The sequence below is a fragment of the Triplophysa dalaica genome, chromosome 7 (assembly GCF_015846415.1).
Source record: "Triplophysa dalaica isolate WHDGS20190420 chromosome 7, ASM1584641v1, whole genome shotgun sequence".
NCBI classification, from domain to species: Eukaryota; Metazoa; Chordata; class Actinopteri; order Cypriniformes; family Nemacheilidae; genus Triplophysa; species Triplophysa dalaica.
The window spans coordinates 21,526,054-21,578,869 of record NC_079548.1 but is presented as its reverse complement, the minus strand read 5'-3'; the positions used below and the strand labels follow the sequence as shown (position 1 = coordinate 21,578,869).

At 38.0% G+C, this 52,816-nt stretch overlaps 1 protein-coding gene across 1 annotated transcript; it reads right to left on the bottom strand.

Moving 5' to 3' along the window:
- Positions 1 to 584: 584 nt before the first annotated feature.
- Positions 585 to 46,150, bottom strand: baiap2l1b (BAR/IMD domain containing adaptor protein 2 like 1b). Its single transcript, XM_056753045.1, has 14 exons — positions 45,859 to 46,150; positions 43,079 to 43,154; positions 41,892 to 41,978; positions 24,011 to 24,072; positions 20,323 to 20,394; positions 17,370 to 17,504; positions 13,780 to 13,932; positions 13,511 to 13,666; positions 13,325 to 13,421; positions 11,180 to 11,390; positions 8,842 to 8,901; positions 7,157 to 7,325; positions 3,397 to 3,437; positions 585 to 1,855 (listed from the first exon to the last, which is right to left on the bottom strand). Exons 1-14 carry the CDS (start codon positions 45,907 to 45,909, stop codon positions 1,783 to 1,785), a joined length of 1,443 nt encoding a protein of 480 aa, XP_056609023.1. The 5' UTR covers positions 45,910 to 46,150; the 3' UTR covers positions 585 to 1,782.
- Positions 46,151 to 52,816: the final 6,666 nt, after the last annotated feature.

Genomic DNA, 52,816 nt, shown 5'->3' with positions numbered 1-52,816 from the left:
TTCCTTGTAATGTGTCATATTGTCTAATGTGTAAGCGAGTTGCAGTTTGATTGGGAAAGCTGAGCTTACTGTCTTTTCAAAGCATGTGTTCCTGTATACATCATTAAAAATGGCAGAAATGTCACCTCTGAAAACTTAAACAACAACACTTTGCATAAACATCCTTATTTTTAAAACTAGCTCTTTTCAAACTCAAAGCAATATAAATGTTTGTGTTCTGATGGTTACCTGGTATCTATTTAAGGGTCGGTATACTTCATTGGGAGCTGCGTTAAATAAACAATTAACCTGTAAAATTAAACATGCAAAATTCATTAAGAACAGGAATTGCACAAGCGAACGCCCACTTGAGACCGCAGCCTTTGTAACATTGTTTTCTTTAAATGTTAATCTTGATAATACAACCTAGTTTGTGCTTTATAATTTCAGCATAAGTACAGGGAAAAAACAACAATATTTAAAAATTGACCTTGAGGATAAATGCCTTGTAGACACAAGGTTTGATAAATACTTAACCACACAGTGATACTCGCAGGGATTATTCCATTACAACTTTTTATATCATTGATTCTAATCAAAACACATTTAGACATAAAATATTTTTTATTTCTATACAGCAGTGATGTAGTAGATTAGGTCAATATCAACAGGAAGGTGCGTTGCTACAATCAAAGCCAAATAACAGTTTCCCAGAAGCATTAAGAGAAATAAACCGCTGTCCATTAACCAACAATCAACTGAGTTTTGAGACAAACCTGATAAAAGCAGTTTTATTCTAAAAGAATTTGATCACTTGATAAAAGACAATTTCAGCTAAAAACTTGTATAAGTGAGGGCCAGCTGACCGAGTTAGCCTGCTAACTCTAGTAAACCGCATTACACGAAACATGGCTGGGCTTTTCCCAATCTTTTGATTATATCGCTTTAATTCACTTCTCAATACTTCAACATTCTCACGTATCCATCGGGTCAAGCCAAGCCCCAGTTCATGAAGAGTTTAAAGAGTCTGGATTAATATTCAGCATCCACCATAAGCATTATTTTCCATCAGAACTCATGTGGGGATTTCTGTTCACATCACTATCATCAGGAATTTTCTGTAGATTCCCATCTAGTCGTGTACATGTGGAGAACACAAAGCTTTTGACAATGATTAAAAAAATAAAAAAGGCTAGCTCACCCAAAACTGTCTTCGTCATTTATTCGTCCTCACATCGTTCCAAACCCTTTGATGGACCACCATACAGATTTTTCCCCACACGATGAAAGTGGATGGGGACTAGGAACATCTAAAGTCAACATTCACTTTCACTGTATGGGATAAAAACTGTCATGATTTTGGACATTTGATATTGGAACACATGAGTGAGTAAATGATGAGTTGTTTTTTGGATGAACTATCCCTTTAAGACCACATTCACTCTGCTTATATTTACACAATGATACCTCCAACAACTGGAAGTAAAACATCTGACTCTTGCGATCCTCACAATTGATTTCATCTCTATCTCTCTCTCTCTCTCTCTCTCTCCCTATGTACACGTTTTCTCTCACACACACACACACACACACACACACACATATAGAGAGAAAGGCCGAGCTCTAAAAGCAATAAACATAAATAAAGTGGTTCAACAGTATATGGTGCATGTGTGCATTATAAACACAGCATCCTCAGAGGAGACGTGGTCCAGTCCCAGCCCTGCAGAGATGCATGTATGAGGGGCGTCCAGTTGACTGTAATGTGCACTGTGAATGCATGAAGGCCGTCTGTGGAGATGATCAGATTTTGGGAGCTGATCTGTCATTGGTCACTGTGGGTCGGAGTTTCACTGTTGCAAATGGATTTCCTCCCCTAAAGACATAAAAAAGAAGTAAATCACACACCTCATCAAGTTGCATGATGTGCAGGTGAATGACAGGTTATCTGGTCCGTGTACTCTCAGGTCATTTCATTTTCGTATTAGGAAGGTAATTAAAAAAACCAAAAGGACCCCTGTTTATATTTTCTACTAATAATCCAAAACCAAGCGGTGAAAAAAGGCTTCTTCTGTCATTTACGATTGGTTTTTGTTTGGTGTGTGTGTTCTCAATCTAATAAATTACAAAAAAAATCTTACGTTTTATACACAGCGATAAAAAACAGACCAGTGTTGTCCTGTTTCCCTTTTCATTCAGTGATTTGGTCAATTGTACCCTGAGTTTGGGATAGTTTGTGTGAATGATTATTATCTTATGCTCTTTCACTGGGCTAGTTTTGTAGTTTTTAATCATGAATCATAAGAAATCGTATAAGTGGCCCAGTAAAATATGAATGCGTATGGCTCTTATCTTCAGTGTTAATTGCAACACTGAACTGTTATTTGATTAAAATGACCCTTATACATACTAGTCATCTCCATAGACTAGTCTATGAAGGAAACAGCTTTGTGGCTTAATGAACTGAAAGAACGACCAAACCAAATTACTACACTTCTTTTACCACTGATACATACCACATAACATTTTGTGTATGAACCTTATTGTTGCCTTGAGCCACGTTTTATGCTTTATATAATAGTATAAAACTTCCTTTATAATGTTTCCTTAAGTTATAACGGACTTGTTTTGGGAGAATGTCGCGTGCTACAGCCGAAAATGTGCAATGTATTCATTTAATGTAAATGTTAAAACCTTTAAATCATAGAGTCTCCCAATACTGCTCGCTTTTTCTATGTATCTTGCTCTGTTGAACGGGAAAAGTGGTTTTACGTAGGCCATAAAGGGTTAATGCTATGCATTTCCAGTCAAGGGGAAAGGATCTTTTGTTTTGCCCATAGACTGTATCATTTTTCCCACGCAGACTCCATGCAAGGCACCGCCCCCAGATACGACACACCGACCAAGTTGTGACATTTTTGTGGGCGTTCCCAGTTATGTTTTCATTCTCAATGGATTTTCTTTTCTGTAAATGACAGAAGAACCGCAAAATTGACTTATTTTTCCAGCGTTTGGTTCTGGATTATTAGTAGAGAATATAAACTAGAGTCCTTTTTGTTTTTTAAATTACTTTTCTATAAAGGAAATAAATGACCAGAAGATACATTGACCTTATGTGCCAATTTATTTTGTTCGAACAGTAATAGTGATGGTTGACTTGGCACAAGCACCACTTCTACATTAAAAAATGATATCATCTATTCTACAGTTTGCAAAGCATTGAGATTCTCTCTGATGTCTTTATTCTTCTTAAGATGTCCTGATGTAAAACTATCAAAATCAACAAAATCGTCTTCGTTTGACTGTCTGTCAAGAATCTGTCTCACTGTGCACTTCAGTTGATCAGATTTATGTTCTGGGGGTTCAGCAAACTTAGATTTTTGAACTCGCCGATTACAGCAAATGATTCACACTCACCCTAAAACAGGATGTTTTGGCAGCCCGTTTGACTGAGACACCTACAAGAAACAAAAAACAGAAATGTTACAAATCTACAGCGCAGACGGCAGTGCTGTTTTCACCAGACAGTCTGGAATCACAGAAAAACATTTAATACATCTTTCAACATGTAAGCGCATTACAGCAGCTGTTGAAGGTGGACTGTGGCTAACATGCATATGTCAAACAGGTCTGATGACAGTCAAGGTGAGGAATGTGGTCCTGCAGGAAATGCTTGTCAGTGTAAAGACATTGAACACTGATGCATGACAGCCCACATCATCTGATTTCTTCAGAAGGAAACAGGAAGCAGTTCATATGCTTATATGTAAAAGTTGTCTAAAAAGTTAAAACCAAAATGCTTTTTTTCAGGTTCAAGATAAAGATGTATAAACACATGCAAACACATAGCACATAACAGGTGGTTACAGCAAGCAAATGAACGCTTCTCAAAACGAGAGGTGTGTGTCCTTCGGATCCTTCGTGTCTTGAGTGATCAGATTAGACGTTTCTCCAGTACCCAGGGGCGTGTTTACCATTTTGGGGGCCCTATGCAAAGTCATAACCTGAGGCAAATGCATACTAACATTTAATCTTTTAATTTCTCAACAGTAATAATAAGTTTATGGAATTAATGAGACATATATAACCTTTATTTATTTTACTTTGAACCTAATCACAGGACAAAAAAATGTAAACAAAAAAAAAACATTTTTGTTTTGGAATAAAATATTTGATATTTGCGCTTTATCTGTGCCAGGGGTTGCACCACTAACCAGAAAAATCTGGGGCAAATTTTGATAGTTTAAAATGTAATATAATTTGAGATATGAATAATACTTTAACTTGATTTGGGTTCATGCTATTTAGTTTAATTTTATGGAAATTCATTTTGAGTTCAATAGCTTTAAATATTTAAGAGTTTCTAAGACATATTTATGTGTATCAAAGATATTTTCCTCGCTACGAAAACATAAGACAGATGCTGTGTGATCTTACTAACTAAAGGCTGACTTAAAACAATTTCATTAGTTCTATTAAAGTCGTTTCAAGCTAAACAAGTTATTGATGTGCTTCAGAAACAGTTAAATGTAAGCAGATTAACGTTCATTGCTAGATGGTATTTGAACTGATCCTACAAGCAACCTGTCTGTTTCCAGGGGAATCGAAGTTCGAGGCATTGAAAATTAGGTAACTGCTTGTTGCCACTAGGGGGCCCAAAGCCTGCAGGGCCCTATGCATTTGCGTGGTTTGCGAAGTGGTTAACACCGCTACTGCCGTACCCCCATATTTCACATTTACTGTGTTTGTTTTGGTACCAATTTCACAAAATAAAATCTGTGCTCTCTCTGATACAAACAGATCGAATCGTTCCATTTCAGCAGATGTTTATTTACCCGCCGTAGACATTTGGATTCCTTTTTTGAGCCTGAACAAAAACACAAAACAGGGCTATTTATATTAAATGATTTGAAATATAATAATATAATATATAGATCCTATATATTTCTGCATGGCAAAGAAATCAAGTATTTCTTTAGGTTGGAAGACTATAAAAGGAGGCTCCACCCTACACAAAACCAAAGTTTGTAGTTGGTCATGGTGTGAACTGAAGTTACGTAACTCAATATGAACAGTGACGACTGACTCTGTCCATCCACTAGAGCGCAGTAGTGTACTGTAACTCAATACAACTTTTCATTCATTTAGTGGTCAGCTGACACATGCACTGCTATTGTCTAGTGCACATTACTTTTCACCATGTCCATATAACCGTCTACTCAAAAAGAGCCACAGATAACTAAACAGTAACTTTGTCATGTAAAATATCAGTTGTTTTCTAAACTGGACTTAAGGTCTGTTCACACCAAGAATGTGGTAATGGTTCCTAATATAGTTATCATTCTTGCTTTTAGACTACACACTGCGATCCAAACTGACAGATGATAATCTTGAAAGAATGCAAATGCTCATCTGCTATCTGTCTTGCTTTCTCTTTCCTTCCTTTTGCTATCGTGCAAACAGAAAACCAGGCCGGGAGCATTTTTCACCCAAAGCTTTCAACGGCGGGCGCTCAAAATCCATCCACCCCCACCCCTTTCCTTCACCGTTCAGAGAAACGGTGAAGGCCAGGCAGGTTTTATGAAGAGCATCCACGTTTTCCCGGCTATCCAGGGCGGAGCTTTGCTGGAGTCATTGCATGGCACGGGTCCCTCGCTCGGCACGGCCATGAGGCCACTCTCTGTGGGGAGACAGGTGCCAAACAACAGGGTTTTACACCTAGAAATTTGGCTCGAGTGCCTCTGCTGTGTGCGAAATAAGAAGGGCAGGATATCACCAGGGAGGTAGAGTCGCCGGTGCACGGCAGCGTAAACAATGCTAGCTCTGTGCTAATGCTAGATACCCATTTGGTTCCTTCAAACAGATTATGTTAAAAGGAAGGCTGGGATCGAGGTCACGTAACCCATCAGACTAGCCCTTCCACAAACATTAGCATGGGCTCGATACAGCAGACGTGGACCGTGACGGCGGTACGTAGTTTTGGTGTTGCGTTGCCTGACGAGAGACTTTACAGAACGCTCTGCTCCGTGTTGAAAATGTCTGTAGCTGCAATAGAACGCGGGTCCTTCTGGGAATAAACAAAATCCCGTCATTTACATTCATTGATAGGATTTGGCTTGTGTTTTTGCATGCATGTAAATAAAGATGACGAGAGCACCAAGGCTGGGATGTTTTACAATGTACGGGATGTCACTAACACCATACCATCTATAATACATCCATCTATAATTCTGAATAGCTGTGAGACACGAGCCCACACTGATATTCAGCATTAAACTGCATAAAGATGCTTTTAAACCACAATTCTGTTAACACGTTTTTATTGTGCCTTGAATGCACTGATCAATAGGCTGACGTTATGAGAAATGTTAGCAGTATTGGAACTTATAAACTTATAAACAACTCTGATACTAAAGCTGTTAACGTTTGCCTCTTTATCACTATCCCTGTTTTGCAGGTTTCTTATAAACTTACATTTAGTCAAAAAACATCAAACTGACTTTTCCTGCACGGTTGTACCTGACAGCTCAACGTATAAATCATTACTTTAAGCTTGCCGTTGTGAAACAGGGTAGAACGCTTAAAAAAACAAACTTTAAATGTCCTTGCTCGACAACTGATTTGTGTTGGTTTCTAACAAAGAATTTACTACATGACCAACAATGACTAAGGGCCCTATTTTCATGATCTGTGCACATGGTCTTAAGCACAGGTTTATGTCCGAATACACTTTTGCTAGTTTAATGCCGTAAACCGGTCTGTGCGCCCGGGCGCATGGTTTGTCTGTTTGGATTTAGCATTGCTCCTTTAAAAGGCAATCCTCTTTAAAATGACCCTGATTCACTCACACACATGGACTGCAACTGCATACACGTCACTGTTCAGCTGACACACAGACACGCACGCACCTGTGCAAGGACCTCACATGAACTTATACAGGAGGATAAATTAAGCCAAATTGAAAACCAAACTAGTTAGTTTAATGCTAGTATTCATCTAAATTCTTGTTAATTTCATCATTTACTAATAAGTTTTTTTAATTTTAAAATGAGTTCATGCACTAATAGTTCATTTTAGTCCATAGGGCTGATGACATAACGTAATGATTAAATGAATGTTAGATCAAAACCCCATGAGTCAGGAGTGTTGAAGTGTGGTAGAAGGAGAGTTTTCTCACCGGTTTCTCATATGCCGTTGAGTATGTTTGGTTGAGACTCTTGGTGGAGTTTCTTCTGACGGGATAGTCGCTGTAGTCAGCTGGAGGCAGGTCCATCATGTCGTCTTCTGTATTCTGCTGCATGAGGTTCACCACACTCTTACTGCGTATGGGAGGATTGCTAGTGAAACTAAAAAACACAATCACACCCATATACATCAACTCCATCCATCAGCACAACAAACCTAGATTAGAAATATTGACTTTACGTATGGCACATTTTTCTTTTGTAACCTCAAAATGAAACCAGCAGCTTCACAGTAAAGAATATCAGCAGAGGCAGCAGAATTCAGGAATTAGTGAAATGATGCATGTTTGATAAAATAAAGGGTTTTATTGCAATTTTTCCACAAGATGTACGTTGGTGATGCTGTGAAAATCATAGTCTGTATGTATGTTATCGGACTGTTACATTCCTAATGCTATTAAGCAAGTATGTGTATCATATTTTTTGTAATTAATGATCAAAATGGACACATTTACATAGTGTTCATACTAAAATAATTGTGAGATTGTAATAGGAAATATGAGCTATAAGAATGTCTCATGGTTTTATGTTAGATTTTTCAAAGGACATAAAGCTCATGTGGGCATGTAGTATAACACTGGGTTCACACCAAACGCGAATTAAGAGATCTGCGTGAGTAAATTACATACAAAGTCAATATAAAGAGGCATTTAGCTTCTGCGAAGGTTGAAAATATTTTTCAGATCGTGTCACTCTCGCAAAAAAAAAACTTTTTCAAGGATTAATAAATAGCGTGGAACGCGATTGTTTGCGTTTGGATTGAACCTAGCATTACACTGGGTTTACGCCAAACGCGATAAAGAGTTTAGCGCAAGTAAATCAAACACAAAGTCAATGCAAAGATGCGTATAGACTCAAACTCGTGGCAGGCGGTGCGAACGTGCTGCAATTTCGTCTTCCGCGAAAGCTGGAAATATTTGTCAGATCGCGTCACTCTCGCAAAATGACAAACTTTTCTATGGAGTAATAAAGAGCGTGGAACGTTGTTCTCGTTCGGTCTGAACCCAGCATTACACTGGGGTTCAGACCAAATGCAAATTAAGAGTTTAGCGCGAATAAATTACATACAAAGTCAAGGCAGAGAGCCATATAGATGCAAACTCACTGAACCCAGCTTTAGGCATAATCACAAAAAGACAGTATGTACCTTATGCTATTTTCCTGTTAAAGCATTTGACTGATCCTCAAGCATACATTATTTGAAGCAGGTTATGCTTTGAATAACACGAGACTGTGCATGAAGAGTTCAGCATGTAGGATTTGTCTGGGTCACTTTAGGTAAGCTCAGCGTGCTAACAGTGAGTCAGCGCTCAGAGTCAATTTAAATAAATTACGTTTCTGTGCCAGACGCAGGTCTGCACTCTGAACTCAACTGTGACTATTAACATCACAACTCTAATCTTTTAATAATTTAATCAAACCAGCATTAATTCAACATCATCCAACGTCTGTTGATTTTGTACAGTGCAATAAATGCAGTTCCGGGAGGGGGATGCTTCGATAAGGGTTGTAACAGTGGTAAATTGAGCTTGTGTTTCTTTCAGAGGCGCGGCGATGGGTATCACAGCTCATCAGGGCAACAAAGAGCCGTGTTAGTGTGTGTGCGGTGTCTCATTACCTGTTATTTACCGCTGGCTCTGTGTATGCACGGCAGTAAGATGATGGAAACCAGCCCCGCCTGAGAAAACACAGACAGCACAAGGCAATTATAGGCACGAAGAGCTTTTATCAGGGCTAAAGCCTCGAAGAAACGTCTGCCCTGATGCTAACTCCACGTCTGCCGAGGCCTGTCTAAAACTGTGGGACAGCACTTTGTAGAGTCGGGTTGCAAACGGAGATCTGTTCCACCTGCCGTTTCCGTCACCTGTATGTGGAGCGGCGTGAGCTGACTGTTGTTGACATTATATCAGATCCACACAGGATGCTTTATCATTACAAAAAACACAATGCCAGTGTTTGTTTTGGTGTGGCATTTTCCTCAGGACAGTGGTGCCTTGGTGTGCCATTTTATTCTCCAGGGGAATGTGAATATTAATGCCATAAACAATTACTAACCAAGAGAAACATGAAAAGACAAAAAACATGTCAATTTGCGTTTCATTCAGAGCATCTGTAATGCAAAACTACAGTAGTGATCTAAGAGCACTCTTTATTTTGCCAGCCAATCTTTTTCTGTTAAAGAAACGACTCAAGTCTTTGTTCTTTGTTCAAGAACATGTTTAATAATAAGCGATCCAAAGAAATGTTAATATTTGACTATCTGTGCTTGGGTGTGCTTAAGTATTTACTTTACATAAACCGACGTAAATCGCCATTGAAGGAGTCTTGATAGTAGTGTGACAAGGATCTGTAAACATTGGAAAGTTTCACCTGTGATTTTCCATTCAGGAACATGACAGAATGCTTTAAAGGGATACTTCACCCAAAAATGAAAGTTCTTTCATCATTGACTCACCTTCGAGTTGTTCCAAATCTGTATAAATGTCTTTGGTTAGATGAACACAGAGAAAGATATTTGGAAGAATACTTATAACCAAACAGATTTTTCCACCCATTGACCCCCATTGTAGGACAATGGTAAGCAAAAGTGCCCCAGAACTGAAAGTCTTCAAAATATCTTCTTTTGTGTTCAACGGAACAAACTAAATTATGAAGTATTTCTTCCTACTATGGGAGTCAATGGGGGCGAGTTCTGTTTGGTTATACGCATTCTTCCAAATATCTTTCTCTGTGTTCATCAGAACAAAGACATTTATACACATTTAGAACAACTCGAAGGTGAGTAAATGATGACAAAATGATTTTTGGGTGAAGTATCTCTTTAATTCATCTTGCGATGTATTATTCATAATAACAGTCAATGAGTCTGAGATTTGCTTCAACTAGAAGCACTCAGTGTGTCTGAACAGATCGCTGTAATGCTCTGAAATACGTTGTGTAGCAAATAGCGCTCAAACATTATTTGGCAAATATCAATGGGTTGCTAGGTGACGGTCTGACTTCGTAAATCGTTCCCTACTGGATCTGAACACATCTGATGTTGTTTGTTAAGGCAGAAGACCACCAACATAACAACAGATAATAGAGATGTGAAACTGGAGATTAAACAGATAGTTAATCAAAAAAAAAATTAAAACCTAATCACACAAACCTATAACGTGGCTTTAGAAGGACATGTTGTAATTGTCTGAGTTGCATTTTGCTCACTTCTGGATCAGAACCGTGTTTGACTAAATAAAGTCAGTCACGCGGGTTTGAAATGGCAGATGTCTAGTCATTTTTAGTTGACCATAACTTTAATTCGTGCTTATTATCTGATGCACTTTGATGGATCCCATCAGCAGTCCGTTCCAACTAACTTTAAGCTCTCACTTTACTCTTGTGGCAAAGCGATGCGGACACAGAACGCGCTCTGTCTGCTTCTGCCATCTGCTCGGATTCGTTCTAATCAACATCATCCGTTTTTGGCAGGAACGCCGGCGTGTTCAGAGCATTTTCACCACCATAACTGTGTCAAAGGACAGCTTCTCCACCTGCTGAAAGTCCTCGAGCCCTTGGGGAGTTTGTGTTCTTTATCTGAGATAAGCTGTTGTCTTTAACCGGCCTTCATGTCGATTTGATAGACAACGCAATGATGCGAGAGATCTTAATCACAGCCGGGATAGAGAAACGACACCAACAGCTGTGTACACATGAGGACTCGCCAGCTTCTGTACAGCTGAACTGACAGACTGATGTTTTCATGTCGGCTAGCCAGACTATATCTGTGTGTGAAGGTTTTTCAATTTATTACACAGATCACACGTCCTTTCCAAGAATTCAAATTTCAATTGTATATCGTGTCAGCATTGTGTCGCTTAGGTGTTTGGAAAATTGGAGACACTTGTCTTTATGTATGAAACTGAATGAAATGCCATCAACGGTTCAGCTTCAATCATTCAAAGTGTTGCACTCACTGTTTGTTCTTTTGCAGTTCTCCGTACAGCCAGCCGTCTTTCTCTTCCGGGATCAGCAGTGTGATGATGTCACTCTCCTCGAAGCTCAGCAGTGTGTTGTTGTTTCCAGATTTGTGGGGGAATATGGTGCGCACTTTAGGTCTTTTGTCGATGTGATTGAGGCCAGTGGCCATCGACACAGACCTGGACAGTCCATTGTCTTCGTTGTATTCTAGAGAAGACAAGACGGACATTCATTCACTGATAAACATTCTTTGAACGCTATTATTGGAGCAATGAGCAGTCATGATGTCAATTTGTAGTCAAAGACTAACCCTATATATTAGGTGTACAAGGTTTATTAAGTAAGTTGTCCAATTCCTCAAGCACATAAACTTGCAACCTTGCTGTAGCTGTGATCCTCATTTCGTAACTTCCATTTTGATGAATTTTTTTGAAAACGTTCAAAGTTTAATTTGCCTACCTGCACTTCAAATAAATGCAAACCACTAAAAGGGCAGTTTATCCCTCAAATGAAAATAGATCCAAATATATTACCACCCTCATGTCATTTCAAACCTGTATGACTTTCTGTCTTCTGCAGAACACAAAATAAGATATTTTGAAGAATGTGGGTAACCAAACAACTGAAACATTTCTCGAAATATCTTCTTTTGTGTTTCCAGGAAGAAAGAGTCACATACAGGTTTACAACAACATTAGAGTAAATAAATGATAACATAATGTTTTTATTTTTCTGGGTGAACTATCACTTACAGTAGCATCAGATGAAAAGTTAGTAGTTTCAGATGTCAAGCAATTCATTACATTTGAATAAATGAAGAAAAGGAATTTTTGGGATAAGGTGCACCGAATTGAAACCAATGACTCGCTCCGCCACTCCCATCTCCCTTTTGAAGCACTACGGTGGCTCTCACACGTTTTCACTTCTTTGCAGAAGGAGATGACATATTTACGAATCACGCTCTGTAGCACAGTTTGTCCTTTTAGGGTTACTAACATGGCCAATTCCATTTAAGGGGACCCGCGGTGTATGTAGATAGAAATAGCATATTCTGGGGTAATAAAAACACAAAGGTAAGTTTATTATACTGTATATATTATATGATATTGCATTTCTGTCAATATATCCTCCAAACAAGTACACACTGGACTTTTAATGTTGACATTAAGTTGCACCAGATTTGTCTACACACACATTGATCCTTTTCACACTTCCGGGTTTTTGACTTCCGCATCGTTCGACGCAGGGTAAACTATGTTCCGGTTATAGCAGTATCCAAGTCTAAAAAGAGTGTCTGGACTAAATGCCTTTGTATAAATAATTTAAACGAGCTTAATACCTTATTACCACCTGTTTAATGTTAAGATCCTAATTTAAAACCACCCAGAGGGGGCTCTTGTACTGCTGTTTTTGTCTTAATTTAAGGTTTGTACTGTTTATGGGAAAGCAACCCTATGATATTCTCTGTCTAATTTTATTCTTTATGTCTGTCTGGTTTGGTCGTGCGTTATATCGATAAAAGAAACTAACGTTACAGTAAAGCAGCTTGATCTGCTGGAAAAACATCACCCAATCCTTCCCATCATCACACTTTCTGTTTCAGAAAAAAAAAACATTTTATATTTGATATTAAGAATGAACAAAGGATCAAATTTTAATTACAATAAAAAAGAAACCTTACCTTAGCAGTTTATGATATCTTAGTTAACAGTGTACCAGCATTTGAAAGTAATTTCTTACAATACAGTGACGCGATCACGTTTATAATAACACGCAAGCTATGTTGTATAAACTCAAAACACTTAAAAGAGATAAGAGATAAATGCACAGATATTAATTTTCATATTTAATATATATTAAAGTCCCAAAAAATGACAGTACAGATCAATTTAAGTAGCTTAAATGACAGAAGCGCATTCTATTACAATGGGGTTTAATCTGTAGGGTTAGCTTGCTTTGTTGACTTGGTTTCCGACTCTTGTAAAAAAAGGCCTAAAACACATTTGACGGGATGTGTTTTACGAGCATCTTTGTACCCAGGGTAATGAACCCATGACCCGTGTGCAATAAATGCAATGCTGAATTGAGTTGGTGGTACAGGTAGAACAAATATGTGTAATATGTCAAGTAATGTTATTCACCGGGCTCTCTCTGCTGTCTGGTGTCTTGATTGAACATGTTGGCCAGTGGACTCGTCTGAGGAGGCGCTGGAGGTGGGATCATTGCTTCGGAGTTGATCTGTACAGGTAGAAAAATCACAGATAAGAATGGACTACAACAGATGAGCACACTGAGGTCTGTGTGGTGTAAGAGGGTAGTGTCTTCACCCTGCTGTGACGCGAGGGAGCTGGAGACGCCTGAGGAGTGATGGACACTGGAGTTTGCAGACCTTCGATCACAGACATGATGCTCTCTGGAACATTAGAGGCATCAGTGCATTTGTCCTGCCAGCTGTTAATGTTCTCCGTGAGAATCTCTCGAGCCTGTGAGAAGACAAGAAAGCCACCCCATTTATAGAAAAACAAAACAAATCCAGCATACAATCCTTTTCACATTGTAAACGGAGAACTTGTGTTTTTGAAATAACATAATAAACCTTGTTGTGGAAACCTCCCATCTGATTCGAGAAGTTGCAGTGTTTGTCCACCAGGAAACAGAAGCGTCTCTTCTCCTCCAGCAGAGCCTCGCGAAAGCCATCAGCGATGAACTTCTGCATGTCCATCTGACGGTGAGTGAGAGTCTCTATACACTGCGAGAGAGAGAGAGAGAGAGAGAGAGAGAGAGAGAGGTCACAATGGTCTTATCAGCTGTTCGACAGATGAACATGTGATTGTGAAGAATGCTGACATCATCTTGCAGTAAAGATGTAAAGGCATTGTGAGGGAACAAAGTGACCAATGAAAGATAGTCCAGCTTAAATGTCACACATTGTGTTAAAGGGAGATGGGTTTCTATCAGTTAAGCGCCTGTTCGTCATGTACAATAGACATTGCTGATTTAAGATAACACTAGCAAATAATGTCAGTGATAAAACATTCACTGGAAGAGTCGGCTCGGATTAGTTTGACATCAAATAAAAGACTGCCCATTGAACTTCTTTATATGAAGGTTGAATTTGAATCTTTTAAGGCCACATTCACTTTCCCTGTATGGACAATGACCTGAGCGTTGCTAGCGCCATGCTCTAACCACTGAGCCACAGGTAGGCTAATCGTCTTTTCGTAGGTTCCACAGAAGGAAAACGTGGGTTTGGATTGTTATAAAAGATCTGTAAACGACGACAGATGAGGACGTTTTGGAATGATAATCCCCTGAAAAGGTTTGGAAAGTTCTGGCAGGTGCACATCATGCTAAACATGTGGTCATTGGAAGCTGTTTCATGAAGGTGTGTTCACACGACACGCCCACCCGGCAGCATAATGAAGGTGATGTAAGCGAGCCGGTTCCATCATGTCTATAGTCTTGACTGTGATCTCTCTGATCACTGTTTACCCTCTTCCTCCTCTCACTGGTTGTCATGAAAAAAGGAGATTTAGTGGTTCGGTGCTGTTCAGCGCAATGGCTTTCTGCGTCTCTATCTGTCTGTGTGTGTCTCTCTGATTTAACTCCTCCCACCCACAGACTGGTGAGACAAGTATGACTCAATCGACTTCAAGTTCCTACAAAACCTTTTGTTCATCATGTTTGGACAACTTGCGTGAAGCCTCTCCCAATAGTGTAAAGACGTTTTTCCAGTACATATGAATTACAGGCAAATGAGCGACATATTTCTCGTAGTCAAAATGAAACTATGCATATTTTAAATGTTTACATCGGTGAAGTCACTACAGTTCGATGGATACAGTACTATTTAATAGTCTTTTAATAGTTGTGACCTTCTCTAGTTTGTATTATGTGCACATTTTTGAAAAAGAAAATCTACTCATTTTAGGATACAAATAAAAAATGATCACCTGCCACTTTTTTCCTTCACACCTTTTCAATTGTTTTTCGGTATGTTGGATAGGCAATATTGTGGAAAGTCAAAGGGACAGTACACACCAAAACGTATTTACTCTTCTAAACACAAAGGAAAATATTTGGAAGAACCTAGCAGATCTTCTACCCCGTTTACTGTCCAAGTAGGGAAAATAAATACTATGAGGGACGATCTGCTAGGTTGGTGACATTTTTCCAAATATCTTCCTTTGTGTTTAACAGAACGAAGAAATGTATATAAAACCTCCCAGTCCTCGCTGACTTGAATCTACAAATTGAATTGCGCCCCGTTTCCCGTCTCCATCTGATCCTCTACATGGATTGTTCATTTAGAGGAAGGTCCAGCCTGTTATTCTGTTGTTTTTTAGGCACAGGTGCCGGCTATAAATGGCTTATGAAAACAAAGGCTGGTGGTGCAGGAAGGGCCGGGTGACGGCGGATCTTGGGGGCAGTCCCTCTACATCAGAAGTCAGGGAAAGACCTGAGGACTCCATTTAATCCACTTCCTCCATTGTTTGGCAACTCAGCGTGAAACACACGCTCATACTGAAATAAACTCCAACGTTGGTTACATGACCTTAATCCATTCTAATTACACAGACGTGTGCAGTGATTCAGAAACCTTCAATGTCTGATCTGTTTCAATGTATGCAGTGTCCATATCTGTGTGTTCTGTGTTGTAAGCTTGAGAGACGGACAGTGCGAGAGTGTTTCTCATGACGGACCCCTGCTAGTGCTGAAACCTGTTGCTATGGACACCTTCACTCTCCCCCGTGGAGAAAAGTAGAAGAAAAGAGGACGTGTCACGCATCAGGGGAGACGACACAAGAAACACATAATTCTCACCTAAATGGGAAAAACTCAGAAAGACAGAATCAGGCTACTGTCTATACACGCAGCTGCCTATGGAGACCACACCTTCATCATCATAACACCTCAACATATCGATTTCTGGGTTATGAGTCAAGAATACTGCCCAATAGTTTCTGAATTGCTATCTATTACGTACACTGCTTGTTTCTCTTTCCTGTGCCTTAGCCCTTCCTATGTTTTACCTTCACACAATTTTGCTTTGAAAGACGGTCAATCATATATAACATGATGTAAAATATCACAATAAGCCTGCCATTTTCTATGTTACAGTTTTTAGATGGCAAACACAAGGAAGGCTCTTGGAGAAGAAAGGGGTGAGATCAGGAAAAGTGCGAGAGCAGTTAAATGTCAAGGTGTCAATGGTTTGCTGTCTGGATGAAAGAAAAGAGCTATGTTTCTTATCGCAGACGACACTGTGGCTGACACATCCATCCATCAACGGCGAGTTAGAGAGAGAGCCTTCTTTCAAGAAAAGGTATTAGCCATTATCGTGGACACGTGCAGAGAAAAGAAATGAATCACTGCAGGTAAAGCATGTGGCATACTTCTTTTTTTACGTGTACAGCCGAATGCACAGCCTTGCAAAGTATACCGTATACACGTAAAAAGGGAACTATAGACGGTTTCATCGGGCAGGCAAGTGTCTGACCACCAGTTAACCTCTGGTTTGTGTTTGGCTAGTGTCTTATAATATAACCATTTATATTTAATTTAATTTATGTTACTATTGATTTATATGATTATTTTACTTAATAATAATGGATTTTGTTGGTCGCATTTAAAGAAACTATATAGTACAGTGACATCTAATGATTGAGCTTGGTATCGCACTCTAAATTAAAATATTGGAGAGACAAGTTTTGGCAAGTTAAAGTTCTTCTCGGTTTCTTTAGATTGTGATCAGAAATAATCTACAGGCACTCTATTGTTTGTGAATGTGTGCCGGAAGTTAAGTAAAAAAAGTACAGTTTATTTATGTTGTTAATATGAAACCATCTATACTTCATCCTTTACCCTGATGAACAGCGCATCATGTGACTCTTGATATTTAAGATGACTTGTTGCTTTCAGACTGTAAATGCAGATCAGATTTCATATGTCCTGAATTTTAGGACATCGTTCAGCAGGACGACACTGAACCGTATGGTGCACATAAAGGCGGTCATGGGTGTGTATGTTTTTGAGGTATGCCTGTGTGACTGTGATTGGTTTCGGCCTCATTTCCTGTTGGATGTGAAAAACAACATTCTACCTGATTTTATATTGAGAAATATTTTACTATTGGTGCAGGGTGCGGTCCTGTGTAATGAATTGTAAATGTAAAAACACGCATACCTCGTTCTCTTTGCTCTCGTACTTGGAGGCGTTCTTCCCTTGACTTTTCCTCCTGAGTTTCTTCAAGTCTGACTGTGACCTCTCCAGCGAGTCCTGCTTCATTCTGTGCTCCGTCTGGTATCTCTTGAACGTGGCCTGTGGACAGACACAACTAGATCAGCATCTCTCGTTGGACAAGGACGTGTCGACGCGAGTTTGATTTACTGTGCCGGTGCAGACGGGAAACGAGACAGTGTGACAGGAGTCTATCTGACATTCATTTTAGGGGTGTCCTCGACTAAGGATTTACATAGTCGAATCAGAGTTGTCACGTCTTGACTATATTCGACTGATAGTCAAATTGAACGTGTGCGTGCATCTGTGGACCACACCAGGTGGTTAACAAGGGTACGGCGCTAAGTGCAGTGCAACATTAATACACCAAAAAACAATCAAACATTTATTTACAGAAATTCTTTAGAACGGAATATACATTTATAATAAATACAAATAAAAACAAAATAAGCCAGATGATTCAAGTCACAATGTGCAAAATAAATGTGTTCAGGCAAATGTCTGAAATACGGAGGAACATATATTCAAAACAAAAGCCACAAATAGTAAAATTAATGGACATTTTCCATAAACATCACGTGACAATGCTGAGCCACTGGGTAGACCAGATCTCGCCTCAAAACTATTTCTAAAACTACTCTATAATAATTCAGTTTTTATTAAACGGGAATACAGCACGTTCATTACCAATGAACTAACAATAAAGTACTGTATTTACGCATGTAAAGGAGGACTGCTTTAGTCTTAATTCATATTCATATGCCCAGACATTCAGTAAGTGACAAATGTTTGGAAACGGTGTACACATTCATTTGTGGGTGCATGCGGAATATGCGCCGGGGGTTTCGGTACCCACCCCGAAAAATGTCCCATTTCTTTACATCATTTTTGGTAGCGCAGTGCGTGCCCGTCTGCTACTCCACTGCCCATATAACCAAATGGCATGATCCCCATTGCATGACACCCCTGTGAAGGTTTGACTGTGACATTGGTAGTCGAATCAGGCTCCTCCTTTCGAAGGATCGAATCTTGACTATTCGGGGTCACCCCTACTTCATTTATGATGAAAATGCATTGTCTGCATTTGCAACTAGTTTGCATACAAACAGCAACGCAGCGCGATTCAACTCTTTATAGGTGTGTTTTATGTTCTATCGCAAACTACACACAGCTTTATAACCAAGCAATAAGCAAACGTTCCCTGCAAGTTGGACTTATTTGAACAGAAGGTGTTCAATAAACTGTTTAAAATAAAAGTCATTCATTTGAGTTCTCCCAGACGAGCCTGTTTTTATCTTTTATTTTTATGTAATGTTGACTGATAAAACAGCTTGCTTGTAAACTAACCATAAAGCATTTCATAGTTAAGATAGGGAAATAAGTAAGCCTTTATATAAATAAGAAGCCTTGTAAAAAAGAGGAGAAAACACTCCTTGCTTCTTTTAATGTTGACGTGAAAGACTGTGTGTCCATGATATTTTGTCCCTCATAATCAATCAGACATTACAAAAACAAACAAAGGTTGTTGTCTTTAAAATAACATGCACTGATAAATCACCCCCAGTAAAATGCATTAGGAAAGCTATAAGGTTCAATGTCATATTGATTTCAAGCCAGATTTCAATTATAAAGTAGCTTCTCCACTAGGGATGTTAAAAAAATATATTAAAAAATCTCACTGTATGATATTACCTCCGTATAAAGTCCACGGTACAATATTTTTTGCAATATTTAAAGTGACAAATGATGACTTGGAAACGTTCCATAAGCATCCTCTTTTCTTTATCCTCTATTCACAACTGTTGCCTTGAGGTCTGATCTATAGTATGAGACGGGATATATGACCTAGAAATCCATTTTATAAAATAAAATAATTGCACCAGATGGATCTCGACAAAGTTTACATCTATTATTTTTTCTAACATTCTCTCTGTTCGGCCTGGACAGGGTTCTTCACTGCGACCATTTCAGTCGCATTTGCCATTGGAAATAAGTCTGTGCGACCCAGAAAAAATATTTGTGCGACTGACCCGATCTGAACTAATAACCAATTTAAATACAATCAAATTGAGAAACCATGACTTCCAAATGTGCCTCCATTTATATTACGTGACATTATGCACTAGTGCTCCCAAATAAATAAGTTACCATGCAGCCCTGCCGAAGACCTATCGTCTCATACAGTCATGTGACCATAATATGGCCGCCTCCAAAATACTAATGTCATGTTGCCAGCAGCCATATCACCCTGTATCCCAAGACTGGTTGCACACTGAAGCTAAGCAGGGCTGAGCCTGGTCAGTACCTGGATGGGAGACCTCCTGGGAAAGCAAGGTCGCTGCTGAAAGAGGTGTTAGTGAGGCCAGCAGGGGGTGCTCACCCTGTGGTCTGTGTGGGTGCTAATGCAACAGTACAGTGACGGGGACACTAAACTGTCAAAATGCGCCGTCCTTTGGATGAGACGTTAAACCAAGGTCCTGACTCTCTGTGGTCATTAAGAATCCTATGGCACTTCTCATAAAGAGCAGGTGTGTAACCCCGGTGTCCTGGCCAGATTCCCTCCAACGGCCCTTGTCAATCATGGCCTTCAAATATTCCCCACCCTCTGATTTGGCTCTATCTCTCCTCTCCACCTATAGCTGTTGTGTTGTGAGCGCACTGGCGCCGTTGTATTGTGGCTGCCGTCGCATCATCCAAGTGGATGCTGCACACAGGTGGTGTTTGAGGAGAGACCCCCCTCATATGATTGTAAAGCGCTTTGGGTGTACAGAAATACACATAAAAGTGCTAAATAAAATCCTCATTCATTCATTCTCAATAATATAGAGACAATTTTGATATTGCAATAACATAATATTGTTACATCCCTACTGTATTCTCCACCAGTGATGAAGCTCACCGTCATGTATTTCACATCCATGTCTGTTTTCTTCTCCAACTCCGCGATAACCTCCCGATGAAAGCGTTTAAACTGTACAGACAGAAAGAGATCAAATATGAAAACTGTAACTTGTCAACATACAGATAAATAATAGTTGAAGCTGTTGGCCCACATATGCATAACAACACACATATTGTTCATAAAGCAAGGCAGAAATAAATGAATGTCCTTGAATGAGTCAACAGGTTATTTACTGTTGTTGTGTAAGTTTAAGTGCTTATATCGAGGAGATGAGTCAAAGAGAAACACAGGGATACCCACACACGCTTACCCATCAACCAAATGAACGAGAGTGCCTACATCAAAACACAAGTGCCCCCACACAACCTTTCTGTCATTATGGGCCAGTAATCTGTTTTTAGAATGAGATCCCACACTAGCAGTGTTTGCCCACACGTCCTGACATCTTCATTAATGTGTTAATTCATTCAGAAACTCCTGATTTAATCCTAAAGAGAAAACTCACTTTGCTGGATGAATCTGCCGGAATGGAGATGATGGTTCAGATGCGATTTGCAGATATTACGGGTTCTTTGTTTAATAGCTGCATTGATCTTGTCCTTGCGAAGCCTCGGCTAAATGACTAAATATAAATGTAAATCTTCAAGAATATTTTATTGTAACATGGTACTGTGAAGATGGTACTCGAAAGCGTTTTAAGTGTTGTTTATCATACGGCTCGTAGAAATGCTTGATTCTGATTGGCCAGTCGCGACATTTGCAGGTTCATTATTCCCAGATAAAAACTTCTCAAAACGAATAACACACTGTAACCCGGATGCAGCAAAACATTTTGAGTGTTTTTTTGACAAAATAAATATAAATACGTCTTTATAACATATACAGTATATATTAGCTTTCCTGTAGCATAGTGGGTACAGAATGGCGTTAGCAACGCTAAGGTCATGAGTAGGATCCCAGCGATTTCACATACGTAGAAACAAATGTGTAGTAAAATTCAATGTAAGTCGCTTTGGATAAAAGCATCTACCAAATGCATAATACATGTAAATGTATGACATTATATTTACAAATGATTAAGCCAAATTGCCTGTTTATGACATTTGAACGACGTTTCTTACCTTAAAACCGAAAGTAAACGGCTTTTCGTCACAGAAGGTCTGCATTAAGTAAAAATTAGCTAATAAAATATTTCAAATTCACATGTCCACTTTTTTCTAATGTGCCAAGTAGTCGTGTAATAAGCTAGATAATGTATAAGCAGCCGAAATAAGTCCCTCCATTGTGATAATTTGGGATAATTTGTCAGTTGTTTAATTAAATATGATAAAACATATTGTACTCCATAATAGATTTTAGTAAGTGAACACATGTAATGGTGGTTTAAAGGGGTCATATGGCGGGAATACGTGTTTTTCTATGTCTTTGGTGTGTTATAAGTTGCCCATGGATGTATTAGTGTGGGAAAAAAAAGATGCATTCTATTTAGAAGCGAATGCTCACACAGAACTCCCTGAAATGCCTTGTGTAACCACACCCCCACAAATCTACATCAGTTGGTGGTATGATTTGACTTAGCCCACCCAAATCTATACGCCAGTGAGGCGGGCGTACTTGTAAATCTCATTGTATCGTCGCCGCCGCAGCCATGTCATGGAGACGCTGTGTGTTTCATTGCGAAAAGAAAACCTCTATGTTTGCTCTTCCAAAAGATGAGACAACTAAAAACGAATGGATACATTTTATTTACAACACTGTTCAAGAACAATACAATTCGAATATTCAAGTTTGTGCAGTGCATTTCACAGATGATTGCTTCATGAACCCGGGAGAGATCAAGGCCGGCTGTGCACGATGCTTTTGTTAAAAAGTGGGCCCATTCCAACCATTACAACTTCACAAGGACAGTCTGACGCTTCAGATTCACAGCCTCTAAGTATATTTTCATTGTAAAAGACTTTGTTACAGACTAACGGGACTAGAGTTGGTCATGTGTTTGTAGCGCATGTTGTTTCTTCGTGTGATCTGCAAATGCAGACACGCCCGCAATGTGAAAATAGACAACATAAGCCCTAATAATCAGTAATCATGTTCCAACTAGAGGCAACAAATGTTATGTTTATAATGGGGTTTATTGTCCTTGTTGAGTCGCAGCGAGAAATGATGTAACACTGCTCGATCACTAACGGCAAATCTTAATAACGTCGTATATAAAACAGTAAGATGTAGTTTTATAACATATATATTTTATTAAAACCTTACCAATCCTTTACATCCTGCTCAAGTCGCGCTGGTAAAGTTGATGTATCTGCTTGATCATCTTCATTTTCTGTATCAGATTCGGGCTTGAATTGATAAGTATAGTACCAATGACATTTTATCACCTGTCAGTACAATTGCTTTGGAACCTGGTGTTCCAAATATGCTAAGAGGCGTTACATTTCCGTCACACGCTTGAAGTATTCAACCAATCACTACACACTGGTTAACTGGCCGATCATAGCACACCTTGCTGTTCAGAGCCACGAACTTTGTTAAAAATCCACGAGTTTCAAAGTGTATAAATATTGCATTACATCTAAAACTATCGATAATATTCATTTTGGCTGTGTCATATGACTCCGTTAAGATAAAGATGCTCACTTTACTTGCTGTACAATAATGTATCTAACACACATACTCAAAATACATATGTAACATAATAGTCATGGCTAAATATTTATATGGTCACTGACATCTGTCTTATATAGCTTAATAGACATTTAAAAGTAGCATTCTTTGGCAAGATTGTGTTGCGTTTCATCTTCAACTTCAAATCAAAATGATTGTTCTGTCACATCTATTAACTAGAAACATTAACTACGACTAGCAAAAAAAATATATTTTATTAGTTAAATTACAGGATGCAAACTTTAGTGTAGCTAGTGGACCAAGCTACAATCCATGCAATTTTGGCGCTTTAGTTTGGCAATTTGTTTCTATGTGGTATTCAGAAACACGTAAATATGATAAGTGACGTGACAACTCAAACTTTAACCTTAGGTCGGCAGCGCTTCGCCTTCCCCCATTCATCTCCATGTGAGGGTTGTCCAGGCTGTTTACATCAAAGTGCAAGACCATGTGACTGAGTTTAATTGAATCTACTTTACAGTGATTTGACGTGTCCGCATCAACACTATATCAATACCGTATTACCAAAAACCAAACATGAGGGAAAAAAACAACACGATTGCTACTATTGTAAATGACAGCACTTTTCATTTTTGGGTGAACTATTTCTTGAAAGAGAGGGTTTTCTATCATGCAGTCTTTTTTGAATGTACAGGCCAGCAGTGTGCAGCTTTGGATGTGCATGCGAGTGTTGCATTAGCAGGAACGGCCGTGTCATCATTAGGCGCGGGGCTCAGGTGCAGGAGCGGGCATGTTCGAACCTGCACCCATCAAAAATACAGTCCAACACACAGTAGGTGTGTCCAGCTCATTTCTCTGTGTCCTCCAATAGAACTGCCAGGAATGAGATCTGCATCTGTCTAGTTTGCGGCAAATGAGATACATTTGATATAAGATTATGTGGATGGGGTTAACTTGTTTGGGTGTGTGCGAGTCTATGTATTTAGGCTGCCTGAGGGTATGTTTACAGAAAGGAAATACACACACAGTTCTTTCTTAACAGGGACAAACTCACATTTTCTTCCAGCTCCACATTGACTTTTCGGTGGACGTCTGAGATCTCAATCAAAACAACCCCTGAGGAGAGAGAGAAACACTTATCAACATCTCACACCAACACGAAGGGCATTAACACATGTGTTGTTTTTATTTTATTAGTGCGCAGAATTCCCCGGACTACCGAACCCCCACAGACTTGTTTTCCAAGAATGATCGTTCCTAAGAGCAGCTCCTGTAATTAAAACACGGTCTGTGATATTTCTCCCAGCATGCACCTATCCACCACAATCAAACAGGGATTACACAGCAGGGCCTTTTATAAAGAATCTGCCCATAGTCGATATTGTGATTTTCTGAGAACTGATTCTCAGACATGCTTTAATTAATTAATATGTAATGCATCGTTTTAGCAGAGCAAAGGTGTGGATTCCATTCCCCAAGAATCACTCAAGTCATTAAATGTACAGTATACCTTGAATAAACCTTTGGATAAAATATGTTTGTCAATTGCATGAATGTAAACTTAGACAGATAAAGAAACAGACAACGAGTTCCTGTTCAAGAGACCAATTACTCTGACATCTGCGGAAAGATCTTAGCTCTGCCCTGGGGAAAAACTGCGTGTGGATAGGGAAGAAAATAACAAAATTTTCCATAAAAACAATGGTACAGTCTCTCCCTGTCTGTCCTTTGTCTCTATAATCGGTCCAGACATTACCGCTCCCTTGCATTTTTTTTTTATGTTTTTGAAAGTTTTGGTTATATTTCTGTAACTTAAATAAATAGGTTAAAATGTAATGCATCCCTTATAAATAAATATTAGTGGTGGGCATAGATTATTTTTTTTAATCTAGATTAATCTAGATTAATTCCAAGATTAATCTAGATTAATTCCAAGATTAATCTAGATTAATCTAGATTAAAATGGCTCATTTGAATTCTGCCAAGGCATTCAGAATATGTGTGCTACCCAAATAATGACTAAAAGTAAGTCTTTGAGAACAGGTTTCTCAAGCCAGGTGGCGCATTAGACCAGGGGCTCATCTCCTGTTTCCAAAATGCATCTCAAACTGCTTGAGAAAGCTGTTCTACTATGATAATTGGTGATGAAAATTAAATTATGTTCAATAAAATGAACTTGTGTTTACTTCCGCATTAGCTAAGGGATGATTTGCGTTTAGGTGGTACTTGAGACTGGAAGAGCTCCTACAGTACATTTACATTTAGTCATTTAGCAGACGCTTTTATCCAAAGCGACTTACAAAGAGTGAGGGAGCAACAAGCGACCTGTCATACAGGAGCCATAATACATTAGATCTCAATACAAAGTTACTGGTTTCAACTAAAGCTAGACCACTACCTGTTGAGAAAGTATTTTTTAAACCAATTCCGCATTGCACAAGGTGCAAACAACCTTAGTCTTGTCGATGTTTCTATTGGGAAGTTTCTTAAAAATTAATATTCCCTGAAGCAAACCCGGCGGCTTCATAGCTGCATCCATGTTAGGAGGTCACGTTTGATGCGGTAATTTCACAGTAACGTTATGTTGTGTTCAGACCAAACGCGAATGGCGTGTCAAGCGCGAGTGATTTATATGTTAATGCAAAGAGCCAATAGACCTACTTGCTGCGCGAATCGCGCGAATGAAGCCCTGGTTATGAGATGATGAGGCGGCTTCTGCTTCCGCGAATGACGCGAATCACACGAGTTGAAAAATCTCGTTCTCGCACCGTACAGTGCAGTTAAGCTGGTATACATCCGCGCTAAAATATCAAGGTGAAAGTCATCATAGCTTGCGTAGTATAGACCCAGCTCCCAACCCAACTTTGAGAATAGATTAACGGCGACATTTTTTTTATCGCGCGATAAGAGTCTCACTGCGTTAACGCCGTTAACGCCGTTAACGGCCCACCACTAATAAATATATATATATTTGGAAAAATTTGAGGGGGAGTAAATGATAACAGAATTTTAGGAGAATCCCTTTAACAAAACCATTTATCGAAAGAATAACACTCACACACACAGACTGTACATAAAAACCAAAATTGCTCAGCAATTCTGACAAGTCAGACATTAAAAGTCAAAGTTTATGGTTAACGGCAGTGAGTTTGTTATAAAAGTGCTATTTAGCTTTTAATGGTATTTATTTAGGTGTGCAGTTTTGGAAGATGGTTAGTTTTAGGCACTTATTTCACACAAAAGCTGTGAAGTTGCATATTAAAACAATATATGTATATTAAATAAACAAAATCAATACTGCCTTACTAACTGATTAGGAAATTATGATTCTGACACAATAAAAACGATCGGGGAACTGGTACCTTGCTTTTTTACAGATAACAAGAACTAAGTCAATCCACTAAAAATGGCCCAGATATATTTCAATTCGATTCTATGCTGCTAAGAGATGTTTCTAATGAGTCAGTAGAAGGCCACATAGCTCTTTTTACTTAAACCTTTTCTTTAAATCTCATAGCAAAGTGAATTTAGAACTGGTTCTGAGGCATTGAGAAACAGGCAGGGAGTACAGAGCTGTCATTTGATAAATAAATGAAAAGTAAACTTCTGATCACAAGTAACAAGGTTAGTATAGAACAGCAGATGTGAGTTCTCTACCTCAGCAGACCTACTTGAATATTATCTGCTCTCTGACCCTGAATCATCTTATCAACAGCTTCAGTTCAGGCATGTTTAAAGGACTTTTGTTTATGTGTGTTTATAGCAATGCCATAAAAGAAAGATTAGGGCATGTGAAGCATGAAGCACTGAGCCCTGTCCATTCAACATTTTCCTACTAATAAAAAAGCTATTTTGGGCCGGGTTATTGCCTTTTGGAGCATGTGGATGGTTCAATAAATCTGCTTACATCATCCTAATTTTATTCTACAGGATAAGGATTTTCAGCGTTTGCCTCAGAGTAAATCATTTGTGATTTTTTAACTTTGGTTAATGGAGTGTCCAACAACAAGTTTACGAACATACACGGTGTAAAAACACTTTCATTTTCTAATAATAGACAGTTATTATTACCCTACTTCTTAACTGACTTGTGATTCGTTCGAGGAATCATCTGTCTAATCCCCTCCTTTCTGTCAGCCTACTCTGATCTGATTGGTCAGATGGTCTAGTCTGCTGTGATTGGTCTACCATGTGCAGGATTGCAAATGTAACGTAAGCGGGCATTACACAGAGTGACGCAAATCTGACCCTGAATCAAACGAACGAGTCGTCTGTCTTTCTAGTTTTAGTTCCGACTCAACTCCATTTTTCCCAAGCCAATACCTTTTTTATTCATTCACTTTCGGCTTCACAACTTGGCAGACTGCTTACATTCACACACTGCAACATTACACACGGCATGAATTGATTTTAAGGACAGCGATAAATGTTATGTACTCATAAAGAGTACATAACATGAGATAGTTAAAATTATATTAAATGCAGTGCGTAATGTTGCCGTGTTTGAAAGTAAGCAGTCTGCCAAGTTGTAAATCCGAAGGTGAATGAATAACAAAGTTTTTGGCTTGGAAAAAAGGGAGTCGATTTACGCAAACAAGTCGTCCCTAGTCCGAGCCTCAGATTTCGTCACTACATGTTTGATAGGACTGCCCGCGAAATCTTCACTCTTCTCCCCAAAACACAGTAGCTTGTGAGCCACATTTGCGGGAGACTAATCACAGCAAACTAGACCATCTGATCAATCACATCAGACTAGGCTAGCGGAAAGGAGGGGATTAACAATAACTGCCTATTGTTACGAAACACCATGTATGTACATAAACTTGTTGTTGGAAACTCCATAAACGAAAGTAGGTCCTTAATAATCCGTAGTTATGTCCTCTTTAAGAGAAATATCCATATTGACAGTGCTATGAACGATAATGTCTAACATTCATTATCGCTCTGCTACACGCCAACGAGAAGTTTCACTTCGATTCGCTTCAGAAGACCTTTGTTAAGACCCCGGAGCCGTGTTGAGCCGTTCTGTGATCGATGGACTCACCCTTTTTGGAGCTTAAAAAAAATTGCCCCCCATTCTACCGCTTGGAGCTTCGAAAACTGTGAATGGTGCTGAAGTGTAACCTAACGAACCAAATTCACAGAAGGCTCCAACTACGCAAACTGCTATCCAATCAAAGCAGTAGGCGTTTACTTATAAAATCTTCAATGCGGCGCAACCCCATTAAAACGTCCGTTTGCAGATCTGGGCTCAAAACCTGTGTAGAAAATAGCCTATTACTTATTGATTTTGATGTTTTTGAATGTTGAAACCACGCAAACGTCGTAAGTAGACCGCATACATCAGAATAAAACAATAAATAAGCACAGTTCATGAGACCTTTAATTAATCTACCCAGATAAAAACAATTACACACATTATATGACTCGGTGCCTCGGTGCCCAGTAATAAATAAACTGTTGATTTGTTTTATCTGCCTTTTTCATGCTACTGTATATCCAATGTGCCAATGTTTTTTTTTATTTGATGAAACACCAGATGACACAACCGCAAATAATAACTCCACAAATCCTTTATTTAGTATAATATAGATTAGGGATGTAACAATATAAAAATCTCACTGTACCATTATACCTTGGTATAAAGTCCACGTTACAAATATTTATTGCGATATTTGAGATTATACATGAAGACTTGGAAACTTGCCATAAGCATCCGCTCTTCTTTATCCTCTCATCATAACTGTTGCTTAGAGGTATGAGTTCTAGTATGAGATGTGTCAATTGACCTAAACATTTCTTTTTGCTTTTGCACAAAAAAAGAAAAAAAACCCCCAAAAAACCCGGCCGGTCAGTCTCACTTCTTGCCGATTCCAAGCCGATCCTATGTTGCCAGCGACGCATGCAATAACGTCACAGCTGTCAGTATAGTCAAAGGCACAAGTAAACATCCGTTTGCAACGGCTGTCTTTATAGGACTGGGTGGTTCCACCGAACTAAGCGAGTCTCCCACACACACACATCATGTCGTGCACAGACACAGAGATGCACAATTATTTGACTGTCCGGTAGTTCATCTTTCGTTCTCCGTCTACTTCGGGTATGTACTACATGCTAACTGTAATGCTAAACTCTGACACATGCTAAACTCATGTTGAGGTCGTTCACTATGTGTAAACAAAATGTTAATTCCATTCAACCCGATTGATTGTGTTACGTTGAGACTATGGTAATTTCTCTGAGGTAAAATTGCATTCAACACGACTTCAACTTGTTTTAAAAAATCTGAAAATAAAAAATGGATAAATCAACCAATACTTGTGATATTATCTCATTGAGTTCTTCACTAACACAAAAAGGGCAAATAAATATACATCTTTAGAGTAACGTTAGAATTCAATCATAAGACTTTTAACTTTTTATTGAAGTTGCAGCTAAAATCAACCCACTTCTTTTAATACTACAGACCCAAGATAAAGACAAGTTACTTTACATTTCAGAAAAAATAAAATAAAGCAATGCTTCATAAACAGAAACAGACAAGAATATATTTTAAGTATTTTATTGTTATCATGACTCTTGTGCGACGAATACAAAAATGAAAAAGCTTAATTAAGTTACATTTTTAGTTATATTTTATTATTTTTACTTATTTTCAGTCACAGAGTTCTTCGATTTAAGAGTTATTTGGGCAAAAGAAGATTCTGTAATTTAATGCAGGTTGGAGAACAGCATATAGGGAAATTTGGGGAAATTGTAATGTTCAATAATTTATGTAATTAAAATAAAACAAATATTATGAAAAATGTGTATTGAAGAAAAGTTTATGTTTTTTTATATACACTCACTTTTAATTGGAATCGTCAGGTTTCACTTGAAATTGCAATCGGTGCATCTCAGAATTTACAGATTTGTTGTCCTCAACAGTATTTGAAATTTCAGTTAGGCTAATAGTTTTTATATCGTTATCTTATTTATTGAGATAACATAGGTAAAGCAAACAAACAAATAACTAGACAATATTATTTATTTATCACTTTTCAGGTGGGGATAGTTCACATTTTGGGAGGGCCAGTAAAAATTTTAATCACTTTCCCGACGGAGGCAGTAAAAAAAATCCTAAATGCTAAGCCCTTCATCCCTAATATAGAGTCATCTAAACTTAGTTGAGCTGATTTGTATTCAGCTGTGTCAGTAACTGAAGCCCTGTTGAAGCTGTGATGGTATGTGATGTGATGGGAGGACAGTGTTTGATCAAAGAGCTGCTGTAGGTGCCACCCAGTCACTCACAGAAACTTCCACTGCTTAGAACAAAAGCTGCACGCAGGGTGCGGTGGACAATGACTACAGAGATATGACAGTGACATGAGCAAAGCTTTACAGTACTCAGTCACTCTGTGATACAATAGATCACCCATCGCTTCACTCTTATCAAAGACAACAACAGCAAACATTCCAACAATACAATGAGCATGAAACAGAAAACTGGTGTGTCTGCAATGAATCAAAAGTCACTGCCTTCAGCCACACCATTTGAATTTCATAGCACAGAATCAACACAGAGTATTAGGACAATACAGTAGCATGAGCCATGAGAGACTGAAATAGTACTCATTAACAGCAATGTTTTAAAAAGAAAGTAATTGTATAAAACTACTACTAGTGATTATTTAATGTGAAAAAACATATATTTGTCATGGTTCCACCTCTCCTTGTCAGGTATTTCTTGGTTTAGAGGTGGAATCATACAGAATCCTCTGTTTCATGTGGGAGAGAGACGATTTCATCTCTCTCTTGTCTCGTCATCGTTCCTACCCTCCTGTTCCCTAGTTTGTGTTGATTAGCTTTCCTTGATTGTAATCCCTTGCACCTGTTCCCTCTTGTTATCTTCCCTATAAGAGTCCTCACGTTTCATTGTCTTGTGCGCGTTCATTGTAAGTGTTACCTTGCATGTTTTAGACGTGTCTGTATGCTGTAGATGTTTACCTTGTTCCTGTTGAGGTCTTGCCTGGTTCCTGTTAGTCATTGTTCTTTGTATGCTGTCTATCAACCCTGTGTCTAGTAAGTCTTAGTTTAGTGTTTGTTCCCAGTGTTTGTTTTGTAGTTTAGTAAGTTAGTGTCCTTGTTAAAGTTTATAGTTTCTCCTGTCTTGTTTTCCCCATTGTGGGTTTTGTTTTGCCTGTTTTGTCTTGTTATTTGTAATAAATAGATCTGTTTACCCCTTCACCTCCTGTTGTCCTGCCTTGCAATTGGGTTCCCATTGAGATTCATAACAATATTACTATATACTAGGCTACACAACTATTGGGGGATTCGTATACTTATATTTGTCACTGTTTTGATCATTTTTTAAATCAGACAAAAAACATGCATAGTATACCATAGTTTTTACAGAACACAAGGCACACCAAAGTCTATTTGATGGATGTTGTGGCCATGTTTGCAACGTCTCTGGGTATTTATTTGTCATAGCAAGACCACAGTCATGTTTCATTGAATTGGGAATTGTGCGAGACTGTACAGTGCCTCACATGCAACAAAAAATCTGTCTGTGCCAGTGTAGTATGCGTGCGCTACAGTTTTGCACGTGTTTTAGACAGAGCCGCTTGTTTGTGTGAGGTATGTTTGTCGCCGTACTTGTCTGTGTACGGTGTAATCAATGGTGCACTGATATTTTGTTGACTGGTTTTTGTGTTTACAACTTGTTTTACTGCTGCACTGAGTCCATATTTAGAGCCCTGTTATTTCAGTGATGTGGAAAACAGGGAAGGAATAGCGGAGGCGCTATCCGGCTTTTAAAGGGGTGTTGCAACGATGTGTCTTGCATTCTGACTTCTTTACAATGTAAACAAGCTGTCTTCTCATGCTTAAAATGGTCAACGTGTCAAAAAACGAGTTGGGCTTACTACATTGTATTTCTGTGCTCGATACACTCCCCCAGCGATCATACAGGTTTCAGAACATATAAAACTGTTTCTTAAAAAAAAAATTGTACTCCCTTATTGGACAATTCTCCAGGAAAAGCACACGGCACGACCACAAGGCAGCATGGAGAGCAGGAAAAGGAGCATGCGCAGACGTCACTTTCACTTGTAAGCAGGAGAGAGAGAGCATATGTTCGCGAAGTTCTGGTGTTTGTTTGTTCACTGCACTTGGGTGATAAATGTTATATAAACGGTGGATATAACTGAGGATTTGAAGATGGAAAGAAACGTGTATAAGGAGCCGTCCTTGAACTAAAAGATGCCGGACATGAACCGCATGCAGTGAGTGAAACTGATGTCCGTGTTTTGTTGACAATGTGCCTTAGATCAGCCTACCTCTCCCACCTGCACGCACCGTTTATCTTTTATAAATGTAATCAAACTAAATACTCTTCGAAGAAACGATGTATGCAATACTACTCTAAAGGTACTCAAGATTAATATGAGATTGGCATAAACCGTGTGTGTTAGGGCCGCTTCAAAATGTGTCACCTGCTTGTTTTGCTTGAATGAGCTGCATGCATTTGTCTGCCTCTCTGTGTGAGGACATGAACACCTGAACTCCTTGCGCTGATCTGAGAGGTTATTTCATAAGCATTTCACTGTTAGAGAAAAGATATCATCAATCACACAATCTTTGCGACGCCCCGTCAAAATAAAAGTCTGAAACTTGAACATCTAGATTAAAAACACTGTATTATGTTATAATATTTCCTATAATAAATTGTTGTATTCTAGCTGTAAATTGATAAACTATAAACACTATATAAGAGTACATTTATATTTACTAAAGTAATATTTAATATATATTACATATAGCATAAAATAATAGATCAAAAACACCATTGTATCTGCAAAAGGAGGAATTTTATTGCAGTTCACAATAGTAAATAATATACCGCATACTACAGAATGTGGACAAATATATAATAACTGTATAGTAAAAGAATGGAAAACACAGAACTCCTAAATATTAAAACGGAAGAAAGAAACATGGGAAAAACTAAATTATACAGCCCTAATTTGCCCAACTGTAACTTTATTGTTCTTCTTCCGTTACCTTCCTATTTATGTGATAAACCACGCATAAATATTTTTTTTTCTAATATAACAGTCGTTTTATATTTTTGGGCCTGATTTACAAAACTGTAACCTCTGTAATAACGTACAGCCCTGACAGGTATTTCTAACACCATAATAAAATAGCGTATTTTGACCAACAAACAAACCTGACATCGAACCTGAAGTCTTTATCGACTGCTGATTGGCTCTTTTAACCTCAATGTGGGAGATCCTTCGCCAGTGCACCCACACTGAGCATTGCATTCTCTCACCATTCATAGTAACGGTAGCTGAGTATCTATTCATATCTACTGTCTATACTAGCTAGTATGCAACAGATATTATACAATCAGTGCCATTGAGATTCATCACAATGCACTGAATCACACAGATGCGGTTCAATGGTCACTACAATATGAGGAGGTTGGTGAGACTCACTGTGTTCATCAGCTATCCAAGAAATCATTCAGATTCAGAATTTAGTCTGAACTAATCATTTTATAAACAAAAGACGTCAAAGATGATGAACGTATGGATGTGCGTTTTGGAGATCACTGACAGGCACTGACCTCCTCCACAATCCACTATCTAACCCAAGGCTGATATGGCTGTTAATGTGTGTGTGTTTTGACTGCTGTCCTATGCACAGCCTTGCCAAGCACAGTTCAAACAACATGTGAGAATAAAGGTCACCAGAACGCCCTGGTAAAAAGCTTCCTTTGTGGTTCCAGCAAGGCAGTGTGTGTTCTTGTGTACGTGTGTTGGACAGCCACAGTTACACAAATCAAGCCAGAGGGGGGTAGACACTAAAGCATGTGACACGACAGCACGTGACAAATAAACAAGAACAAATATGAACATATTCTGTTATAACACTCTTAAATGTGTGACAATTTGTATTCAATGTAATCATTCACCATTTAGACTGAAAGTAAGAGATTTACTTTTTCCGAAAACAGTGTTTATTGTCTAAAATAATGTTTTTTTTTCTCCCTGTAGGCGGTTCAGGAGTATAAACACAGAAAGAACAGCTTTTAGTAAAAACTTGCTGGGTTGAAATCTGTTGTTCAACAGTCACTTCCAAGCTTTTGATGCTTTGATTAGATATTTCTTCGTTGACAGTAGGGCTGCAACAACGAATCGATAAAATCGATAAAAATCGATTAGTAAAAAAGTTGTCAACGAATTTCATTATCGATTCGTTGTGTCGCGCGACGCGGAGACGTTTGGTTATTAAAAAAAAAACTTTATTTGAGCGCGGAGCGAAGTAAACACACTCGGTCTCTCTCGCGCACTGATGCTAGCAGAGTTCGGCGCCTCATATACAGGGCGGAGCAAAAATAAAAAAACGAGCGGAGGAAAGATACATGACGGAGGCAGAGAAATCAGCGCGACCCAAGTCATCATAGGTGCGGGAGCATTTCACACTAAATAAACAGAAAAACTGTGTTAACTACAAAATATGCAAACGCGACATGGCGGGAGCAACGCGGCAATGATCCAGCACCTGAAACTCAAACATGTTTGAGTCTGTGATGAGGAGGAAGGGAGTTCAACAGCAGGTTAAGTCATTACAGAATCCTACTTTTGTTCCGTTTCGAAGTGAAGAACGTGATGTCTCTGGTGCTGGTGTTTACTCATTATCCAGATTGACAAGCATCACAAGTTAGCATTAGCTCGTTAATAACAGTATAATCAGAAGTGGTGTAGTTACTTTGCGCTTTGCATTGTAAGACTAAAGACACGTTTTTATTCACTCGCCTTTTTTGGACCATTCATTTATCAATCTGTTGTCATGTATAGCTACACTGTAAAACTTCCTTAGTAATTTTGTCTAATTTCCAGTCCAAATATGTAAAAAATCTTAAATCAAGATTACTAGACAAGAAAATTGATTGATGCTTAAAACTTCTGTTTGAAATTATATCTCATTAAGATTATTTTTGTACCCCATTGGCAGATAATTTTTCTTGCTTTAAGCAAACAATCACTTAATTTGAGGTGTTTTTTCAGAAAACAAGACATAATTTCTTATGCTTTTTCATGTGTCTAGTACATGTTTCTTGATATAAGATTTTTTTTTTAATTTGGACTGACAACAGGACAAAACTACTAAGTTAGAAAAGCAATTTTTGCAGTGTATATTCTGTGCTTTCTCCCATATAGGTTATTATTGACAAATATATTTGTGTGTGTTGTACTTTTTAATTTAATTTTAAAGTTCTTTTATAGCTCTTGGTCATCTTAAGCTTTGTTAAAATGTGGTGTATAAATGAAGCTTGCACTTACTACAATGATGGTAGTAATTGAATGAATAAGCTTCAAGTGAATTTGAGAGAGAGAGTGTGTGTGTGTGTCAGTGTTTGTCAGTGTGTGCGTCTGCAAAAGTGTGTGCGTCTGCGAGTGTGTGCATCTGCGAGTGTCTGTCTGCAGTGTAGTGTAGAGAACAAGTTCTTACATTCAAACCTAATCCTGTTAAGTTTTCTGATTTGTATTCATATTTGTATACACTTTAGTTTTTATAAATTATTTATTGTTCTGGCTGCTCAGGTGGCACATTTATTTAAAAAAAGTCTATATATTTGGCAGATGTAAAGCATACATGTGTATGTTTTTTGTGTTAGTCCATTTTTATTTGATTTTATTATTTTTATAACAGCTCAGGGATGTTCAAGGAGCAACATGCTTGTGCACTTTCTAAAGATTTTAGTTCTGTTTTTGAATAAAGGGTTGGAAATGAATGCTTTTCTTGGTTTTTGTTTTTATCCGATTCATCGATTAATCGAAAAAATTACTTACAGATTAATCGATTATTAAAATAATCGTTAGTTGCAGCCCTAGTTGACAGCACGCCCTGAAAAAATGCTAGCATATAAAAACATGCGCATAAGTTTCTCAAACGTTGAATACAAATAACTATAACAGTGAGTTATACCCACTGACTTTTGTTCACTGTTTATGACTGATATTAATACCAGTGCATGCTTGCATGAGGAGTTTGGCCATTATCTGAAGTCTGTTTATATAAGCCATATTGATTGTTGACTTCATGTTGACTTTATCTGACATAACACTAGAGAAAAGGGAAAAATCTGTTTTAATCTTAATCCTGGACTCGACATTTATGACGAGCAACTGTTGATGAATAACTGCTCTTATTAATGCTTGATTTTGATTGGTCAGTCGCGACATTTGCAGGTTCGTTATTCCAATATAACAACCTCTCAAAACAAATAACACACGGTAACCCGGATACAGCAAATCTTTTTTGTCTGTTTTTTTTTTTTACAAATTAAATGTATATATATATTTATAAATATAAAAAATATATTTTAATATCATATATGACATATATATATATATATATATATATATATATATATATATATATATAAACAAATGATTAAACCAAATTGCCGGTTCGTGACACTTGAACCTCGTTTCTTACCTTAAAACCTAAATGAAATGGCTTTTCCTCACAGAAAGTTCTGCATTCGGTAAAAATGAGCTAATAAAATATTTCAAATTCACATGTCATGTCCAGTTTTTTTCACATGTGGCAAGTAGCCATGTAATAGGTGGGATAATGTGCAAGGAGCCGGCTGTTATTGCGAAATAAGCCCTTTCAGTGTGATACAAGACCCTTCGCTTTGTGTCGGGTCGTGAACACACTGTCGGGCCTTATTTCTGCGATAACAACAAGCTACCTGTACATAACTTATCATACTTGTTATGTAACAGTATTGCCTTGACATTGTTTATACTTTAGTAGGATATAGAGGATTTAAAAAAAAATGTAAATATTTTGTTTCGCCTGTCTGATTGTGAGCCAATGGGAGTCTCTTCTTCTTCTAGGTTTTTTTTACTGTTTAATAAACAATAACCTGGGAATGCCTATATTTGTTACCTGGGAAGTTCTATTATGCCAATGAACGGGTAAGAAACATAATAAAATCAAACTTCTTCATATGATTCACACAATTTTTTCCCCATCCACAGTTTTGGATATCGCCAATGATACTGAACTGACTTGAAGTCTAGTGCCCTGATGCACCAGGATAAGAAGTATAGACATGCACACCAGAAACACAGCGACTGATTTGCATCTTCTCTGGCTGCAGTTCAATCCTGCTTTGTTTATGTGTTCTTCCCACAGAACAACATGATACCTGGCAACAGGTTAGATAATCTAAACCGAACGATCTTAACAAAGTGTCTGACTCTCACTCAAAACAGACAATAGGCTAGTTGCACAAAGCCGCCATATTAGATTTTCTATCAGCGTGTGTGTGGGCAGGATTATTTCCGCAAAAATGTGTGTTTTTTTTTTTAGATAAAAATAAGAAACTGATATATCAGTGATATGACAGAAAAAACGTACCCCGTTTCGCCAACACAACTCGACATAACAGAAAAGAAGACTACCATTCCCTCCCGTTTATTCTATAATCTATGCAGATGTGCAGGGCTCTAGCGTGCGACCAATTTGGTCCAGTTTGGATCTTATTTCTCAATGGTGCGACTAAAAATAATCAGACGTCGCACGGGTGTGACCAGCCGTTCGAGGGAGACAAAAAGTCTCTGCAACTCTGAAACTCTCCCTGTGATTCAACATCAGACACACATTAGCCCCATATCGTGGTCTAAACCAATCAGAAAGAGTGAAGGGCGGGCCCCCCTCTAATTGGCCGTTGTCCAGATATTCCTGTAGGTGTGTGTACCAGAGGTCTCAGTAACCGAAATGCTCTTTCATTTTTTACCAGTGACCTAAAAATCTGAAGGCCGTCTGTCATTTTGGTGGATTACAATGAGGGGAATTTGTAAATCCCTGTTTCTCTTCATTAGAGCGTGATATGCTCGCGAAGCGACCTGCGTGTGTTCACCTGTCATTGTTACTGACTAGACATATGTGATGCGATCTGGGAAAACCAGAAGGATGTCGCGCTGGGACGCGGGAAAGACAGTTCACCTATCAAAGTAAACCACATAACATGAAGAATGAATAAGTATTAATGCACATTTCCAGCCAGTCCTGTGTAAACTATGCCATGCAAAGTTTTGTATACCATGTTTTCGTGAGATGACAGAGATCCCAGTCTGCAGCACTGGGTGTTATCCCTGTTCCGCTGCTCAAATGAGCCGGACCGCGATCGCAAAACATACAAGAGATGATCAAAAGTCCAGACACTATGCACATGATAAACAACGTAAAACTTGCTTCACTGCTTATTAGTTGTTGTCTGTAATGTTTGTTAGTTTCATAGTGATAATGGCAGAGCTCTCGTTGCACCATTTTCATTACTTTTGTTTTATTCATACGGTTTTGTACAGTATTTGTATAGATTTCGTTAAATTGTTATTAAAGTAAGTCTGTTTCCACTGTAAAGTGACTGTAACTTGTGTAACTGGACTGTTGTGCTTTTATTTTCATCACTGAACTTTAAACATGTTTTCCTCCAAATTCTAATCCCGAACATCATAGCGCTTCAGTCGACCCCAGACATAACCTTTGTTACATACACAAGATATGAGCAAAATAAAAACTGATTTGGAAGGGGCTTGAATATGATATCAAAAACTGTTATATATCAATTTGCACCATGTGTTGGGTTTTCCCAGATCTAATCACATATGAACATAAACATTAAAAGATTAAATATATAAATGAATATAAACAACAACGGCTTTATTGGGCATTTAGCTGTATTAAAATACAACCAGTTCTGAGACGCAAGTACAGCGTGATGATTTCACAAACCTACTTATTACCACCTAAAGCCACCTTGCACCATAGTGACAGCTAATAATATATTATGACAGATTTTTGACGAGTCTGTCAGTCAAAATGATGGACAACAAAAATGTCTAGCGCAACCTCTGGTTTGTACGTTTGAAAATGTGTGTGCTGCAGTCAGACAGAGAGAGGTGAGTAGTCTAGGGCCGTCAGTTAAACAGACTGGATGTAGCCGCGGATGATGAGAGAAGATGAAAAGAATGATTGACAACTTTTTTGTGAATAATGTTAAGGGAGATATAACCTGCAAATAATATTGAAAATGAGAAATATGATGGAAAGAGAGTTTTTTCGTGCTGTAAACTATAATTTAAGAGAGAAACAGAAGCGAGCTGGGTTATGTCATTACGTCTCGAGGAAGTTTTCAGAAAGGTGCCAAAGGCAATTCAGACACCAGAGCAGGCAAGTATACAAATTCACATCTCTGTTTCTCACGCTCACAGAGACTCGCTAAGTCACTAAAAAAGGGACAGGTGGAATCAGATTCCAACAAACATGCTTGGATGACGTGTCCAGACGTCAAAGCAGATGGGGAGCACAGAAGTAAGTCAATTTGGTCAGATGTTCCACTATGGCACTCTTCACATCTCGCACTCATATATGCTTTATATCTAGTTATTCCACGGCTCGTTGGAATGCTTGATTCTGATTTGCCAGTCGCGTCACTTGCAGGTTCGTTATTCCCAAATAACAACTGCCCAAAACTAATAACGCACAGTTACCCGGAGCCTGCAAATCCTCTTGAAAGGGAAAATAAATATCTCTTTTAATAACATATCTGACATATATTCACAAACGATTAAACCAAATTCCCTATTTCTTACCTTAAAACCGAAAGTAAGCAACTTTTCTTTGTGGAAGGTCTGCATTCGGTAAAAATGAGTTTATAAATGTCCAGCTCTTTTCTCATGTGGCAAGTAGCCGTGTAATAAGCAGGATAATGTACATGCAGCTGAAATAAACCCCTTCAGTGTAATAAATAACCCTCTGCTTCTCGTCGGGTCCTGATCTTACCGTCAGGCCTTATTTCAACAACCAAAGTCACCAAAGGCGCTTTTCAACGAGAAGATGGCGATTTGAGGTGATAAATAATTCTTCCTATGCAATTACTTGTTAGGTATCGGTTGCACTAATAGGTTTCATTCAAATCCATGTCAAAGTAATGTCTATAATCCACCTTTGCCCACATTTTAGTTTGTACCTGAATTGGCATGGTGATGGGATAACAATCACAACCAAATGACCTACTCTTATCTGACTTTGTGAGATGAGGAAGTATGTGTTATCCAATAAGGTGCACAGTTCCTTTCAGAGGGGGAGGAATTTTCAAGTTGCACATGTGCATTCATGCATTACTCTGCTCTTCCATGGTACCAGAACACCTCTATGGCAGTCGCACATATTTGAATGATATTCCAGTGAATTCTTTTACTGAAATCAAGATCGCATTCAACATTCTTGAAATGTGCAACTTGAGACAAGAAAACCTTTCTGGAATTTAAACACAGGGGGCAACCGTGTGGTGTGGGCTTAACTTTACGTGTTGTCCTTGGTGGGTCAGGTTAAAAATGAAAGGATCTCCGTCACACTGATACCTGACCTCGTTAGGGGGGAGGGGGGTTCAGGTGTGTCAATCTGTCCGTGACTCTCAAGACTATCCGATGTCGGCTCATCCGCCTGAGATCGGCTCTGGTTTCAGCCGAGCTGAGCACCCAGAACTCAAGAGGCTCCACTCGCTGAGGAACGGCAAGTGATGTGGAACACAAGGGTTGTGCTCGGACGTTATCTGCCCAAACAGAGGCAAGTTTCTGCTCTTATCGCCTATGGATAGGAAGGGCATTGTGTTAACCTCTGAGGCGATGGCCAAATGTTACGGCCCTTCAAAGAAAAGGTCAAGGAAAGGTCATCCACGCTACAATACTTAAACGTGAATAAAATCAAATCCATAACTTTGAAATTTGAATGCTACTTAATCTTCAAGCACACACCCTCACAGGGAAAATACAGCTCTACTTAAAAATTCAGAGGAAAGGAACAAGTCAAACAATTACACTATTCTTTACTAAGAAAAGAAAAGCAGCATTTCTCCAATAGATATGAAACAATGAAAGCATCAAAAGCTCCACAGGACAAAAAATACATACAGTAAAGTACACGTTTAGCAGCACACATAAAAACCTTTAACTGACTGAAAGTTTAAACGTGTTTAAACATAAATTTAATTTATACGGTTTTCAACCCAGTAGGTTTGATCGAGGGTACAACCACAAAAATATTCAATGCGTTTCCTGTTTTCAAGTAATCGAATTGATAAAATAATTTGTTTTACTTGGTGAATTAATACCTAATATTTTCTTCTGAGGCCATTACACGCATAACCAGGCATTCCACAGTGCTGCTTTTCAATAGTTTTTCTACGTACACAAGCACTAAATGGATGTTTTAGACGTCACACCTGTGTATTGTTTCTTTTCAACTTATCACGCATGAGCACAGCTCATCTACTGTGTGTCCATCTCAACAGTGAACCAATCAGAAGCCAGGGGCGGGTGTTTACAAAAGCAACTGGTCGAATAGCTGAAGCATATATATTTCACTTTTTAAAAAACAGCTTCAAGATTGCTGTTTGCGTATTTGACTCATGCCTCTTGAGAAAGCACATCCCATAAAAGCGTCCTCTCTGTTTCTCTCCTGCTCTGTTCCGAGCGCTGCGTCGCATGTTTTTGAACACGCTCTCTGTGAACAACCTTAAACAGCACTGTGTTTTTATGACACATTTATCATATCATCAGAGATTATAACTCATGATAGCTTAAACACGATGATGATAATGAAAGATTAAAAGTGTATTTGTTTCTCAGTATTCCTAATGACGACCAAACTGCAGTGTTTGCTGGGAATAAAATCTTATTACTGATAAATAAAAACATTTTTTGCAGATGTCCTTTATGAACTCTACAAAGCTCTTTGTCTTTGCAATTGCAGAGAGTAAGCAGTGCTCACTTTAATATATCGACGCAACAGGAAGAGTAAATGGAAAAGTGTGCATGCAGTTCTTAATGAAAAGGACAGCGGGTACATTATCAGTGACTCACCCAGTTCTCTGGACACTGGAGATACGGCTGCGTTCTCTCCGATCTTCGATACAGCATCAAAGTACTGCTTCCCAGCCAGGGCCATGGCTGCAAGACAGGGATAAGAACATTGAAGATTTAGCAAGGTGCAGTATTCTGTAAATGTGACTTATCTAAATTAGAACGTAAACAATAAACAGGACTGCTAATATATTAACCAAACTGATTACTAAAGTCTATCTGTCCATTTCCATAGTATGTGATACACATAAAAAATATTTTGTAAAGACATTCATTAAAAAAACACTATTATTGGCCGTTCACTACTCTCTACATTAAGGATGTACAATAAATAATCGCCCATAACGGAATCGGACGATAAATGTTCAATTTCATGTTATCGGTATCGGCTGGTTTATAAGACTTGATATATTATAGCTGATAATTTCTGAATCATTTTCTCTGGTTGAAGCACTTCAGCTGCACGCTACTCACAGTTAAAATCTAGTACAATTCTGTCTTTCTGTCATGATCCTTCACATAAGCTGCTATTAACAAAACATTGTTGATTTAGTATGAATGTATAAATTATAGGAACAAAAGTATATTGTTTGAAGCCGACTGCTGTCTGAATGCTTTCTGTCTTAAGACCTGTTAGACTTGTGGCTATTGAGATCACCTTTCTGGGTTGCTCTGGAAGAACATATTTAATTAATTTATTGAAATAAACATTATACAAGAAAAGTTTTAAAGTTAAAGACTCTTTCATTAGTGTAAAGTAGGCTTGGTATATTATTTTAAGGGGGGAAAATGAATTTTCAGTCTAAGAAAATGTTATATTAAAATGTAGATACTGTATATCGGCCAATATATCGGTTATATGCTTCCAAAGTTTAAGAATTATCAGTTATCGTTATCTGCGATATTTTATATTGGTGCATCCCTAATCTACATTTTAGCATAAATCTTTAAATCAAAGGCCATAAGAAGCCTAAATTCAGCCTAAAATGTCAAACCAAGAAATGTGTGTAAATGTCCTAAATTATTATTATTTTGGGGTATTTATGAAACCATAACGATTCTTGTTTTTAGTTTTTAGTTAACCCTGTAAGCAATACAACACTATAAAAATAAATGCAAATTTTAACATGTAAATATGAATTAATTCCGCATGCGCAAATGTCAGAACATGGGAATGTGATGCTCACCTGAAACAGCTTTCTCATAGCTCTTCCCCAGGTTTACAAGGTTACGCAACCCCGGGTTAAACTGTTCCATAACATTCTGAAAAAGAGATCAAATGTGAGTATTAGTGGATGTTTGTGAATAAGGAAGGCATACTTCCATCCTTAAAAAAACTTTTCAGTTTCTTCAAGTAAATGTGCACATAATCTCAAAGCAAACTAACAGTGATGTAAAGAAGAAAAAAATAAAACTCGACACGACAGCCAAATACATCCATATGATGAGTACAAAGACTACCTGTTAAAAATGACCTATTATTAGTCATCTAAACATGTGCTTAGTGGACTCAACAACACACATTACGAGCGGACGGGAGTCTGAGCACATTCAGAGATGCTGTAAGTGTCTTGTATCGGAGATCAATACTAGATCTTATGGTGACGAGACGTCCGATTAACCCACCTTATAAATAGTATATGTATATGAAGTCTTATTTATCATGTGCTGAGGCACACACTCTTTGAGTTTGACCTAAGAAAGCTGTTGGCAACCCATTTCAGGTTTGTTCTGTAAATTCTAACAGTTTTGTTTGAGTCACGAATCTGCAGTCAAGGTTTTGGCTTCAACTTAATGCCTGTGAAGATCTCTAGATGAAATGTTTATTACGCTATGAAGTATACAGTGTTTGTGTACATAAATAACAAACATATGTACATAAGGTACATAAACTGCCATGAATAACAAAGTACATCAATTGCAATAAATTACTAATTCCTTGTAATGTGTTTCATGTCATAATAAAAAAACACACTTTATTAAAGAGACACCCTGGGTTATTTCAAACCTATATAAGTTTCTTCATTCTGCTAAACACAAAAGAAGGTATTTGGAAAAATATCAGTAAGCTAACAGATCTAGTCCCCCATTTACTGCCATAGTAGGGTAAATACGTTAACACTATGGGAGTCAATGGCAGATGAGATTTGTTTGGTTAATGACATTCTTCTCAATATCTTCCTTTGTGTTTAGCAGAACAAAGAAATTTATGTAGGTTTGGCACAATCTGAGGGTGCACATATGATGACAGAAATTTCATTTTTGGGAGAGCTATCCCTTTAAAATACATAACACTCCTACTCAGCTATTAATCATGGTGTTATAAAAATATCGTAGCATCTATTTCCATATGGGTCAAACTCAGTTATTATACAATTACTTTTTCTAAAGTGCAGAAACTTGTCTCATAAGATTCATATTACATATTATAGGGTGAAACAGATATACATTCATTTATATACTGTGACATCTGTCAGTCTCCAGCATCAAACTAGTTCTTCGCACAGGTCAAACGTTTCAAAGGTTATGGGTGCCTTTTACTCCACCATCAAGAAGTGTGTGGAATAACAATATCTTATGTAAAAAAAATATATGCGCATCTCTCCATGACAGTGTTCAGAAACACCCAAACTAAGAAAGTTGAAACTAGAAAACTCTACCAAACATATGATGCGTGTTTAATAGTTGGCAACACTCTCCACTAGTTTCCGGTTTCTTTTCTCTGCACTTTGAACTTTGAAGCAAGAAGCGGAGATTTAAATGAGTCACCAGAAAACACTTGGGCTTGGTTATATTTACTCTGTCTGCATGTGCTTAATGCTTACTAATCCTCAAATCATGAAGATAGCCCACTCGTCCTCTCCACTCCCCAACACGTAATTATGAACCATCTGAGACGGAAGCAACTGATAAAACGCTGGAATGATAGTACAGGAATGACGTTCTCATGTCGAGAAAGGGCGTGGGAGCAGGTCTCTCTCACAATACTGTAAACCTTCTCCCATTGAAATCAGCTAACGGTATAAACTTCCTAACATAGAGTAATTACAGTAATGAATTTAGGATCTTGGGTTAAAAAGAAATGTCGTGATTTCTACTTTTTCAGACCTGGTTGTGGACATATTAAAGGGATACTTCACCCGAAAATGAAGATTCTGTCATCGTTTACTCACCTTCCAGTTGTTCTAAATGTGTATAAATGTGTTTGGATGAACACAGAGAAAGATATTTGGAAGAATGCTTATAACCAAACAGAGTTTGCCCCCCATTAGTCCTCCAATAGTAGAAAAAATACAATGGTTGTGAAAAGTGCCCCAGAACTGTTTACTGTCCTACATTCTTCAAAATGTCTTCTGTGTTCAACAGAACAAAAAAAGATAAAGTAATTTTTCCTACTATGGGAGTCAATGGGGGGCAAAGACATTTATACAGATTTTGAACAAATCGAAGTCGAGTGAATGATGACAGAATTTTACTTTTTTGGGTGAACTATCCCTTTGAAAGTCTGCTATTTGGCAAGTTTTAAAGATATGAAACGTGGTTTTAAACTAGGACTGAGTAATGTAAAAATACCTTGACAAGAGGCAAAAGAAAAGTTGTATCAACTGGCTTGTCATTACATTTCTGAATGTCCATTTCATGGACTTAAGGATCTAAATCTTCTGGGTGTGTCAATGAATCAAATAATGTGGTGAAGACCAACCTTTACACTCAATGACATCCAAATAAAGTGAAGAGAACTCGATTTCTTTCCAACGACACCCCTTAAACGATCAAATGACCCAAATCCACAAACATTTCACCTCCGAAAAAGTTTCAGACGACCATCAACCAACACAACGACCTCCCATCTGTCAACCAGCGGCCCTATGTTTGGGATTCCGCCTCATATTTGGTGATTACGCTCATCCTGACCATTCTAGACTCAACAGGTGGTCACATTAGTTTTAAATGTCAGTTCTCTCACCTTGTAAGTGCTCTCTGTCAGTTTATTCACCTCCTCTGGGTCGCGCGACATTCTTCAAGTCTTCTCCTGACGACAGTTCGCACTCAAAAGACAATAATCAGATTCGACAAAATTCTCCGACCGACCGATTAGTCCAAAACAGCTCGCGCAGGACGGCACCCTTATCGCCTCCAATAAATCCGCATATCAGGAATGCCGGTGTTAAAAGTGTCTCCGGGCGGTGCTCCTCAGTGACTGGCAGGTGGAACTGAGCTCAGAAAAGAGTTCGTGAGAGAGCTCATGAGTGCGCGGGAGTGTGTGCGCGCGTCAGATAGGTGAGGTGATCGACGTCACACACGGGCAGCGCTGACAGGTGGAATTCAGGCAGAAAGCGCATAAACGACGCCATCTAGTGTTCATTTTCATTAATGCAATCATCCACCAAAATACCTTTCGATGCAAGTGGGTTAACTAGCCATTCAAAATGGATTATTCAATAATTAAAGAATAAAGACTTTACTCCGACCTAATTTTCTATAGATTTAAACAAATGTTAAAGTTACCTCATTGTGTAAAAGAAAATCATTTGTATCTATGAAAGAGTATATTAGATGGTGAGACATTAAACAACGGTGCTGTTTGGATTTGGATTGATTCAACGGGAGGAAAATGAAGTGTCTGACTCTGAACCAACATTTTTTTCATTGTATTTAAATGTTCCTTATTGTATTAAACCTGTTTGTGGCATTAAAGGGATAGTTCATCAAAAAATTTAGATTTGTGTAATTTTATACCTGTATAAATTACTTTGTTCTGATGAACACAAAGCAAGATATTTGGAAGAATGTCATTTTCAGTTCCAGGACATCATCGACTACCATAGTTGTAGTTGTCAAAGGTGCCAGAGAACTCTTTGTTTTCCTAAATGCTTCAAAATATCTCATTATGTATTTCAACATTTTTTCCCTACTATGATAGTGGATGTCTGAGAACTGAAAATTGCTAACATTCTTCTAGATCTCGTTCTCTGTGTTCTTTGGAACAAAGAAATTGATACAGGTTTGAAACAACCTAAGGGTGTGTAAAGGATGACAGCTTTTTCATTTTTGTATGAAATATCCCTTGAATGTAAAAAAGGCAGATCACTCGGGTGTGCACTGCTAATTTGTACGCCAATCCTCAACGCCAAACGTTTCATCTCACCTGTGCCATTATGAATGAGAATAGCAATTATTGCATATTCAGTAAAAGACAATACAGAAATACTTTTGTACAGTTTGATGGAAATATAATTGTGCATTTATAACTGTACACAAATAGTTATAAACTTTTGGTCTATTCATTAAATGATTATACAAAGAGTTAATAGCAAGTAGACGATCAGCTGTAGAAGAAACATGTAAATCAGGATCATTGAATCAGAGCATTAAATTCACACTAGTTTATCAACAGCATAGTCAAATTCACTGAACTGATTTAAATAAAGGATTCACGTACGAATTGGATATCGATGCAATTCACCCTGTACAATTAGACTTGCAAAGTCTGTGATCATACATTATTGCTTCTTTATAGATTATTGTGCGAATAGACCTTTTCAGTAAAATCATACAGGTTCTGCTGCATGGGTCCCCTGTTGTGCCCTTATGTACAGAATACTGTAGCCTTATTACATGCGCTGTTTTGATTTTTCCACAGTACTTCATCTGCATTCTGCCGTACATAAGAAAACTAAAATAATGGAGTTAAAGGAAATAAAGCCACAACTCCAAATGAAAGTTAATTGTAGACATGGGCCGAATACCGGTTGCAAGGTATACCGAGGTTTGAAAAAGTCAAGGTTTCAAAACCACTCAAATTTTCAGTAATACCACTCAAATTTTCTGTAATCTGACATATATGTTCTATGAATGTTGGTTAAAAATCAAATGTATTTGTGTCCAGTTGAAAAGCTGTTGTTTGTATACGCAGACATTTGAAAATATCACATTTTAGTGTTGTACTTGCAATACTGTGAAACCGCAACACTTTTACCAAAGGTTATCATACCATCAAAATATCATACCGTCCCATGCCTAGTTAATTGTAATCATTTAATATCATTTCATAGCAACTGTACAGAGACCAATCCAAATGTTCAGTTTTATGTACATTCACGCATTTAACAAATGCTTTTTCAAACGCGACTTACAGAATGAAATCTAAAACTTTTTGAATTCGCCTGTTTCAAAATATTTAGGGCTGAAGTATTCCTCTGTGCCTGAAGAAAACAAGATTTCATGTGATTCATGAGACTGAACGACTACTGTATTTAAAGTGAGTTCAGCATTGCATCTGAATGACGTCATCTCAGTATTTATGCAAGTGATGGCCGCACCCAAAGTCGATGAGTCAAATCAAATCCTGTAAATGAAATCTAGAACAATTTCATAGTTAATCTTACTGATAGCTGATTATGAAAAACATTTGAATGCATGAACATATACTTATACTTGGGAGCAGGGATGGATTATGACTTCAAAGATCCCCGGGGCCAGTTACCCCCACAATTTTTCCAGGGATGGATATCTAACCTGGCTATCTAACCTATAGTGGCCCCTGGGACCATGAGCCCGAAGACCAAGTCCAGAATGAAAATCTGGGCCAAATATGAACAAAAATCTTATTATTGTATTTTTAGCATTAAGGGAAAGAACTAGGGGCGGATTATGACTTCGATGTGCCCTGGGCATGGACGTTTCAAAGGCCCGCTGGCATATTTTACCAGAACAGTGTTGCACATATGCCACAGGATAAAGGAGTGGTTCACACAGAACGCACCTTTGATTCTAAAAACGTATGACACATCGCTCACATCGCAATGCACAAAAACAACACAAATTGGTTTATTCATAGTCCGCAGTACTCAACACCTCAAAAAAGCTCATATAACCTGGGAATAGGCTTATTCCTTGCATAATTTACATTTCTGCATTAAGAAGGCAAGCATTTAAAAGTCCATGCATTACAAATATAGTAATATCAATAATCAAAGCATTTAACTTTATCTTTTAATAAAAAAGTGACTTTAATTTTTTTTTCCGCAGAGAAAACTCTTCCACGACGTAATCCAAATCCAGCTGTGTCAGGGTAGAGGCAGAAGAACCCAGATGCGTCTTACCCATGAGACCAGGTTGCACAAAACGGACTAATAAACAAAAACCCACAATGGGGTCAAAACTAAACAAAACAGCAACAAACATTTCCCACAATGGGGGCAAAAATCAAACACTTCCCACCAGGGGGCAGAAGTAAACGAAGTCCAAAAATGACAAATGGTAAATCCACAAACACAAGATTGGAACAAGTAGTTGGAACAGACACAAGTTAGGCATGATATGAACAAGATAATAGTAAGCATAGGGACTAAATAGGAACATGGTATGACGAACTGGCACGAGACAGAGAGTACAAGGCTTTAAGAAGGGAACACTAACGAGGGAAATTAACAATGGGCAGGTGAGGGGATTAAAAAACTAATGGGACAAATGACCCGAATCAAGGGAGCGGGGCCAAGGCACGCGACAAGACACCTGACGGAAAGTCACAACAAAGGCCATGTGTCTCCAGACAATTTCTTTTTGGAAGAATTTATTTGAAAATCTTAAAAATCTTGGCTCGTATTTATCAAGCTTCTGAGTATTACTCACAAGAACACTGCTAAGAATTGACTTAAGAGTAAAACAATTCTTGGCTCAAAGCTGCGCTTAAAAGTTGGTTATAAAGCGTCTCTCTCGTAATTTAACTTAAGTGAAGTGTAACACTAACTCTTAAGTGTCAGGTTTAGAGATGATTTACGACACTTTGCCGTGTTGCAAACGGGATTTTGGATGACGACATTGGCATGGACCAATCACAGAATAGATTTCCTCATTTAAGAATATTCTCTGACACATTCACGTTGAATGGTGAAATTCCTAAAAGGAGTTTATATTCAACACACATGTGACAATAAAGACTTTTCAAGAGAATACATTATGTTTTAGACATTGAAAATCAAAGATAAACACGTTTCCACCATTTAAACCGTTGCTGAAATTAGTTTTATTTGCTTTAGTCAAGTAGTTTTGCTTTATTTCCACTATAAATGTTTTCTTGCGTGTGAAATCACACATACCACTGAGAACAGAATACAGGATAATGAGCAGCAAAAATAATGCAAATTCATTGCAATATAATTAAGTTTGGAAGTAGGAGTAAATTTCATGAATTCTCAGCACTTAAGATTAAATGGCACTTTGAGAAGCTTGATAAATGAGGGCCCTGGTCTCTGAAGCAAAAAATATTTTACAAACAAAGTAAAATAATAATCGATTTCATCCTGTCAAGAGATTTCTCCACAGGTTTAGAGATGAAACCTGAACAAGAACAATTTCTTGTTCAAATGAACAAGAAATTGAGATTTCTTGTTCTTTTTTGCTAATGCTAATGCATTGCCGCGCTTTTGAGAGAGACATCTAGAGACGAAACTGTGTAATATAAGCGTCCAGAAGTCACGTTTAGAAGACAGAAGAAGGCTAAATAACAAAATTAGTTTAAATTTTGCCAAAATTAAACAAAACAGACAATGGAAAACTACTGACAGGAAGGACAGGATCATGACAAGCTATCACACAAGACTGTATTCAATGGCCATTACACACAGCGAACTGAGATGTCTTTGGCACGTTTGTGTGGTTTTAAACTAATTTTGTTATTTAGCCTTCTTCTGTCTTCTAAACGTGACTTCTGGACGCTTATATTACACAGTTTCGTCTCTAGATGTCTCTCTCAAAAGCGCGGCAATGCATTAGCATTAGCAAAAAAGAACAAGAAATCTCAATATCATCTCTAAACCTGTGGAGAAATCTCTTGACAGGATGAAATCGATTATTATTTTACTTTGTTTGTAAAATATTTTTTGCTTCAGAGACCAGGGCCCTCATTTATCAAGCTTCTCAAAGTGCCATTTAATCTTAAGTTCTGAGAATTCATGAAATTTACTCCTACTTCCAAACTTAATTATATTGCAATGAATTTGCATTATTTTTGCTGCTCATTATCCTGTATTCTGTTCTCAGTGGTATGTGTGATTTCACACGCAAGAAAACATTTATAGTGGAAATAAAGTAAAACTACTTGACTAAAGCAAATAAAACTAATTTCAGCAACGGTTTAAATGGTGGAAACGTGTTTATCTTTGATTTTCAATGTCTAAAACATAATGTATTCTCTTGAAAAGTCTTTATTGTCACATGTGTGTTGAATATAAACTCCTTTTAGGAATTTCACCATTCAACGTGAATGTGTCAGAGAATATTCTTAAATGAGGAAATCTATTCTGTGATTGGTCCATGCCAATGTCGTCATCCAAAATCCCGTTTGCGACACGGCAAAGTGTCGTAAATCATCTCTAAACCTGACACTTAAGAGTTAGTGTTACACTTCACTTAAGTTAAATTACGAGAGAGACGCTTTATAACCAACTTTTAAGCGCAGCTTTGAGCCAAGAATTGTTTTACTCTTGAGTCAATTCTTAGCAGTGTTCTTGTGAGTAATACTCAGAAGCTTGATAAATACGAGCCAAGATTTTTAAGATTTTCAAATAAATTCTTCAAAAAGAAATTACAGATAGGGAGGTTATCAAATTCTCAACAAATAAAGATCTTTTTTTAATATATTTTATGTTTTCGACCAATCAGAGTATCATACGGTTTAGTAGCCTAATAGATGTAGCAGTTATTGAAGAATTATCATTGTTTTTTAAGAGCATACACAAACCAGAAGGAACAGCTCACATAACAGTTGCAAATTCTTTTGGAGTTATTGGTATTAATTATTTCTAAAGGAATCTGACTAATAAGAGACCTTGATTATCAAATAGCTGCTCCACCAAAAATGTATATATTTATAAACCAGTTGTAATTAAACAAAGAAAATACAGTGTGACAAATAATACACATTTGAGGCAAAAAAAATATGTTTATAAATAAGAGCCCATTCTAAGAGAGCCTGGTGATGAAAGTAAGATAGTTTGACATTTTAGTATGTCGTAATTATGCAAGCTGGGGAAATACATTCCCAATTGAGTCTGGTTAAGAATTGATTCAGCCAGTTCATTTTTTATTCATTGTTGAGGGATTCAAAATCAATTAAATTCAAACCACCATTAAACTCAATTGTATAAAATGTTTTGTTAAAGATTGAAAAAAGTTAATAAATAAAGTAAAAAAAAAAAAAATTCAAACCACCATTATTTTAAATGTGTTTAATACGTGTGGGAACCTGACGTCGGCAGCACAATGCATCCTGGGACTTTCGGACACCAACACTGCAGTAGAGACTGGTGCTGCATCCGAAATGGCATAATGTGAGAGTACGTACTGAATTTAAATAAGTACCTACCTAGTGTATGATTACATTTAGGACATACTGCGTCTGTCATGTTTTATGGTCATGTGACCCGTATGCTCTTTGACCTATGACGTTTTAACATCAACCTACACGTGATCGTTTATAATAACATATTTAAGTCACAAAAAAATTATTTATTTGTACTTTCATCAAATACGAATATCGTTCTTAAAGAATTACGCTTTATTTATTTGATTCACTTAGAAAATGTGTCCGTTTCTCAGCTCCAATCAGAGACTCATTTCCAAAGAAAACCCTGTCTGTTTGTTTTTTCACACCTTGTCACACAAAACATCAAGCGGAATATTTGACCCCTGAGAGAGACCATCAGCAATCATGTTATAGACAATACTGGAAGCAGCTCAGCATTCTGGAGATGATGGGGCACCCGTGCTCGGAGGAGATAGAGAGGACGGGCATATAAGCTGGGAAACGGCAGCAGGCAGCGACTGTCCAGAAGAGACTGAAGCTGCTGAGACTGAATGAGAACTCTGGAAAAGAGCTAGTGGTGGCTTATGAAGAAGTACCACACGCAAGAGACTTCTGG

Coding starts and splice junctions, on each gene's coding strand:
- baiap2l1b (XM_056753045.1), bottom strand. CDS start 45,909: ATGTCGCGCGACCCAGAGGAGGTGAATAAACTGACAGAGAGCACTTAC. Junction 20,395..24,010: donor ATGTGGAGCTGGAAGAAAAT/GTGAGTTTGTCC, acceptor CTGTCTGTACAG/TTTAAACGCTTTCATCGGGA. Junction 13,422..13,510: donor CTCCCTCGCGTCACAGCAGG/GTGAAGACACTA, acceptor CTACCTGTACAG/ATCAACTCCGAAGCAATGAT.